This window comes from Trachurus trachurus (assembly GCF_905171665.1).
Source record: "Trachurus trachurus genome assembly, chromosome: 1".
NCBI classification, from domain to species: domain Eukaryota; kingdom Metazoa; phylum Chordata; class Actinopteri; order Carangiformes; family Carangidae; genus Trachurus; species Trachurus trachurus.
The window spans coordinates 17510214-17571161 of record NC_139891.1 but is presented as its reverse complement, the minus strand read 5'-3'; the positions used below and the strand labels follow the sequence as shown (position 1 = coordinate 17571161).

The window sequence follows — 60948 nt, the reverse complement described above, 5'->3', positions numbered from 1 at the left end:
AAATGGAAACGTACGGTTTTCTCCAGGATGTTTCAGATGCGTTGTGAATTTCAACACCTTGCCAGTGTTGACTCGCCTTGAATAGCATTGACCCCCGGATGCTGCTGCTGCTGCTGCTGCTGCTCACAGGAAGTCTAAAGTCGGGAACTCAGGAAATGTTTGTATTGTTTAGTTTTGATTTGCTTCTAGTTTTGAGCTTCTGCGATGATTCCAGCTGTTACTCTGCCCTCACCTCCCCCCCCCCCTTTCTCTCTCTCTCTCTCTCTCCACCTCACCCTTTCACTGTCACCCTCCCAGTCCTGTTTGACAGTCCACATGAGCGTCTCCAAAGCCCCGCCGCCCCCCACCACCTCTCACCTGGCCATCCCCCCTTCCTCCACCTCCACCCCTTCGTCATCAGCCTCCTCCCCCTCGGCGACGCCCCACTCCACTGCTCTGCCCCCTCCCTCGCCGGTCAAGATCTCTATGCAGGAGCACTTCGCCATCAACGTGTGCCCGGGCCCCATCCTCCCCATCCCACAGATCTCAGACTTCTTCCCCCGTTTCCACGACTACCCCTGCACGCCACCACCTCCGAGGGAGAAGAAGATCCTGAAAGAGGAGACTTTCAACGGGGAGACGGGTGGGGGATACAAGGATGGGGAGAGGAGGGGGGACAACGACGGAGACAGGGAGGAGGTGTTTGACTCTGATGATGATGACAGTGAGTTCTGTGTGGCGGCCGTGCACAGAGTTTTGTGGCGCAAAAGTTGTTCAGTGTTGTGTATTTGCTCCGTATGCATTATCCATGTGAAAACTGAGACAATGTAGCAGAAAAACTCAAACTGAGTATCAGTGTTTTTTGTTTTTTTTACTCAGATTCACAACATATGCTTGCAGAGTGTTTGCAGAGTCAAGCAGTTTTCCAAAAGTGTTTGCCACCCCCATTTTATGTGACACAGCGCCTCTGATGATTTATTAGGCGGTGCAAGCGCAGTACAATAGTGTGACACAGCGCCTGCAAGTTTCTGCTCTCTATCAAACCATAATCAAACAAGACAGATCAATTCATATTAGGGAGCGTCATGTTTTTAAGAGGCCATCTGCTACAAATATGACTCAGAGCTTTTGAGTGCGTGTGTCACTGAGTGTGTCTGCCCCTTTACTGGCAGTAATTGCTGTGGTTTGTGTTTTCAGCCTACCTGGGAACGCTGGAATTCACTCTGCTCTTTGATCAGGAGAACAACTGCCTTCATTGTACTATAAACAAGGCAAAGGTACACCATTTCAATATCTTCTTGATGTAAACAGACCTCTGTGTGTGTGTGTGTGTTTGGCTGCATAATCCCCCTTGACATCCCAATGAAAACAATTCTCCCGTAATTCCTTTTATGTGTGCACAAGACGTCAGACTGCCTTTCCTCAACCTTTTTAAAGTAACATGTTCATCACACATCCTCCTCTGCTTGTCAATTCACAGTAAACTCATCTTGTTGCATCTACGAAATGTTAGATAATGTTGCTCCCTTGCCGTGGCAGGCCGTTTTACTATGGTCATCATACAAGGACACAAACCTTACATTGCTTATTGCATACTGTTACGTGATGTTAATTATGTAAATCTTGCTGAGTGGTTCCCTTGAGGACAACACAAAGGAGTTGAGGAGGTTAAAAAATGGTGGCATGAAAAGAAACACCCGCAAGCGCTGTGGAGATGTAGCTACAGTAGGGGAGGGCTGTCATGTTCACTGTCTTTTTCCAACCCTGTCAGTTGTTTTAGGGCACAATGACGTCACCTTTGACACTATAGTATGCACGTATGTGTGTGTGTGTGTGTGTGTGTGTGTGTGTGTGTGTGTGTGTGTGTGTGTGTGTGTGTGTGTGTGTGTGTGTGTGTGTGTGTGTGTGTGTGTGTGTGTGTGTGCATTCTTGTGTCCACAGGGACTGAAAGCCATGGACTCCAATGGGCTGGCTGATCCATACGTCAAGCTTCATCTTCTCCCCGGGGCTAGCAAGGTCACTGCTCCAACCTCACCTCAGTGGCAATTAACGTAACATGCTACCACACTGGGCCGTCCCAGACACTGACACTCCCTCACAAAGTCCCACATCACGTAGTAACTGCTGATGAAAGAGGACAATTGATTGAAAATCCCCCCCCAAAAATAAAAAAAATAGACGGAAATCGTACATTATTAAATTTGATTGCAGAAACAATGATTTACTTTTTGTAAACAATCAACTCCCGTGTCGATTCTTGTTGATCAGACACCATGAAAAGGTCGAAATGCGCTTGCAGAAAATGTAGCATGTCAGCGGACTGATTTACTGTGTCGTCTCAATACGTTGAGCAGGGAGCATTTCGGTTGGTTACTACTTAATGTGGCTCGTCCAATGCTGCGCTTTATCGAGCACAAACACGTTCTGGTCCGCTGCACCGCTCTTGTCTTGTTTTCAGTTCAAGCGGCAAGTAAGATAAGGCTCGCCACAACAGCAGCCCCCCCCCATAACCGGCAGAATGCAACCTGTTGTCTGCCATTTTGGCTCAAGGTTGACACAAAATGAGGTTATGATAAGCGTGGGGGTAGGATGCTGAGCCGAGATAGGTTGTGTGAGGCTACTGTCTGAGGTCTAAGGTGCTAACAATAACAACGTCTGGGGGATTTTTGTCCTCCAACCTTCCTCTGTCTGTCTTCTTTCCCACTGTTATCTCTCTCTCCTTCCCCACTTCCCACCCGTATCTCTGTCTCTATCTCGCTATCTGGCTGTGACCCTCTTTGACCTTGAAATACCAACAGTGTGTGGAAAGAAGAAGGGAGACAACTGAGAGTGAGGACAGGGGGAGGAGGAGGTGGTGGTGGTGGTGGGATGGGGATGGAGAAATGGAGGGAGGGAGAGACAGATGAGGGGAGGACAGCAGCAGGTGGTTGTCATGGAAACAGGGAGGATTGTTACACGGCTCACGTCAACAGGCAAGTGTTGATGGGGGGGGGGGGGGTGGGGGGGGGGGTGGGAGTGGAGTTGTGGTGGTGTTTGGGGGGGACACGCAGAGAAAGCGTCAATAAGTAGGTAAGTAGCCGTGAAGCTCCGTTTGTATAAAACCCGCCAGAAGGGGGAGTGGGGGTGGTGGTGGGGTGGGTACGTCACTTGAAAAGTGGGAGCGTGCACCCGAAGATGTGAGGATGAGAGATGCGCGCTCGCCCACCGACTCATGTCCACATTCAGACACGTTACAATGAATAATCCCAAACACAAAAGGTTTCAGTTTCTGTGGAGAACCCAGTTGTCAAAATACTGAGAGCAGACGTGCACGTCCCCCTCGGTCCCCCACGCATTGTACTCCTTTCTCGCCGGCGTCCTCCAGCACACGCTCTTGCGGTATACAGTCAAGCAGGCTGTCTTGCGGTGTCAAACACATGCTGCAACACATGCGGCGCATGACCTTGCGTATATGCAGACACATGCTAAGGCTTTAGTCACAGTCATGCAGAGATGCTCCCTTCATCCCCTCCCACCCTCTCTATCACTGCTTCTCTCTGTCTCACACACAAACAGGCACAAACACAGTAGTTCCTGGTGTTTTCCTCTGCACATTCCTAATCAGAGGTGCAGGAGAAATCCACCCGCAGCCGGACAGTGTTCGCTCTCTGCTCCGGGAAGTGGGGACTGATAGAGAGAGAGGGAGCACGTAATAAGTAAAAAGATCTGTGCAGACAAACGAGGAGAAAGGAGGGAGAGTGTGATGGACAGATGGAGCGCTAGAGATAAAACATTTAGAAACAGATGAAAAGCACTGGTGTGGGGGAAAATGGAGGCACAGAGGGCAGGGAGAGGGAGCTACTGTTTTAAATGTTTGTAGATGGAGTGTGTGGTTTGAGATGTGCTCAGAAAACAAACCCAGTTCAGTCAATAAGGAACGATGGTTATATGTGAAATATTTGTTCTCTTGAGTTGTGCTGCCACACATGCAGCTGTGCAACATCACAGAGAGTCGTGACTCTGCCTGTGCAAGGCTCCTCCTGCACATTAATGAATCAAACAAATGACATGAATCAAAAACACTTGTTCCCTTCGTGAAGGGGGCTCTGGAGGGCTGACTCTCATAGATAAGCCCAAAGTTCCCAGCAGAAAATAGAGAATTAATAAGAGGACAGTGATGGGAGGAAAAGGAGGTATATAGAGGGGAGGCAGAACAATGGGATGTGGGGGACAAAAACAGGCCAAGAGAGAGAATATAAAAGAGAGGGTGCAGCATCTGGCCCGGAGGCATTGTAGCAAGAGGCTGACTGTGGCAGAAAGGGGGAAAAATGAAGAGAGGGAGATCAAGTTTATTTTTTTATCTGTCAAGCTTCAGACATGGGCAGAAATTTGTTGGAGAATAGGCAACTCACTTTTCCTACCAGCTGGATTTTCAGATTATATACACAGTGTAATTCTGCATGACCTCCACTGGTGCAAGCAACACCTCTGAAAGTAAAAGTATGCCCCCAGGCAATGTTTTATTATTATATAATGAATAATTGAGTAATCATCTATTACTATACAATTTTAATGTTGTAATATTTAATATTTACGCCCATTTTGCATATTGCATATTTGTGGGTAGTAAAAAAAAAAAAAGTAATATGCCAGTTTTTCCCTCATTGTCAATACTTGCCATATCAAAACGATGTGTGAGTCTGCATCACAGTGCTTTCAGACTCCCTCAGCCTGTCTGCAGGTCTCAGCCCTGAGCCCATTAGTTCCTTGTGAGGCTGAAAATCTCTTCCAGTGGTTCACAGATGCTGCGTTAGTTTTTGTTCAAACTAGTTTGGGATAACATTAATTACCCTGTTCATCTAGAGTCATTTAAAAAGAAAAAATGTGTGAAATTTTCTAATAATTTCTGTGAAGTCTTAAGCAACGACGGGATTCCCTCAAGGCTCAACAGACGTATTGCATTCACAAGTCCAAAAACAATGTTTTTGAACTCATCATGAGCTTGACCTTTGACCTTCAAGATCTACTCAGTTCATCCTTAGGTCCAAGTGGACTTTTGTGTCAAAACAGTTCTGTCACAGTGTTATTATGATTTTGCCCCCAGAAGAATGGGACAAACTTACAACCTGAAAACAAAAAGCCTCTGGCTGTTTCCCGGCACAGAGGCTTTAAAAAAAGCGTGGGGTAAATTTAGGAGTTAATAGCATTGTTTGGGCAGCTGAGTGTCCCTTCAGTGTCATTTTTCAACCTTTTCTTTACTATTTTCAGATGTGGGTTAATACAGTTTTAGTGCTTCAGTGAATATTCATAGCTTCAGGACAGTGTACTGTACATGTGGTTGACTCAAAATGAACTACAGTGCCCATGTTAATCATCAAGTATCATACCAGCCAGTGCAATGGGGAAGCTCTCTGCTGAAGAGATTTATGGATAACAATGGAGCTCTAATGCACACAGGAAAAAGTTATATCACCCAGATTAATTTTTCTCTATGCAGAAATGTAAAAATAAACTTGCATAAATATGAAACTGTCAAGTAGCCCGTCCTACAGAAGAGCCAATTAGTTCTGCTTTTGGTTCCACAAGGTCTTTGTAACCTATATTTTGTGACAACAATGGGTTTGTGACGCTGTCATTTGAGCCAGGTGTTTGGCCTTTGCAGGGGGGGGGGGGGGGGGGGGGGGTTGGGGTGCATACTCGATGTCTTGAGGGGATTATTCAACAGTAAAATAAATACAAAAGATAATCTAAAATAAAAGCCATAACAAGATGAACCCATCCTGAAGGCAGCTGAGGGAAATGAGGCACCAATGGCTGCAAACTTTATTTATGGATGGTGAAGCTGTTAGGGGCTTTTGGGCATTTCCTCTCCTGGAAAGCTTTAATTTTTCATGCTGATTGTGTTGTGCAGTTTAATTGGCTGCTGTGCAGTGTTGTGTTTGAGGCAGAGTGCTTGTTTTTGGAGGTCTGGCCAGCGCTAATGCACTGCCTTATCATGTTAGGGAGGAGACAGACGGACAGGTGAGGTGAGGGAAGCCGTGTGTCCTCTCGCTCTCCTCTACAAAGTCGGCAGCAGATGTGTGCGATTTCCTGAGGGACGGAGATAAATGATGTCCTCTGCTCTTGTTCTCTCTCCCCTTCTTTCATGATTTTTTAGTGTCCCCCTCTGTTTTGCTTCCTCTTTCCGTGATCTTTTCTTCTTTCATTTTGATCTGATGGATTTGCTCCCTTAGCCTTTAAACATTCCTCACTCTTTTCATCCTTCCCTCTCCATTCATTTCTTTTCATCGGTCTCCCTCTCTTCCTCCTCAGGCAAACAAGCTACGCACAAAAACCCTGAAGAATACGCTGAACCCAGTGTGGAACGAAACGCTAGTGTATCATGGCATCACAGCGGCTGACATGACCACCAAAACGCTCAGGTAGGTGCTCAGCTCTTAGCTACTCTCTGGCCAGCAATTAGCACTGTTCCCCAGACAGCCAAGTGACCAGTTTATTATGCGGAGGATGAAGATTCATGCTTCCAATCCTCGGGTGGAATGCCAGCAGCCGTCTGTGCTTCCCAGTTGGCTTTTCCAGGTAATTCATTATTGCGACCGGGCGATGCCAGCCAACTGTTCCATTTGCTGTTGCTGCAGTAACTGCTCAGGTGTTGGCTGTGCGGCGAGTCTCCTCCCCCCTCCTCCCCACAGTGCTCCCCATATGGAGCGATTGAGGTCAAGCATCGCCATCTTGGCCCAAAAAGTCTGACGCACTTGTGTCATGTGCGTGCGTAAGTTGATACAGCGACGGAGTTTCGCTTGTGTTTTGTTTGTGAATGTGTGCACAGCGTGCAATCAGTGTCAGTTTGCTCAGCGGATTCATAATAGGGTTGGATGGCATTGTTTATCCTGAGGAAACAAGAGCACGCATGCATGCGCACACACACACGCACACGCACACACACAAGTGCAGGCAGTCAGGTGTGTGTTTATCCTCTTGTGTGTATGTCAAGGACAATCACTGGCAGAGAAGAACATGCATGACCCCTCCTCTAGGAGAAGATACACACAAACACACACACACACATATGCAAACAACACACGTCCTTGAGCTTTTAGAAACATGCACATTCAGAAATAGCATTTACGCTCCCTCCCCACACACACGTATACACACACACGCACAGCAGCTTGAGGAGAGACCCCTCAATCTAGAGGAAACCACGTGACCTCTGTTCAAGGACATAGCTCACAGACACAAACCAGCAGGAGGGCTCTGGGCAGCCAAAATGAGGAAGAGGAGGAGGAGGAGGAGGAGTGTGACCACTGTCAAACATGAGATGGAGTGAGAGAGAGAGACTGCCAAGATCAACAGAGAGCAGGAGGAAAAGCGTGAATGATGTCAAGTGACAGATAAGGTGGTGTGGAAGGGGAAAGTAGGTGGGGCAAGAATGAGGAAGATGACAAACTAGAGGGATGGAGAGAATCCAAGGGTCAGTTGATAGAGAGGAGTGGAAAGACTGGCATGGAGTAGTGTGAGATGGATAACATGATGAATGAGGAAGTTCACTTAGCTGAGCAGGAAGGCGGGTGATGTGGAGGAATTCATTCAAAAGGGAGCCAATAAATGAAAGAATGAGGACAGAGAAATATGTGAAGACAACCAGCCAACAAGAGGGAATGAATGAAAAGATATGACAGGGAAGCAGTGTTTGGGGGTGGGGGGTGGGGGGCAGATAGAGAAAGGAGGAAAATCTGCTCAAACTCTCATAGGATGTGTTCAGGCGCCAGCGAGATACCTCAGCCAGCAGACAGACTTTGTTCTCATTACTCCACAGAAAGCAGCGAGCAGTCAGAGAACGGAGAGACACATAGGAGGATCTCTGGAGAGATGTTTACACATTGGGTTGTACCCTGCTGCCTCCCGCTCCGACACTCTCAGCAGGACACAGAGGGAGGGGGATGCTGTACTCTGTGATCCTCATGCTCTGTGCATGGTGGAGCAGGAGGAGACTCTGCCTCTTTGTAGACCGGCCTGAAGGGCTGGACGGAGAACGGGTTACAGCTAAACTGGGCCATACTGCAGTCAGACCAAACCAATTCCACAAGCAGTGTTTTCATTCGGATACATTAAAGAAGTTTCTTACTCTCTGGCACTGAACATCAGAGTCAGTGATAAAAAACTGGAATACAGCCAAGAACTTTTGAGTCATTAAAAATTTCTTTGGTGTCGAGTCCGTTCTACAGGAGGACAAATGTATAAAGAGTTATGTAGCGCACACACAGTGGAAGGAGAATACTGGATTTGTGCATTATATATTTATTTATATTTTATTTATTCACTCATTTGCAGTTACACTGTTATGCACAGCCATTATGCTGAGGCAAATTACACCTAAATAGAAAAGGAGAGCGAAATAGATGCTGGTTGTGAATTAGCTTCAAGGAAAATAGGTTGTAACAGCATTCATTTTTCTTAATGCTGTATTAAACAATTTCATTCCTCAGTATGCTGACTTCATCTCTAAGACCCACTAGAGGTCCAGTTTGTTATTACAGTAAGAGCGAACCAACTGAGTAAACTAATAACTGATGTCCTCAATCCAGACGTCACGGTTGGCCTCATACAGGCTAATCCTTTAATTGGTGCAGTGAGGCTGCCTGAGGTGCTCAGGTCTTGAGCTAAAAGTCAGCTGAATTGGAATCCAATGTGGAAAGAAAAATCTCCATTATGGCAAGTTATATGGTGTGTTATTAAATCTTGAATTGTAATAAAATCTTAATTGTATTAAAGAATGTGAAAGAAAGTTTTTTTTTACTTATCGCTGTGGAGTCAGCTTGTTTCCAGACTGAGCCATCACAAGCTTCTAGAAAAATACCTGAAACAAAAAGGAATTTGCTGCGGGAACAAGTAGATTTATCAGCGTCCTTTGAAGTCTGAATACGAGACCAACTGAGTTCCTCTGAAGATTGTTTTATTGCAGTGAAGCTGACACGATTTTAAGATTAGGTCTAAATTTCCCTATCAGTTTCTGCAGTCTGCCTCTGCCTATGGGCAATGTTTCAAATGATTTGGAAAGCAGTGACAGCGATAATGTGGAGCCCCAGTCCTCCCCCTCATTTTAATGACAACCCCTTTTATGTGCACTTTAATGCGCAAAAAATTGAGGTGAATTGTGCATGAACGCATACCTTGGGGAGAGTCTCATATTTAAGGCTCCTTGTGGCTTTTATCACTAAAGTGATTATCAGGCTGTGTGTGAACAGAGGAGAGATGGGGCATGTGGAGGTGTTGTGATGAGAGCTGGGTATATCGAGGGTGTTTGTGTGTGTGTGTGTATGTGTGTGCTAAGAACTACCAGCATGATGTCGTGCCAGGTCTGGCCTGTCTCCTCAATTTCTTCCCTCTATCTCTCCATCCCTCTGCCGGTCTTTGTAATAGACTTGCACTGTCCTCGGCTATGGAGATATAGGAACAAATCTAGTTCTTGATTACGAAGGTGAGGCTGATGGACGCCTCAACTGATATGTTGAGGAAGAATAAAAATGCTGAAGTGTAAGATGTTGTCTTGTGAGTGGTGTTTAAAACTGGAGGTGTTTTGTTCTTCGTTTGGTTAGTCTGAATCCTAATGGTGTTGATTATCCCCCATGTTTCTTCTTGTGCAATCGTTAAAAATTTTAATTAACCCATATTTTTGGTTTATGACCCAGTACCTGCAAACTAATGACATCAGCCCAAAGATTAGCATGTTGTTATTATATATATATTATAAATACAAGGACATTGCACAGCTAGAGCTTACCACTGCACGATTACATTCAGCTAAAACACAAAATATCAGCTGTTGGTCAAACTTGGTAAAAGAAAATTGAAAGTTTAAATTGTATTTTTTACTTTTTTTATTTCTGGCTGTGCAGTGAACTGATTATTTCTTGTGTACTTTGGTTCCTGTCTATCTGACTAAAACATATAAAATGTACATGTACAGATGTGCATGCAACTGACATAGGCTACTGGCTAAATTTCTGGGTTAGGGTAGAATGAGTGAGTGAGTGAGTGAGTGAGTGAATGAATGATGAGTGAGTGCTTTGGGATATTATTGGTTCTGTTTTGTCTGTTTTGTTGTTATTGTTGTTGTTTTGTTTTTTAATATTATTGTTTGTTTGGTTTTGATTGATTGAACAACTGTGTTAATTCAATATGCCAATCGGGAGGAGGGTGGGGGGAAGGGGATTAATGGGGTGAAAACGAAGATAACAAAGGCAGTATTTCATTATGCTACCCCACCGATTGTGTTTCTTTTCATGTCTTATCAGGAAATATTAGCATGCTAACGTGGTAAAACAAATATTATATACCTTCTAAACATAAGCATGTTGGCATTGTGATTGAGTATATTTAACACAACTGTGTAGTACAGACTCAGGTTTTCCATGGGAAATTAGCTCATTAATGTTCAACAAAGAACTGATATTCAAGCCAGTTCTGCATCTTTAAAGACATAAAACATCTGTCCTGCTGCAATTTCTCTCCCAAAAATCAAGCCCATGAAATATTAAAGTCTTTAATACTTTATCTGGCATTTGACATACTGTATCATTCACATTGACTTGAACAGTTCAATTAATATTTGGGAACATGAAGTAATGCCCAAATATAGAGTTAAGCCTTTAATCACACAAATCCCTTTAACATGGAATTAAATGCAATATGGCATGACAAATCAATGGCAGGCTAATGGGGATTCAATAAAGTTTGGAATGCAGCTAATGCAACTGAGGTCTTTATTTTCATGCTAATGATCTTTCCCCAAAACTGCAAAGGTCATCGTTGATGTCATCGATGTCATCTTCTGTTGACACTCCTCTGCTTGTGCGAGACCATTAAAGAGATACTTTCACAAGTACAGACACCACGCGGACACGCTAAAACACCCCGCTAATCTAATCAAAACTCAGGAGATAGATTTTGTCAGCGACTCCACACTAGATTTGGCACCACACGTTGAACAGATTCCATGAGCATCTGTTTGGGTTTTTAGAGGAATTCTTAAAGCCGGAAAATTGTGGGAGAGGGTGTGAGGTAACGGATGGTGTATTTGCAGTGGAGTGGAAGCCAAAAGTTTAGGCGAGAAAACTGGTGTCACATTTCACCACATCCTCCGTCTCATCACAGGTTCCCCAACATGTATGACAGAGCAAAGGCCCCATAAATCATCTGACAGCTGTGGTCGTGAGTCAGAGTTATTCTGAAGCTTCTGCTGGAGATACTCATCAGTTATGACTAAAAGGCTGGAACCAGCATGTCAAACGTCCAAATGTCAGAAGGACAGGGAGAGAACAGGAAGAGGTGGAAGGTGTGTGAGTGTGTGTGTGTGTGTGTGTGTGTGTGTGTGTGTGTGTGTGTGTGTGTGTGTGTGTGTGCCTGTGAAGAGAGAGCGAGAGGTTGAGAATAGAGAGTGGTGAGCGAGAAAGAAATCAAGGGCAGCAACAATCCATCTGGGAATATTGGAGCACAGACAGAATATTGTAGCAGGTGATGCGCTGTGAAGACGCTGCCTTAGCTGATCGAATATTCACCCTCCATCACACATCGGCATAAGTTTGAATAAGTGCACTCTGTGGAAGAAATCATTTTACACCACCGTAGCCCTATAGAAGAAGATATTAATACACTTGTCTTCTTAAAATGCACTGTGCAAATATAGATACAGAATAGAAATCAGACAGTTGTGGTTGAAGGCTGGGGTAATCAAATGAAGTTGCACTAAATGACACTTTATTAAAGAACATCATCTCTTTCGGATGTTAAATTATTTTTCTGTCAGCCCAGTGATTCTCTGTCGTTTTTATCAATCATTGAAAGTCTTTTAACTTATTCTTTTATCTGTTGGTTTAACAACCTGTCACTTAAGGACAAAAACAGTCAAACACAACAGTGTTGTGAAAACCTGCTCAAAGATCATTGGACTTAAACAGAGAGAATTGGGTTTTCTATGGGAACAGCAGGTAGTGAGGAAATCACATAGTATTTTGAACTCCCCTGGACACATTTTGGCAAATTTTTACTGTTGCTTTCGGGTCGTCGTTTTGCCCAGCCTGCCAATAGGGGCAACCCTCTGTCCAGGTCTTTTTCGTTCACTCTGCTGTCCGACTGCTGAACAAAACTATGTGAATTTTTTAACTGAAATTGTGTGATGCATGTGGCGTGCACTGGGTACTGTGTACTTTTTATATATTTCTTTTCTTTTACCCAGAGACTTAGAGATGTACTTTTAATGGTGATATTTATTAGAATTCCTATTTTTAATGATGTATTTATTCATTTTCTTACATGCAACTAGCAGACTTTGCACACAGCTGCCAACTCTCTTTTTCTTTCCACCAAATGGTCAATTGCCCTTTAAGGGATTAATAAAGTAGTCTTGAGTCTTGAGTCTTGAGAACATAACTACTTTTGTCTTGACATACAATATGGAGAAACCGTAGAACTCACAGGTTGAGACTACTGAAGTGTGATTAAAATAAGATATAGGATTACAAAATATCAAAAGTTTAATCAACAGCTGAATATCTTTTTTACTGAAATTCAACATGAAAAATAGAATAAAGCCAATCAAAGGAAATAATATGATACATTATGTTGTATCAGTTGTTGAATGGGAATTGCATTCTGCCACAACCACACACTTCGACTGGCTGTCATTACATTTAACACAGACATTCCTGCTCCTCAGAGGATGAAGCCTAATGACTTTGACTGACTTAACCTCCTGCGGAGTGAATGATAGATAGATAGAATGCCTTTATTGTCCCATAGGGAAATTCATCTTCACACTATGTCACTGATCAACATACAACACTGAGCCACATGAATACATAACCAGAAACAGAAACAATGATAGGCTGAAGACACTAGTGCTCAAAATGTGAACTTTGACAACATCTCACTTTTAATCTAACACGATATACTGGTTTCATCTAGTTATCAGTTTGATTTATTAACTTCATCTTGTTAGCATTTTCAGACTACACACACATACACATACGCACACAGACATTTACATTTATGCAGGCAACCTTCAACCATCAGACGGGCGACTGCCTGTTTTGATCGACACAAACATCAGTAAAAATTCATCAGTTCCACTGCGCCTCTGCAGAAACAGCAGCAGTGAGAGAGCACAGCTCATAAACAGCCTGGCAGATTAGTCTGTATTATTCTGTCATAATTTATAGAGTATCACAAAACATCTCCACACTCAGTCCTAGCACACTCAAGCACTTCAAATATAAACAACACCATCTATGCAAATGACTTGACAGTGGTCCCATTAATTTCTTCTACCTGTGTACAACATGGAATCAGTTTGTGCTTTGAGCTCCAGATGAAACACGATTACCTGCTTCAAACACACTTTGTCTCCTCTCACATGTTTCAGTGACGATAAATTAGTGTCTGATGGAGTAACAGCCAAGAGGGAAGTGATTGAAATCCTCAGCGATCGTTCAATTTATCATTATTCATGAGGCTGCTGATTGATTTTCAGACGCGCTTTGGATGTATTTGGCACAGTCTTTACTTGTTTCACAGGGGCAAGGTTCATCTGTAACTTTTCTGTCTCTTCTGTTTCCCTGTGCTTGTGTGTATGTATGTGTGTGTGTGTCTGGTTTGTGTTTCAAGGCTGTGTGTGTGTGACATGGACAGGCTTGGACGAAATGAATTCATCGGAGAGGTGAGAGTGGCTCTGAAGAAACTGAAAGAGGGCGAGAACAAGCGCTACAATATGGGTCTGGAAAGAATTGCACAGGTACATTACGTGTGTGAGGGTGTGTGTGTGTGTGTGTTTGAGTATGTGTGTGTGGCCGTGCATCGACTGTTCACATAGTAAATGGGTTTCTGTGGACATATATATATCAAGATGTGTCCTATCTCTCCATTGTGCATGTTTCCCTGAGGGGTATCAGACATCAATTTCAAATGCTACATTATATTGAGTAATAGATGTTCACCTGGATGCTCTGTAGGCTATAACCAGCTTCTCTCTCTCTCTCTCTCTCTCTCTCTCTCTCTCTCTTACCCTCCTCTCTCCTTCTCCCGTTTCAGAATAAAGAAACTAACAATCAAACGGTGGAGCAGGGAGCGGTTGTGTCAGAGGAGGAGGTAATAATATCATCAGCTTTATCATCACCAATCTAATTATTACCATTTTCCAGCCAAAACATGTCTTATAATTATAATTTCCCATTACTTTTATATGTCTAATACATTTTCTTATCTTCTCAGCAAGTCTAATCTATCTTTTATTTCCATTATCACAAAGGAGAAAAAAATTGTTTTTAATCAAGGTTTTTTTTTAATGAGTATACAGTATGTGTGCTGAATGAACTTTAATAGACCGGTGTGAAGGGAAACTACTCACATGGACACAGTGTACCAACAGTTCATGAATCACACAGTTGTGTCACTCCAGTGTTTTTTCTTTTCCTCTGGTTGACGTTATCTCATTCCTCTTCATGATTTTAGCGACAGAGGCTAATAGCTTCAGGTCTCTGATTATATTCAGTTTACGGCTCAACCTGGAGATTAAAAGGAGAAGGGAGCAGTGTCATTTTCCCTGACTCAGATAAGGCCTTTAATTACAAGCTTCAATCTGAATATTCCTGTTGCCTGCGAGAATACACATTCTGAGTAGTAATTACAACTAGTTTTAATTCCATTTTAATCTGTTTTTTTTATTTTATGTTTATTGTGGAAAAAAGTGAAATGTGTTTTGAGAAACGTGCTGCTGCCGGATGTCTCCGTTGTGTGTGTGCGTTTACTGAAGAGAGAAACATCAGAATGGGAACACGTGTGTCTGTGTCTGACACTGTTGTTTGTTGTGTCCCCAGCGCGGCCGCATCCTGGTGTCGCTGTGCTATAACACAGAGAAGGGCCACCTGATGGTCGGTATCATACGCTGCGCCCATCTGGCCGCCATGGACTCCAACGGCTATTCGGACCCCTTCGTTAAAATGTAAGTCACGCCAGATATTCATGAACGAACCTTGTATTCGACAAATGCTCATACGCAGCTATCCTGGCGGTTTGTGCTAATGCTGGATATGGTATGATGCTCAAACTCAGGGTGTGGATGTGACTCTGTTGTTTTCCTCAATGCAATGTCTTGTCTCATGAGAGGAGTCAGTGTTTTTCTTATATAATCATGAATAAACTCTTTCTAACAATAACTAAGGAAACTTCACATGAACCACATCTTAATCATTAGCAGCAGTTCAAAGGGATGTCTAATTATTATTATGTTTTCCAACTGCACTAACCCTTGAGAGCATGCTTTTTTAGTACTGACTTTTTGAACATATATACTTTTGTCACCTGTGTCCATAGTGTATTGGAGGTTAGAGGACTTAAAGAAGGTTCACAAAGCCCAGAGTTACACTGTGTAATCTTTGCTCTGCTTCACACATCCTTTGCCCTTTACGCAGCTGACAAGCTTGAGGGGGAGTAGCCAGATGCCCTCTTCTGACACGACACCCACAAACCTGCAGTAAGAAACTGCACATACACGAGTCAAATTCCAGGGCCTTGTTTGTGTTAGGGGCAGGGATGGAGAGTCAGCAGCATCAGCATGTCTGACCTTAAACAGCACAACGGGCAACAAGCAGATCAACAATATGATCACAACTCCGAACAGCCCCTCTGAACTGAAGTGGGATGATTCTGGGACAATCTCTAAGACACGAGGAAGGTGTCTGATTGCAGTCTGAGAGGTTGCACCACTCAGTGAGGCTGATTTTCTCAGCTTCTCATCTCTTCAAAGTTTAAAACGCAGAACCAGGGAGAGGCAAGTGTCCAACTCTGTACACCTGAGCCAGCCTGCCTGTAAGGCATGAGTGATTACAGATAAAACCCACACAGCTCAATCTCCAATCTGCCTGCTGCACTTAAATACCAATAGTGCAAGGACTGAGAGCTCCCACACAGGACAACCGATCCTGTAACCAACGCCACCTCCAACAGTGGGAGGCTTTGAGGTGGAAGGAGCTCCAGGCAGCTGAAAAGAAAGTTTTAAGGGCTCTAAAGTTTGTTTGTTTTTTCTGCAAAATAGTTTCATTGGTTTAAAGCAATTTAAAATGTAATAATAACTGGTTTGTAAAGCCTGAGGATGACCATAAAAGAATCAGAAAAGGGTAACATTACACATTAATATTCTTTATTCTTTATTCAGATCCCCATTAGCTGCCTCTTCCTGGGGTCCACATACTACAAAGTATTACAAAAACATGACATGACATGACAATATGTGACCCGATCCATCAAAATGAGTCACAGTGACCCAAATTTCAAAGTTGAGATTTTGGTATCAATGGAAAGATTAGAAAATAAGCTTTAAAATGATACCCTAGTCAAAGTCATACATTTGATGGTTTTCGAGATGTGGCCATTTGAATTACGATCTTTCACTCTCTTATTCTGTCCTAAAATCTGAGAAAATTGCAGTTAAAGTTTTGCCAGTGACTCTGGCATCTGTTCCTGTACCACGTGATTACACGCACCCTATATGGTCCCTTCTTGTCATAGAGGCACCATTCAATGACCGTCGGAAAGCAGAGAACCCCGCGATTCAGATGCAGTTTACAGCTCGTCAACTTTAATCATCATTTACGTGCCTTTTCTCAATTACCTGGACTGTGAAACTTTGGGAGATTGTTTTTGAATGTCATTGCTTTGAAATTAGGGTAAAAAAAAATTTTGGATTTTCTATGGGTTTTCCACGTTATCAGCTGATTATCTAAAAATAGAACGTTGCGACATCCGACTCATTTTGATAGAACGGGTCACATATATACTAATATAAAATTAATATTTATCCTCGTAACTATTCATTTTTTCTTCTGTTGTAAAACTGCCTCCTGAGTGGAACTGGAAAACATCCAGTGAGCTTTATTCATACTAAGGGCTGCATGTAACATCGTCATCATGTGCACTGGAACTCCTTTTGAGATCCTCTGCACCCTAACGTCGTAGGTGTCCAGATTTGTAGAGAGGGTTCCATGTTCTGTATTTTTCAAGACTGGATGACCACACACTTTTTTTCAGTCCTAAGAAGTCTGAAGGACTGAATCAAATAGAAAGCCAGAATTACAGGATTGAAAACATTTTGATCTGAGGTTGTTTTTTTTCAGTGGGTTGTAGAAGGTGGGCAAAACCTATCAATATACACCCACAGTATTGGGGTTTTGAAGGTCTTATGAATCGCTGCAAAGAGAGATGAGAAGAGGCCCACGTCTTGCGAAGAAGAGAAAAATTCTTTTTTATCTTCTAGACACGTTTTTCTTTTCTTCTTTCTCCTGAAGGTATTGATTTGTTTTAGACATGACACCTTGTGTTTTATCAGCCTATTATGAAGTTGTGTTTTTGAGCATTTTAGAAAATGCAACATATGCTGGCAGTGTATCTAGCTCTTTCTCCTCTCTCTTTCTTTTCTCCTTACCGGCTTTGTTGTATTTTGCTGTGTTTGTTCTGTATCCTTGCACCGGCTGTTTCTCTTTTATCCAAACTCCTTCAGTTTACACAATATGTTTAAGCCACTGCTGTGATCCAATTCTTATTTCTGACATAGTCAGTTGGGGGTTTTTTTATTTGCCTCTCCGCCAGAGTTTCCTTTTGTTGCCTTCAGTGTTTTTGTCTCAGCGTTTACCTCGGTTTAATGGTCTGCAGAGAATGAGTCGCTCCCTTCATTCATCCTTCGGTGGTTTACACTAAAGGATCTAACACCATCAATAATTTATGCTCTGAAGTTTTAGTGAACTTTACTTTAACAAAGGAATGGGATTAACTGTATCGCTGGCACAGGTGAATTACATCTCTAGAGTGTACTGAACAGTTGACATAGCAGTGAATTTACTCGAGAGGCTTTTTGAATTACTCCACTGTCAGTTTGATGTTGTCCTGCAGCTGTGACACCAGCAAACCTCCTGAGGAATCTGTAGCTAAAGCTGAACTTGATGCTTATCGCTCAGTGTTCATACTGTCTTTATGTGTGTGTGTGTGTGTGTGTGTGTGTGTGTGTGTGTGTGTGTGTGTGTGTGTGTGTGTGTGTGTGTGTGTGTGTGTGTGTGTGTGTGTGTGTGTGTGTGTGTGTGTGTGTGTGTGTGTTGTGCGAGTGTGTCTGTGCATTTGTTCAGTCGGTTCCAATCGGTCTTTTTGTCTCTGTGACTCTCAATCAGCTGTTCAAAGCCATTCAAGTGACACAAGGTCAGAATGATCTCAGAACTAATTTGTCTTCCATTTAATGGGACAAATTAGCATTTTAAAGGCTGAATGAGTTTACATACTACAGGGCGTGGGGTACGGGGGTTAGAGGGGGTGGGGCATCTCATCACACATTACGTAAAATGTATACACTGTGTATGCCGGGTATATATATTTATATTCTGTCAGGAAAAAAGATGTGAAGGCAGAAAAAAGTGGAAAAACATGTCAGACATTTCCTGCTGACAGAGCACACGCCATGCTTTACAGTATTAGTTCTCTCTCCCTCTGCTTCTGAACACTTGTGTAAAGTGAAAGTCACAACTCTCTCTGCAGCAGGCGTATTTTTAGCTCTTCTTTTCCAGTTGTCACTTATCTTCTCTATCACATTTTTTTTTACATCTTTGTATCATGACTTCTTTGGTTTAGTGACGTTTTCTGTCTTTTTTATTTATCATCAGTTCCCTCTAGATCATCTCTCCAACTGTCACATCTCAGTGTATCTGTGTTGGGTTTTTATTTTGTCTCATTTACAGGGATGCTCTTGTTCTTGTCTTTGTTTCTGCTGTCACGATGCTGTTTAACTGTCATGTGACTGTACACTGTGACTCCTAGTACGTAAAGCAGCGTCTGGGGCAAATGTCATGTTTGTCATGTGCTGCTTGATATATGCACTTCTCACAAAAAGTAAGGGATATTCGACTTTTGGGTGAAATGTAAAAAGTCCATGCCAAAGTGATATTATATCATTAAAGTAGGGCATTTAAGTAGAAGTATAGAATGGTAACCTCTTTATGATGAACAATGTATTGAAACAAAAGCTAACAACAGTGGTGTACTGCACACCATAGCAAAATATCTCAATGTTTCAATGTCTTGTCATGTGGCCAAAGGACGTCAACTTCTCTGCCTTCCCGTCTTTCTGTGTCTCTGTTCAACCTGCTGATGATGACCATGTTGATGGATTGTTAGGTGTCGTCTTGGTCTCATGATGTCAGAATGTGAACAGCGTGATGAAAACAACTGTTTCAATGCAAACTGTCATTGAACCAGAACATTTAGTGGTCGATTTATGGATCAGACAAGTGCTGTGATTTTTGTGGTTCATCACCTTGTTAGAGAACAGCATGTTGTGGTACTGGAACATTGAACATTTGGACATGTGCATTCAAAAGTTTAGAGAAGGTCGAAGTAAATTCACCTGTTATAAGTTCATCCAAAAGCCGAATATCCCTAACATTTTGTGAGTAGTGCATAATGTAGACTTGTGCATTGCTGTTGTTGTTGCTGTTTCGGGTTGTGTTTAAAACCCTGTTCTGTCCAAGCACTTGTTGGGTCATTTCATTTCATTTTCACATATACACATGGAATAGTAAGACATTTCAGGAAATATGCTTCTTTTCTATGCAGAGAGTTAGATAAGAAGACCGATACCACTCTCATGTTTGTACAGTAAACATGAAGCCATAGCCTACAGCGAATTAGCTTAGTACAGCATAAAGCCTGAAAGCATGAGGAAACAGCTAGCCTGACTCAGACTAAAGGTTCCAAAATCTGCCTATGCACATTGAATTTCTCATCCACCTCTCAGCAAGAAAGCGAGTAAGCATATTTCCCGAAATGTAGAGCTATCCGATGATAAAGGCGAAGCGCATATCTTCCTTAATTCCTTTCTTGTTACTATAAAATTCAATGTAGAAGCACGACTGCAGCGGAGGGATTGTGAAGTAGAAGAATCTTAATATTAGAATATACCTGATTTGTCCAGCTCAGCCTACTAAACCCTCATATTAGCTTTGGCTGAACTCTGTAATGCATTTGATACAGAATGACGACTGCGAGTCTTTTCCAGTGTCAAGTGAGGAGGAGAGAGTTTCATGCCTAGTATGTACATGACGACTGATTACAGTGACTTATAACCTTTACTGTATATCCTCATGAGTAGAGTCAGGTATGCTAAAAAGAAAAGAAGATAGAAAAATAGACAGACACCATAAATACAAACAAAATCAAACATGTCAAAATGATTGAAAATGTCTAGAAAAGACTTGAAAATTAGCAGTAATTTAATATCTATAGGTCAACTATGGGAACAGTGTCTACTAATGTGAGGAGAGCAGAGTTCATTAATGCAAGAAACATATGTTTAACACGTGCAACGAGCCCTGTACCAATAAGACTTTAATGCACACCTGTTCATTTTGAGGCTGTGTGTTTGATTTCATTATGTGTCATTCTTAACATGAATGAAGAAGCTGGGTTAAAGTAGTAGAATAATACAGTTTTCTTTATTTTGCAGTGAACAACCTACTTTTTTAAGGGAAGCTGCCAAAAAAACCAGAGGGGATAATCCTCTCATATCTCCATGGACCAGCCTCCCATGTTATGAATTATTATTCACATTGAAGCTTCTGTGGTAATTCGAGCATAGTTTGGTTGCTTCTGCACAAAATATATTTTTGTTTTGCTATCATTGTTGATGAATGTTGCTGTCAAATGGTGTTTTGTTATTGTGGAAATTGGAATTACCCCGTCTGAGCTGCCTCGGAGCCGTATGTAAAATGCGATTTGGCATAGCTCAAGCTGAAATGTCCCCTGGGCTTTCACCTCAGCCTCTCACACGCTGCTGGTCAAATAGAGGCTTTGTTTGGCCGCCTCTCTCGATTGATTCCTCCTTTTCTTCCAGTTTACCTTTTCTTTTCTTGTGAGGACAGGCACACCATTGTATGAGCAGCAGGTATTTTGGAGGATAAATGCTGATTGGCTTATAGAAAGAATGACCTTTAAAAATGCAGTAAACATCGAACTGAGCCTGTGACTGGTGACAAGTAACATTTCATGAGTTGAATCTATGTTAAATACCTGTGGACGCTCAGATTTTAAAGAAATGTTCTTTCTCAAAGAGGCTGTGCCTTAGCTTCGACCATTTTCTCAAATTATTTTACTTTTTACCCCATCCCAAAGTATTTTAGCATTTTTAACCTTATTGTTTTGGTTTTTACGACCTGTAATTTAACTGTTTGACTTCTTCCACCAAATGAATCTTCAGCTACAGCAAGTAGCTGCTTTGAGTGAAAAAGCCCTGATGAACTATATTTTACCTGCCCTGTGCCAAAAGCCGGCACACAGCTGAAAATCACATATTTTCTTCCAGAGCTGGAGGAGAGCGAGAATGAGAGAGAGTGAATGTTGGACTTACATTTGTCCAAGATATGACTCCAGCTGAATGATAATGCTGCCCTGTGTCTGCTGAATGTGTGAATAAGTAACACGTTCATCCATAACAAATGAGGTGGGAGGCCAATGTGGTGTTTACAGCTTGGTGCAGGAGCCACGAAAAAGTGAATTCATGCAGGTTTTCCTGTTGGTTACAGAATCAGATCAGCTGCAGAATAACACTCAGTGTATTTACTGGACAGTGGTTTCCAACCTTTGCAGCTAGTGGAGCCTTAAGAAAATGAGCACGGAGTTGTGCGCAGTCAAGTGTTTTTAGTTAATTTTTTTTTTCATTCTGATGAAACTGTTATTTCATGAAAATAAGGCAACAATGAAAGAAAAGTTGAATACTTTTCACATTAACTTAGTTTAATGTGATCTTGTGAATCTAAATCTTGTGATCTCTCAGCTTTATCTGTCTCTCCTCCTGCTCCCTGACCACTACAACAGATGACGGTGTAAACAGTATTCTGCTCAGTTCCTGAGGCTCCCTGGCTCAGTGCCGGGTAAAATAGTTCCAGGTTGTGTCAGTTTTACTTCTCAACAAAAAGAAGGACTGAAGGCACAGTTTATATCAAGAAAAATGACATTTTTAGCACCGATGGCAAACTTGAGTTTCTGTGCCACCACCTTGCTTTCTATCAATTCCTCCTCCTCTTCCTGTTCCTTCTCCACCTTCTTCCCTCCATCCTTCACTCGCTCTGATTCCGGCTCTGCAGTGACAGCCCCAAGCCCATCTCATGCATCAGCTGTCAGGCCAGGATTCGTCACTAGTGGTGGTGGCGGGGGAGGAGTCAAGAGAAGTGAGACATCTCACTGCCTGAACATCTTGACTTGGAATTTATGCTGATGATGACTCCCTTTGCCCTCTAGCGATCCTTCTGTTGCCTCTTCGCCGGAGCGTATACTCCTCTGACATCGGCATGATTATGATCTTGCTGTGGTCTACTGACTGTCTCTCTCTCTCTCTCTCTCTCTCTCTCTCTCTCTCTCTCTCTCTCTCTCTCTCTCTCTCTCTCTCTCTCTCTCTCTCTCTCTCTCTCTCTCTCTCTCTCTCTCTCCCTCCCTCTTTCTCTCACTCTCCTTCACTGGCTCCCTGTCCCAACTCATCTTCAAAAGACTTCTGGGTCAAACTTATCTTAAACAAAAGATTTTGCCAACTCTCTATCTCCCTTTTGTTTCTGCCATTCAGCAAGGGTTATTGTCACAGCAGGGCAGAAGATAATACATTCATGGATTAATTCATTTGATCTCAGAAATAATGAATGTTCTGACCCAGTTTGAGAGGTAAAATGTATTTGAGGATCTCTCTTTTAGAAACCTTGTTTTTACAGTTGCCCATGCAGAGAAATGGCTCCATTTCTTTACAGTAGTGTGCCAGTGTTTCAGAGCTCGACTGGAATCTGATTTGTTATACATGATTTAAATATAATGTCTCTTTCCTCTCTGCCCAGTCCTTAAGCTATAAGCAAATTGCTACTGGCTGTAGTTACATTTTTAGATTAGATTAGATTCAGATTTTATTGTCCTTTCAGGATGATTTTTTCCACCTTCCATACATCCTCGAGAAATACATTTTTACAAATATGACATCAAAGGGCCACAGACATGTATCCTCAACCTTACTTGTACATACATTCCTGCATTTACATACTCACAAAAACCTGCACCCTACATATGTACTGTACATATGTATTATAACTGGAAGACATGAGAGCATAGCAATCATCTGATCTAGCACTGAGAAATAATAAAGAAATTGGCCAATTCTCTGAATGTCAAACTGCTCTTTTAAGTTTAATTGTCCTGAGGTTGGACGCAACCTGAAGAGTGTTTTTTTTTTCTGTTTTTCTCAGCATCTTGCAGCCAGATATGGGGAAAAAGTCCAAGTACAAGACTACAGTGAAGAAAAAGACTCTCAACCCGGAATTCAATGAGGTAAAAGTGCCTTTCGCTCCACAAATAACCACAAGACACCTGGAAGCTTCTTTAATTTGTCTAGTGAGCATCCAATGACTTCCTGTCGTGTAATTAACCACACCTTTTCAAATTTGACATCTCCTTGAAAGTGTTCCTGGCATCAATCTGCATGTTTCCAGTAAAAGATGCACCAATCTAGTTCATTTCAACTCTTGTGTTTATGAATCATTGATATAAATATGCTCTTGTGTGCCACCTGCACAGGAGTTTTCATACGAAGTAACCCTGGACCAGCTGGCAAAGAAAACCCTGGAGATCTCTGTGTGGGACTACGACTTGGGAATGAGCAACGACTTCATAGGTAGGCTGTTAGAGACTGTGATGTGGTGGGGAGGGGTGCGCGAGGGAAGCAGCCGCACCGGCAAAGCAGATGACTATACCGGAGTGCTTGAATGAAAGCAATGCAATTGCAGAAAACATTAAAACCAGGCCAAGTGTGGGCGGAGAGAGGAGTAAAAAAAAATGCAGAGAGACGAGGGGTAATTATGAGGCTTGAGGAGAATGATTGAGCGAGCAAAGGAGAGTTTCAGAGAGCAGGAAAGGAAATGGAAAGGCTTTAGAAATCAAAAAGGAACACATTTGGTCTGGATCCCCATCCTTCATGGTCTTGGCACATCAGATCGCTGCTGCTTCGTCAGGCTGCTAAACAGCTTTGGCATGGCCTGCTGTGTATATCACGGCAATGGGAGCTTAGGGAGTGATGGGTAACTGGTGGGGATGCGCAGTGAGAATGGATTACCACCCTGTGAGCTTGGAGACCTTCAGATCAAAGTGTTGTTCCCCTGTCTATGTCTATGTGTGTGTGTGTGTGTGTGTGTGTGTGTGTGTGTGTGTGTGTGTGTGTGTGTGTGTGTGTGTGTGTGTGTGTGTGTGTGTGTGTGTGTGTGTGTGTGTGTGTGTGTGTGTGTGTGAGAGACAGTGGATGGGTGGGTTAGTGGAAGACGCCCGGTGTTTAGATAAGCCCAGTGAGTTATTAGCCCTGCTGGGAGAAAAGGCCATGTCTAACATACAGCACCAGATAACAGCCTTTCCCTTGACCATTATCATATAACAGGTCTGGCTACAGCGCCCTCACAGTTATGTTAATTGAGGCTGAGAGAAAAATGACACCGAGACAAAAAAAGAATGGAGAAAACGAGTTGATAAAGGGGCCGAGCAAGCGCCATGCCACTGCACTAGTGTGAGAGTGAGAGCAATAACAACTGGGTTAATAGGCTTAACAGAAGATATAGAGGATGTCAGACGGTAAAAGGTGAGATTTCAAAGATACATGGAGGGAAAAACTGAACAATGAGAGGAAAAAATGAGAGGGCAAAAGTACACAAGAAAACACAGGCGATAAATCAAGTGGATAACTTGAGAGAGCAATCGATACACGAGGAGAGAGGAGGAATTTCATCCTCACCCCTGAACCAGATTTAAGTGTCTGGTTTTGAGTTGTGTTTCACATCTACAAATCGGCAAAACTATAAAAGATAAAACAGAAATCGTAAAACGTGACACACTGTACTGTAGATCGTCAAAATCAAGTGTCCAGTAAGGATGAAGCAATCGGATATGTCATATCTTATTAGTGCCAGTACTGATCTTAATAAGCACATCAGGTATCGGCCATTCTGTGAATGATCCACATTAGTCGCAGATTCTTCGTCAATGTCATCATGAAAATCAGTGATTGAGCTGTAAGTTACATACTGTATATTCATTTAGTCCCTCAGCTTTTAGCCGCACAGCAATCCCTGGCCTCATGTTACCTTCAATCTGCACTGTTTCTGATCAGTTCCAAGCAGATTCATACCTCTCCGCATAGAATATATATTGGGTCTCTTTTCAGGAGACAGCCCAAGTGCAGGCGCTGGATTTGGCATCAAAAATGGAAGAGAAGAAGTTGGCTCCATCTTTGTTGTTGGGCGAGTCAAAGTCAAGTTTTGTGCCAAGAAACACAAATCTCATTCTGAGTCTCAATCCAAGTCTAAGGACGTTGAGGGAAAGTCATTAGGCTTAGTGAAAAAACTGCAAGTCATTTACAGGTCCGTCAGGTTTCACTAAGACAGACACTAATTTGAAAGCTGCATCTTTAGTTATGTTTTTAACGGGTTTCATATCAGCGGATTATCTTAAAGCAAAGGTGCTCAAGGACTATCAGTCCAATTATCACAAAATGTGAGGAATTCCGTTTGAAAGAAAATCCTGCACAACATTTGTCTGCCCCCCGACCCCCCTGACCCCCGCCCATTTCCAAAAGTAGGAGGGAAGTGTGGGAGAGAGGATGCTGCCCCATGATCTTACAGGAACAGATGCCTCCAGGTCGAATGCTCTGCTTGACACTTGTCTCACCACAACTTATGTGTCTGCTGGTCGGCTTGAAGGAGACAGATGTGCAGCAGAGGCCGACAGAGAACAGGGTGGAAAACCTGTGCGAGTGCTGATGCACATCTGGTTGCCAGCACGTCAGCCTCGCCCCTCGTCTGTGTCATCACCTCCGGCTCCGGCTCCGGCTCCGGCTCCGTCATCCTTCCTCTGCGTCACGTCGCGAGCAGGATGGCTGACCGTTCGTTTGTCACCAGCAACCCTCAGGGCTGCGCTCCATTGATCTCTGTTCGGAGGAGGTGACAAAGTGTTGTGCGTGATTATCCTATCGAAACTCTGTCAACAGGTTCAGACCGAGCTGTGTGTCTTGTGTTTGAGAGGAAGGAGAGGGGAGGATGTGAGAGGCTGGAGGGCGGCTCGTCACCTCCCAGCGGCAGCTTCTCGGGGCAGCGTTCACTCCTGAGCTCAGATGAGTTGCAGATCAACAATCTAGTCTGGTTTGCTTGCGGCTGTCATTTTCCAAGGCGCTGTTAGGAGCCAGCATTGCCAAAATACCGTGTTTAAAACTTCACGCTCCATTAACTGTGCAATCAGAGCCGAGGGAATGGCTTTGTAATAACCTCGGTGCAAACAACTGCCTGCATCTCTCTGTCTTCCAGCCTGCTGCTCCACCAACGCCTCCATCACCTCCACTCACTTTCACCTGAGTCATTTCCTGCCTCTGTGCATATTTATCCCCCCCATTATATTCAGTGGCCGTGCTCTTTCAATAAATCTTTTGCTGTCTAAATCTCTCTCCCTCGTAATTCCCCAGCTACCTGTCTATCTCTCTTTTTCTCTCTGCCTGGAGGAAATCGTCTTCACCGTCTGTGGATTTCCTCCTTTGCTCTCACGTCTGTCTGCCTGTCAATTAATGATTATTTTATTGGTGTGAATGTTGATGTACATTTCTGCTAAAGTCCAGTATCCCATCATTGGATTTTATATTCGATTTTAAAGAGAATGCAACATGTCTGCCTGTTCCCTTATCTGTTATATTTATATTCTGATACCACTGAATATATTTATTCAGTGTCTGTACTTGCAGTGTTCACTGGGGACTCTTTGTTACATTTCAGACATCGATGAGTTGTTCTAAAAAAGCTCTGAGAACCATTGTACTTTACATTACCTCCTGAGCAACAGGCAGCAGACAGACACACTGAGTGACTGGCTGAAAAAGTTAAAAAAAGAAAAAAAGAAAAGGCAATACACAACTTCACTTTTTCTTCTTTTCCATTCCATTAATCATCTCACAACCCTTCAGATTTATCTTGTGACCCTTATAAAAGGAGCAAACAACCGAACTGTGAATAAAGTAGGTAAAATTAGTTCCACACAGCAGTGAAATGCTGCATGTAACTGATGCATCAGTCTGAACTATTTATGAATCCCGTAGATAATAAAACATCAGTCACAGGGAAGTTTTTTTCTGAAGCACTTGTTCGTGTTTTCACGTCACTTCATTGATACTTCTACTGAAGTAAAGGATCTGAGCACATCCTCCACCACTGGTCCTTCGTTCTGTCATGTGCCTTCACCTCCTCCTGACCCTTCGTCTCTGTTTCCTCCCTCTGGTTTCAGGTGGAGTGGAGCTGGGCATCAATGCCACCGGTCAGAGACTCAGACACTGGTTCGAATGTCTCAAAAACAAAGGGAAGAAAGTGGAGTACTGGCACACGCTCACACAGCAAGGGGCCCCGAGCAGTGACAAGCCGGACTAGATCACACAAGACATTCATGCATACACACACATGTATACACACACACACACACACACACTAACACACACATTTGTCTCACTGAGCGATGGTTGGAAATGGAGACCAAGTGATGCAGTAATAAGAGCGAAGGATAAAACATGCAATAATAATAATGTTGAAGATGAAATCCGTCATATAATGCCAACAATTGCAGCACCAAGTATTAGTATATGATATTCATACTAATATTAGTGATGGTAATTAGGTGTAATCTGAATACTTTTTTTTAAAGGTGAACCAAATTGTGACAATGTCCTCATTAAAGTGTTGACGTAACAAAACAATACTCACAAAATTGTGCTTTAGACCTTACTGTATTGTGGAAGTTGCTCATATTCTGTCTTTGAAATCTACACCTGATAAAGAGATTTGAGATTAATGTACTCAAAATTCATCCATTGAAAGGGGCCGACACTACGTGTGCACCCTAGTGACTCATAATGTGGTATTTAGTTGCAGGAGTGGCGATTGTTCAGAGAAGTCTCTATGTTAGTGGTTGTTGATCTGATGCAAAACGACACACCGTATTATAAAGCACAAAATGATCCATTCGGTGGATTTGTACCTTTACTGTTTCAGTGTTCTTGTTCTAATGTCTTTTCATTGACTCTCGGTGACAGTGGCTCTCTATACACCTTCACACCAGACATTAACGTGTCGCCATATGTGTGTGCGTGAGGGCTGTATGAGAATATGAGTGCCTACATCCACTGTCTGTGCAGTGTGTGTCTATCTGTGTTCACATCACGCCCCCGTTCAAGACGTCTCCGTCCAACTTCAGAAGCACAGAGGTGTGAAGAAATGGTAACAAAGGACAAGACACACACAGGAGAGGAATCTCCCTCCTCCTCCTCCTCCTACTCCTCCTCCTCCTCCTCCACCACAGACCTCAGTGGTGCCAGTACTCCTGGAGGCTGGAGGACACTGACGAGCTGTCAGTTGTGTGTGCCAGACCTTTACCATCTCTCCCTCCCATTGCCAGACAGTCACAGAGCAACTTGAAGAATGGAATACGTCCAGCTACGTAACCTTTGACTGCACTTTTCTGATGAAAGGTTGAAGTTGTCCATGCCAGTGCAGAGCAGATATTGCTTTTGGAGGCACTGTTTGTTCCTTTGCTTCCCTTCAGCTTTATGAACCAGATTTCAACAGGATCTAAGCGAGTTTACCTCAGTGGCTCCAGCTCTACTCCAGCAGAGTCACAGATGATGTAACATTTTCTTCTTGCAGGGCAATCTCATACCAGCAATGTATTAATTTGAAAATTCCGGCATTCGATTGGTCCTGTTATCCTATCTCTCCCCCTAATCCACCTTTACTCACCCTCAGAGGCCCATGTGAAAAAAAGGTGTAATCTACATCACCAATCAGAGGGAGTTATTTCTGTGATCATTCATTCAGTTAGTTCTGACCTAGTGGATAGCAGATCTAGAGGCATATAGTAAATAATGTGAGCACGAGACAGGACTAGTGGGACTAACTGTGCCCATGTGTGTGAGACATGATTGCCTGCTGAGATAAACTGTGTTAGTAGAAATCCAGGCATAGAGAACGGAGCCCCTCTATGATTTAACCTCAGGAGATAAAATGAGATTACACCTTGTATGGAAACACATTTGGCAGTAAGGGACAGGGGATAATCACCGACCGAGATCCAAGACATTGAGAAGCTGCGCCAGACTGCACACTTATTAACCTACATGTGTGTAATGTGCCTTCATGCACAGATCTGCATTTTGATGGTGTGTACGGGCTAGCTTGTTGCTGAGTTGTCTAAATGCCTGCCAGGATATCAAATATACTCCCTCAGTTCATCTGTCACTCCTGCTCTGGCCATACACCGGTTCACGAAAGCATACCCACAGTCAGTCAGTGGCCTCCGGGAGTTTTCTAACTGTTGAATCGATCCGGCTGCTCATATTCTTGGTGTCCTTCGACAACCTTGTGAATGTCTCATCATTGACTGCAAAAAATGGATCCTTCAGTGGTGAATTAGGTTTAGAAAAAAAAGGGCTTGGGCATTATATAAAAGCTTGGGACTAAACTATGTATTGTTACAGTAATCTAAAACCATTTTTAGTTAAACCTTAAATGACTTTAACATGAAGGGTTGGGTGAGGATAATAGTGGGTTTATTCTGTACTTTCTCTATGCACATCCAAACTCCCAGCAAGTCGGCAGTGAGATAATCAAACCAAAACAACAACATGAACCTGTTATCCAAGCATCAAAGATGCACTACTGGGAACACTTAGTTTGGGGATCGTCTGGATGGAAGTGACCTATGACTTCACGTTTCTGACTGGATCTGTTGGCTTTGTTTACAGTCACTCAATTTTCTGACTCATGTCTATTATTGACCCCCGCTTAGCTTGTGTAATCATTTTATCTGCAATACGGCTGCATGTTTAGCAATCATCAGCTTGTATAATAGAGTGCAACTTTAGCTGATCGTTCTGGATGCTGATGTGTTTACAGTCTCTGCCATCAGTGTGTATTTGTTTGTGAATACGATGATTCAGGGTATTTTTTTGCTCAGTTTCTGTGCTTTACTAAGCGACATGACTTTAAAAAAAAAAAAAAGAGAGAGAAAAAAACAACAACAAACAAAACCTGTACTGTCACAGATTTTGACACTTGTCTTCCTTAAATTGATATCAGTGGTGATCATGCAGGAGGGCTGAGATGGGAGCGGGATGGGGATTCACTGCTGCAGTCCCTGTGTATTCACTGTCAATGTCAATCACACAGTATGGCTGCCATCCTGTGGTGGGTTTGTGTAACTACTTCGCAAAAATAAATCAAAGCTGTTTCAGTGCTCAAACTGTCTTCCTTTCATTCACAAGTGACTCACACTGTGCTCACACCTTTAAAAACACATGACACACAGGCATTGTTGTGCACACGTGTTTATTCATCATTGTGTTTGGAATAAATTCACAATATGTCTCTGTAAGGCTGAGCTAGATTGATACTCTATCTGCATTGTTATGAAAAATTGGCTGAAAAAAGCATAGTCACATAATGAAATGACTTGTAGCCTATTTCCCTTATATCAGACACCTTCTCTTTACTATATCTTTCTTTCTCTCCTGCTCATGTGCTTTGTTGCATTTCCCTCCCTCTCACCAACTCTTCCTCTTTGTCTCGCTCATGGGTCGGTCACTCGGCCAATGAAGAGGGGCACTTTGGCCTCGTCATTCCACAGCAGCAGGATGAAAGGCCTCAAGGCAGAGAAGGAAGGGAAGGAGCGAGAGAACGACATGGCGGTGACGGCACCAGCCTCTACTCCTTTTTCAGTCAGCTTGAGTAAGGCCCTGTGTCTGACTTCGCCAAGGACCATCATGTTGCCCGAGTTGAGGCCACACAGGTTGGGCTCCTCGAAGAGGGATGACAGTCCTGTGTGGGTCAGAAGGAAATACACAGGAAGCAAAGAAAAGTGAGTGGATTTCGCACAGGGAAATCGAAGAGCAGATGGGGAGACATTTTATTAGCAGAGTGTGAGTATGGCAGTCAGAAAAACACATTAAAGTTGATCAGCAAACCTAATTTCTTCATCAGTATGCTCATGTCTGGTTGGTCGTCCAGCTTGATTTGGGGCAGAGTAACCTCGATATATTGAGGGGCTACTGTTTGGATTTCCTCTATCATCTGACGCACAGCTGTGTCTGTCATCTTCTCCTCCACCTGCTGCAGGTCAGTCACTGTGTTGGAGCGCGGCAGCAGGATGTAAAGGCTGCTGTCGCCTGTAAGAGGAAACCTCGCCACCTGTTGGTTAAGAGTCAAAAAAGAAGAAGGTGTTTTTAATGTTTGATACTGTACAAATCTCCAATACTTAATAAAGTAAATATAGGATTAAAATATATGAGAAAATTTTGTGTCTCAATTTGGAAGGTATTCATGCTTTAGATTTTGAAGCTATCGTCTCCATAATGCTTTGAGAGCTGGACAGATGGGGAATAGTTATAAATGGGCCACAGCTACAGCAGATGCTTCAGCATTAAAGGTATGCTGGATTATCTGTTAGCCATTTCTGTTTGAAGTATACCTATAAATGCAAGATCAGACAACTGTTCCTGTATTACTTTGACACTAAATACACATAAAAATATTATGATTCTCACGTAAACTCTGCTGTTTAGAGGAGCAGCTCTTTCTGTGATGTTTTAAGCTTATATATTAATTAAGATGGACATCAGAGATGATTATATCATCGGAAAATGTTAATCACACCAAGCCAGACATGTCTGTTTCATGTTGTATAGTCAGATTGCACTGAGTTATGCCTCTTAAAAGGAGCAGCCTGCAAGCGTTGATGCAATTTGCTGTAATCAGGGTCTAAAGGGTTTTAAAGGATCTTAATTATCTTTCATTCAGTGCTGTGTCTTCGCCTGGTGTGTCTCACTGCAGCTGTATGCAGTAGGTGACTGGGTGGGTGACTCAGTTAGGTGTTGCCGTTTTTATTTGTTACCTGTGCCTTTAGCGCAACCACATACGTCATGGCCGCCATGTATTTCCGGTGGTAGAGGAGTGGCACTGGCACCATATCACCATCAAGTTTTGTGAAAAGGCCCTTCTTTTGTTTCGGATCAAAGTTGATCTTCCATTTACCTGACACACACACACATACGGTTTTTTTTTTTTTTGGTTTCTATTACTTCAACATGTGCACACTCACATTTATGCACGGACACTTCACTGACCGTTGAAGGAGACGGCGTTGAGCAGGATCATTTGTGTACCCGGTGAGACAGAATCAACTAACTTTGTGATTTTATTCTGGGTTTTATTGGCCACCCAGCTGTTGATCATCTGTGTATTGCCCTCACTGTTGTTCAGCAGCCTGGTGGGCTCTGCCTCATAGAACTGAACAGACTGGTTAGTAAAGGACTCAGTCAGATTTAAATCTAGGGAGAAAAACAAAACAAAGATACCATTATGAGCCACAAAGATAAAGATCCATTTAGTATTTGTAAGCACTCAAAATCTCTACAGTACATCCTTCCTCTCTGATTGCATTTTTCTTGGCTATTTTGTGACGGTAATACAGTACTTGGGTCATAGTAGATCTGAGAAGCCATCTGCAGGGAGCCAGCCAGCTTCTCTCTCAGCTTCTTCATCTGGAAGTGAACACAGTGGAAGTCGTGAGGCACACACACTGCTCTCTCAATGGCTTTGCGAGTTTTGTCCCTGGCACCTGAAGGTAATAACAAAGTGGAGACATAATACAGACAGACATATACTTTAGAGTGGTATAGAAAGTTGCAAGGTGAAAAATAAGTTGAGAAAAACCACTGTGACAAAGAGAGAGAAAAAAAAGTTACATAAACAATTTCTTTCTCTTCTCCACAGAAAACTAAACATAGAAAGAAAAGAAAAGAACATAATGTTTTTTTAGGCTGAAGAGTCTTCAATGTCAACAAATGCCATGAAAATTAACTATATGTTAGGGTTCTATCCATGCTTATGTTTCTGGCGGAGATCTAAAACAAAAAGTATCTAAAAAATTAAAAATAAATTAAAAGGTTTAATTGTAGGTGATTGTAAAATCATGTTTTGTGTGCAAATTATCTTTAGCTGTGTTTAATTGCACTAGTGAGTAACAGGACAGAGTACATGGGATGAACTCAGTAAGTAAAGCAGAATCATCAAATCTTCCTTCCTATTTTTCATACCTAGCAACAAATGTGAGAGCGCCCCACTGATGCTGATGGGAGAGATGAGCAGGTTGCTTGAAGGATATGACTCTCGGAGGTATGCATAGAGCTTCATGGAAAAGTCTGTCATGGACTCTTGCAACATGGGTGCATCTGTTCGGCTGTTCTCATCCAGGCATGGCTCCCACGCTCTGGGAAACCCATCGCAGGAGAAAGGAGGTTTGGTTGGAATAACTGAAAGAAAGTTAATGAGTTGGTTAAAATAGGTGTCAGTATTTACTTTGAATTGTGATTTTACTGTATGTTCAGACTTTTTTTAAATAAAGTGAGTACTCATCAGGAGCTCCGCTAGTTTGACATTTACTACAAGGACTGAGGGTTTCAAATGACAAGGATTAAAGTAGCATGTAGAAAAAGTTTCCAGACCTACTTTCAACAATGATTTGTATTGTGCTGAGCCTCTTCCCATCTGGAGTTTCACAATAGTAAGTCCCAGAGTCCTCAGTGACAGCCTCTTTGATCAGGATGGTCTGATCCTGGTCCATTGGATAGAGCAGGCTTATTCTCTCGGCTGTTTCGTCTTCGGGATGCAGTTGCATCCTCCCGATACCGGTGTCCGACTTTTTGAACCAGAGAGCGTTTCCTGTGACTTCGCTGCTGGGTGGGAGACTGCATGGTAGGTACACATCAGAACCTTGGTTTACTTTAATGGCAATTTCAAGTAATTCTGTAGAGAGAGAGAGAGAGAGAGAGAGAAAAGACACAAATGAGTCCGCTGCTTTTGAATTCAAGCCTCTTTGATTATTTCTTCATTATGTCCATTTTCAACTTCCCCAAATCAAAATAAACAATGTACACAAGATAAATAGAGGTGTGTATCTCACCAATAACTACGATGTTGTACGTTCTTATTGTCTCACTGTTGCCCTCCTTCACCACACAAGTGTACTCGCCGCTGTTGGCATGACTTACAGGGAATATGGACAGATACAAACCATCCCTTTTAACACTGACTGAATCAGATGGCTCCTCACTAATATCCTTGCCTGAATGAAAAACAAAAAAGGAATCAAATTGTAAAAAAATAAAAAAAATAAAAAGTTTAGATTTTGCAATCCAGGCAGAATGGTTGGGACAGAAATGTAATAAAACCATTGAAGATCCAGGTGATGGTGTATCCAGCGGAGTCAGGTTGGGCTAAAGGACATGGCAGCTCCAGACTGGAACCAGATATCACTCGCAGATGTGAGCATGATGACAACTGAACAGAAATGAAATGTCAAACATCTGATAAAAAAAAAATGTGTTGGATCCAACAGTCAAGGAGGCTTCTTGTCATATTGGTAAACATACTGCCTGAGGTATGAAGAGAAAATTTGACAATTCTCAGGAAAGTTTACCTCAAAAATGAGCTGCAGCGATAGGAAGAGTAAAGCCTGCCGTCTCATCTGCAGTAGAGCACAGAGCAGAGGGAGTTAAATGAGATGAGCAAGTTTGCAAATGAGGATTTCAAAATTAATATGGCACCAAGCCGGAAGAAAGATCAATATGTGGCGCAACCTGTGAAACAGAGATATTCTACTATTCTACTAACTATTCAAACTCTGATCACTTAACTTACATTGATTATAAGTACAGGTTTGCAGGGATTTATTTCATACAAGCCTCAGGAGGTAGATAAGAGTTGTTTGTAACAATATTGCATGATGTAATGTAGATAACATTTCTTAAGTTCAGCGATCAAACAGAAAAATGGTGGATAAACATCAAATAACTCACATCTCTTCAGTTTCCAAATTGGTCCAAATTCAGTAACAGCACCTGCTCTTTTTAACAAAAATGTCTCTGCTACATCCAAACACTGTTCACTCGATCCACCTCGATCCGACCGCCTGCTCCCGTAAACTGCACCGACAAAGACCAGTCTCTCATTGTTGATTTAGAGATGTTTGTGTTTGCATAATGCAGGTCTTCTGACTTTTTGGAAACCATGTGATTTCACAAGTTGGCAAAAGATACAAAGTGGGATGAAATTGGTGGTTCACTTTGCTGTCATTCTATGTATTTGTGCATTGCAAAGATATATTATTCTATCAGTGCTTAAATCTGGGTTATATATCAATACCTACTCAATCTTATTACACAAGTGTAATGTTATTGTGGGGGGAGGCTTTGCAGTTTCACTCATTTTCTGGCTTGTTATCAATTTGCATAAAAAATATTTCTGTCCTGAAGTGTTTTACTTAATTTGATGTTGTACAAGATGATAAACACAGGCATGGACATTGTGGATTGAAGTGAAGTGAGTTGTTGCTAATTGGAAGAAAATAGCGTTGCTGCATTTGTGACAAAACACATAATTAAGTGTCAAAGGAAATGAGCCATTGTGACAAAATGAAACATTTGATGAAAACATTTCATTAATTAGGGCATTTTAAGTGGAGTGAATTATCCTTATTATAATCACAAATCAGAGGTACTTTATCCAGTATACCGGGAAGTATAATTTTAGCCCACTTTTGTCAGTGCTTTCATTTTTGAGTAAAAGCTTATTTCCCATATCCTCAATATGAGACACAAAAGTGAATGATGAATTTAGATGTCTACATAATACCAATAATGTATAAGTGATTCCTTCATTCAAATTCCAACTTAAATACTAGAACGGAAGTAATAGTGACAAAACAAAATAATGCAAATGTTTATTGATGACAGCACACTTTTTACAAGATGAACAATTTCTCAAGTTTATTCTATGTAAAATCTGATAAATGACCTATGTGTAAGATACATTTAAACAGAATAATATGGTTAGCTGACATGTAGTCAGAATTTATCATGATCTGTCAGATCAGTAAATAACTATTGTTGTGTTGGGTTAAATGTACTTATCATCAATAGTAAACTATGACTATAACTATGGTTTAGTATTAAATGAATGTAGTCGTGGGTAGAGTAACAATATTGGGAGAGCTTTCCACTGGCTAAAGATCCACTTTTAGGTCCACTCCCAACGTGGGACAACAACAAACTGACAACTCATAGGCCTATACTCCAAATCATATATTCACAGCCAGGTAAAGTTTCTAATGTGGGTCTGACTTACGGACCAGGATGTTTCAGTATCTGCACTGCACATACATAGGCTACCTATCCCTGTCCTCACTTTATACCTGAGGAAATATGAAATAATTTACATAATAATTGTTGACGAAAATAAATCTAATATACAAGTCATTCATTTGAATGAGCCAACTCGACTACTCCAAAAAAATTCATCCACATCATCCTTAGGGCCCTGCACTGGCTTCCTGTCCAGACAAGAATTGATTTTAATTATTTTAACTGTCTATAGCCTAAAGCATTAAATGGTCCGCTCCAAATTATATCACAGCGCTTGTCAATCTATATACTCCATTATGATGTCTCAGGTTAATGATCCAGTGGTCTCCTTGTCATTCCCCAAATTAAAAACCAAATCAGGTGAATCAGCCTCCAAAAACTACGTCCAAAAACAGACTCAAAACATTTCCTTTTGCACTCTAGGCCAACTCTCCAACATATGGATTTAGCTGATTATATATTCGCTCTGTTTATATGTATTTTTTTAAATATATTTTTGTACTCTGCTTTGCTTAGGCCTATTTGTGTTGTGAACAGGTTGTGAAGCACATTGTTGTCTCTGTTAGGAAATGTGTTTGGCTATATAAAGTGTCTTCTTGTAGTCCAAGTCATACTGAGGGCCCCGTCAGCTCAGGGCCAAGTCTTCTCATGTTATGTAAGTTTAAAAGGTCGATCAGCAAATCGATCTTCGATTGAGCGGACTGGCTCCGGAGACGCAGCTTGGGCGTAATCAGTCGTGAGTAATCGAGCACCGGGTGTTAAAAAGAAAAGAGAGGAAGAGGTCCCAAACTTTTACAGAGACGTGTTTTTTTGTTCTTCTCTTCTTCTTATTCAACAACAAAACAAAAGTGTCGTTGGAAACTTTTCTGTTGAAGTTACACGGACTCTACAAACATGTGACCCGTCTCTAAGCAACGTGGAGCACGAGTTTGGCCTCGCCGGAGAAAAGATTTAGTCAAGACAGTAAGTTTTCCTCCTGGTCAGATGATCGACTAGCGGAAAGCGCACAAACAATGGCAGGGAGCAGCTACACAGCCAGTTAGCCGCTGCTTTATTGTAGCCCCCTTCGACCAGCTTTAGCCAAGTAATTCATGTATTTACTAACTTCTTAGTTTACTGTTTTTATAAAGTCCTGTTAAGAACAACGAAGTGTGTTGCACGGTTAATAATGAGGTTCAAAGTGTAAACGTGCTTTAATCCACTCGAACAGAAAGTAGAAACAAACAGAAAAAAGCGAAACACTCGATTATTTTTTTGCTCAGTAATTGCATGTATTTTATGTAGTAAGGCAGGAAGCTGTAACTTATCCGGCTCAGTGCAGCAGGACAGTCCGTGCAGTCAATGACTGATAAATGATACCATGAGATGTTCTTCTTCCATTGCTCTGAGTGCAGGCATTGTGGACAACATTGATCTCCCCCCTCCTCCTCCTCCTCCTCCTCCTCCTCCTCCTCCTCTCCCCTCTCCCTCCTTTGCCCACAGTGAGCAGCATCAAGCCACAGGACCTCGGGGTGTAAGAGGGGATCGCCATGGCAACGCAGTTTAGTATCGACGATGCCTTTGTGCTGGAGGGAGATGAGGAGGGAGCTGTGTCGGATGGAGAGACGGAGGGATGGGGGGCGCGAGACAAGGAGAGAGAAGCGGGAGAGATGACGTTTGGTCCTCTGTCTTTCTCTAAACCTCAGACTCATCCCTCTCCTGCTGCCACTGGCTCCCCCGAGCACAGCAACCTGAAGTACCAGGTACACACTAACTCACTTTTAGTGTGCCAGCACTGCACAAACATGAAGCTAGAAGTTGTTGTGTCTGAAAGTACAACTTGTTTTGATCGTGTGCTGTCTCTTTAGAATCTGGAAAATGAAGATGTCTTGGGTTACAATGGCAACTCCTCGTTCAATAACATCTTCAAAATTAGGTGGGTCCTTCGACTCGTGTCGTACGCCTGCGGATGATTCATCCTCAACCCGGCGAGAGGTTTGAGTGTGTGATGAAGTGTCTTCTGCTTTTCTCTCCACAGTGACCCAGCGACTCTCTCTTACTGCAGCTCTCAGTGGTCCTTCAGCACCTTGAGTTCGGTCACACAGCTCTCTGCACACTGCTGCGGGTGAGTTTGCACAACTGAACCTCCACAGACACACTCAGATTCTGAGTTTTTTTTCTCTCTTTTTTTTCTTTTATTCTTTTTCTTGCTTTTAATTGTATTTTTACTATCTTGGGTTTTATTTTAATTTCTTTTAAATGGTATGTTTTTTTTCCCTTTCCAATTCTTACTGTTAAATGTTTTGTTTTTATGTAAAGCACATTGAGTTGGCCCTTGGTATGAAATGTCTTATATAAATAAAGCTGCCTTGCTTTGCTTTGCCTTACACTTAAAGAAAATGTGTTGCTCAGGTGGGTGTCCCATCCGCTGGTGAAGAAAAACAGAAGAGTTGTTCTTGCATCATTTCTTCTCCTCATCACGGGAGTTGGTGAGTCTCACAAGCATTTCTCTCTCATTAAATACAAATAGATTGAAACTCCATTTGATAAGAAAAAAAAAATCAATTTCTTCTAGTTCTGTTGTTGTCATGCTTTCCCAGATTATTGTTCTTGCCTGTTGACAGTAATAGCATCTAGATGTACTGTAATAGCTTTCAGTCTTAAAACTCCTTTGAATGAGCTGCTCAAACTGCAGATGGTTTAGTAATTGGATTACACATTTACAGTTACAGTTGAATAGCTACAATTGAAAACAACTTTTTAAAAAGTACAGAAACTCTTTTATATGAAGCTCTAAACTTGCTCCATTATCGCAACATAAACATACTGCTTCAGATGTTTATCCAATTTCATACCAGTAGTTTGTTCAGTGTTGTGACAGTCAGTGACATGCCCGGCATTTCACTCACTGAACTTTGTCCCCTTGTTTATCCTCTAACAAAGATCAACAGAGAACATTTTAAAAAAGAAATTTGAAGACTTTGTTGATACACAGAGAGGATCAAAAGTCTGCAACCACTCTGCCATTTGTCATCTGATGCATATTGATGTGCTTTTTGTTTTGGTTCTTCCCAGCTCTTATTTTCACAGGTGTTGTCATACAGCTGAATCCAAATGCAGGTAAGACAGACAAAACATTTTGGTAAACTTTCGATTTTTCTGTGTGCAGTAATTGCACAATAGCTCTGCTTGTCCAAACAGAGGCCTTGTACCATAGTATGTCAAAAAAGTAGTTTGTGAAAACACAGAGTAGACTGATGTTTAGTTAGTACTAATTTACAAATGACTATGTTTTTCTGTGTATTTAAATACCAAAAAGTTAGAATAGTGCATTTTTATTGAATGTGGATTTTACGCAGAGTTTGGCAGCTCTTCATGCAATCTTGTCTTTATATTGTCCCTGTGGGTTGGTGGTGAAGAAGCACCCAATTTCAAAGGCCAAAGTTCTTTTGATGACACGCTGCACTGTTTCCCAACCCAGCACGCAAGGTCAAACTGTCCCACTTGTCTTCCAGCTTTACTTTTACAACTGGGGAACTGGAGTGAAGGAATAGAGCTGGAGGGAAAAAAAACAAAAAAACAAAACATAGCCGGGCAGGCGTGTGGGCCTCTGACTTTTGATCATTCACAAGATTGCAAAGGTTGAAAATGAAATGACCCATATTGAGTACCATTGCACACACAATGTTGCATAAGGCACACCTATATTATTCAAGCAGTAGTATGATTCACTTTAATATTTTGATGAAAGAAAGAAGTGAAAACTGAGAACTAAATTTCTCCACAGAGCTGTCCATAAGGACTTTATTTGAGTTGCAGTTGGTAGATTTTGTTTTCACTGGACAGGGCCAGGCTAGTTGTTTACCCCTGTTCCAGTCTTTATGCTCAGACAAGCATAAAGGTTAGTAGCTGTAGCTTCATATTTATTGTACAGTCTTGAGAGAGACAGTAGGAAAGCAAATAGTCATATTTCCACAATTGTTGAAATATCTCCTTAATGTGTTGTTGTTGCACTGATAAGTATTTGCAAGTGTCTTTAACTAATCAATCTGTCCTAACAGGGGTTTCAAGTGCTATTTTCTTTGTTCCTGGATTTCTTCTATTCATCCCTGGGGGTAAATGGATCATTTACTTACTAGAACTTCTTTTGCTCACACCAATAAACACATGCTTTGTCTGCTCATTAACAGTTACATTTCCTGTGTCCTCCAGTGTACCATGTGATATACATCAGCTGTGCTGTCCGGGGAAGAAGAGGCTTCAAACTGTTCTACCTACCATATTTTGAAAAATGACTTTTTATGACGCACCACATTTCTTTGTTAGTTATCTTAAAATGAATTGTATTTTGTCACTTGTAACAAAAATATATTGCCACATGTTTGATATTGTTATTTCTTGTCATTGTTATGACCACTACTAATTTAACCACTCAGTGCTTTGAGTATGTTTCCACTACATGAACTGACGTTGTTTTACACGTACATGAAAAAGAAGGAGATTGGTCTCGCCTGTGTTCTCAATGTGTGAATAATGACTGTGAAATTACAATAAAACTTTTGTATATTTTAATTGTTTTTGAGTCTAGTTAATTTTCCAAACAAACTTTTCTCAGTATATATAGCTACAAATCATGGGTTGAAACCATAGAGGTTGAAACCTGCAGCTCAGCCGCAGCAGGAATAATCTATCAAGGTTTGTTAAGGGAGTGATGAGAGATCAAAGAGGCTAAATTACCTCCATTAAATGCTCTAAATCCTGTTTTAAACAGGCAGTGCATTCATTTTTACAACACTAACATTCATTTAATTTTGATAAGAAATGTTTACCTTGTGGCACCTTGTCATGAATTGAAATTAGGAGTTACCACCTCAAATTGTAAGAAAATTACACTGTATGAAATTAAACTTGGGGCTTTGTATAGCATGCATGCTCCTAGATTATTATTAAAAGTAAAGCTATGAAAACCAAATTTCTCTTTTTGAGCCCCCTACTGTACCTGCACTTCCGCAGTCCACGTGAGGCGGGCGCTGTGACGCCTGAAGTGACGTCTGCGTCTGACGAAGCGACTCGGTTCGGCAAACATCGTCATCTGTCGTGAACCGAGACTCGGTGAAGGATGGAGGAAGAGGCACGCAAGCTCCTCGAAGAGGGAATAAGAAAGAAATTGGTCAGTCCCGGGAAAGGAGAGCTGTCGACCTTTCCCAATGGAACAAAGGTAAAAAACAAAACAAAAAAAACAATGACTCGGGGGGGTTCAGTCCTTCTCATCGGGTTTGTTTAGCATACGACGAAGCACGTTAGCTAATGCTATCAGCAGTTGTATCTTGGCTCGCTCAAGCTGTCACCGTTTAATGCTGCTGTAAAGACGCTGTCCTTGTGTACAGACATCGCTGGGAAGTGTCTAAGCTTCGCTGGGTCTGTGTTGATTTGAAGTTAGATGAATTTTAGACTGTTATTTTAGCCAGGTTAGATTTTTTTCCCCTGTTTTTTTTTTCTTCTTTTTTTTCATCTGATGGAAAAGACAGGGGGCGGGACAGGATGGCGCGTGTTTATGGTTTCTGATTCGTCAGCGCACGGTGTCAATCAAATTTCCTTCGCTGTGATTGGTCAGGAGTATGATGGAGCGTAGACGCTCTCCAGGCCTGTCTGAGAGGAGGCGATTGCTCTCTTGTTTCTAGTAAACAAGCTATCAGCCGCATCGATTATGTGTCCTTGAAGGGGCCTTGTCACAACGCTGATTTTCACAGTTTAATTTTCTGTTGAGCAGTGTTTGATTTTTGTCCTCTGATGTCTGATCCAACAGGTGGTCTTTCACTACCGCACCAGCCTGTGTGATGGCACGGTGCTGGACGACTCCAGGACCATGGGAGGCCGCAGCAAACCTATGGAGCTCATCCTGGGCAAGAAGTTTAAACTAGCTGTGTGGGAGAGAGTGGTCATCAGCATGAAACAAGGAGAAGTAGCAGAATTTACCTGCGACACCAAGGTTGGTCAGACTGGATATATCCTATTTGACCTAGGTGCTGACTTTTTTCTTCTTTTTTTAACCCATCTGTGTCCTCACCCATCAGCACACAGCACTGTACCCTCTCGTGTCTCAGTCACTGAGAAACATCAGTGCTGGCAAGGACCCCCTGGAAGGCCAGAGGCACTGCTGCGGCATCGCCCAGATCCACTCCCACCACTCGCTGGGGCACAAGGACCTGGATCAGCTTCAGGCCAGTCCACAGCCTCTCATGTTCACCATCGACCTGCTGGAGGTGAGGCAGAGGAGAGCCCCGATTAATACGGCTGGTGGTGTTTTATTGATTTGTATTGTTTTAATTCTTTCTGCAGTGAGACCAACACAATACCTGAGTTTTGATGCAGATGCTAAATCAGCACTTAGTTTGAGATATTAGATATTTGAAGAGCCCATTAACAAGATTACATAATGACCAATAATGTGATGCCAGCATTTGGTACTTGACAGATTTGGATACACTAAAGTACAGACACATTTGGTCAGTGCCAACAAAGTATCACAATGTTTGATATCAGCCCTAGATGCATCTTATGAAAGATATTTCTGATATTTACAAGGTTACAAGGTACTGAAAACGCCTAGGGACTCCAATATGAATTCACTATGATGGTGTCTTAATAGGTATTGTCCCGGCTGAAAAAGTCTGTGACACGGTTTCAGCAAAGTTTATAAACTACTTTATATTGAAGATGTACCTCAGCAATATGATATATATGTGCCGTTTGTGCTCCACTCTCTGGTCAGGTTTTATGTCCAGGGTCGTTCCAGCTGGATGTGTGGGCGATGACGGACGAAGAAAAACTGGCCTTTGTGCCTCAGATCCACGAGGAAGGCAACATGCTCTTCAAAGACGGCAAAATCAAGGAGGCAACGGACAAGTACTACAATGGCATCGCCTGCCTCAAAAATCTACAGATGAAGGTTAATGAGCAGTTTGTCCTTTGTTACAGAGATGAAGTTACAGTCACAGTTTTCTACACATCAAGTATTTTACTTTTTTAGACTAAATATAGTACTTAATTGTACTTAGCAATTCATGGCTTGACTCTGCCTGCCTCAGCATCAACTGTGGATTTGCCATTCAGCATATATATGTGTCTTTTGTTTCTTGTTTCAGGAGCATCCTGGAGATGAAACATGGGTAAAGTTGGACCATATGATCACACCACTGCTCCTCAACTACTGCCAATGCAAGTTACTCCAGGGCCAGTACTACGAAGTCATCGAACACTGCTCCTCCTTGCTCTTCAAATATGAAGGTAAAGCTATGTGGTGGTGGAGGTGATGCAGAAGAACTGGGAGAAGAAAGATTTCTATTGACCATAGATTACAATTATTTGTAATTAGTGTTTGTGATGTCAAACTAACAAAACATACATGTGAAAGCGTATGCAATGCTGCTTCTTTTAACTGGGCTCTCCACCATCATCAAAACACTAAATGATGGAATATCTTTCGTGGGAACAGCGTTTATTCCCCCAGTTAAGTTCACTGAAGCCGTTGGCTGTTGATGGCCAATACCTTCCCATGGTGTATGGCTACACTAAACGTTACTTTTTCATGTGTATTTTGAACATGTTGCAGTTGTTATATACAGTATTTTTGCATTTATACCAATACAGCTATTGTAATAGTTCATACCAAGACCGTGTATTCAACTTGTATCCAATAGCAGTATTCAATAGGACTAGTGAAGTTTCATAAAAATGTTCAAAAAAAGTTATGTGTATTTTCAAAGGAATTAATTTATTAGAATAAAGAGGATAGATGAATAAATCACCAGTTACCTCTAGAAACCAGCTGCATTTACAGCATATTATGGATTGCTGCATTTACTCAATCTTAACAGCTGATTGTACCATAACTTGTCTGTTCTCTCATACAGCAATGTGGTCACTGCCGATGAGTCAAAGTGTATTGTATTGATTATGAATGAATGAGTGAATATCATTCTTTGTCCTCTTCTTCTTATTGTAGATATTTTGTAAAGATCTGACTTTGATTGTCCTGACAATCAATATCCCACTCAACTCATTTTGTTAGTGACTACGTCCTTGATCTTCTAATTTACAATTTTCATTTACTCTTGTCTCCTCACTAACAGATAATGTAAAGGCCTTCTATAAGCGGGCCAAGGCCCACGCTGCGGTGTGGAATGAGACCGAGGCGCGTGCTGACTTTGCTAAGGTTTTGGAGCTGGACCCGTCTCTGGGACCGTCTGTAGCCAAAGAGCTGCGGGCCATGGAGGAGAAGATCCGCTCCAAGGAAAAGGAAGAAAAGGGTCGTTACAAAGGCCTTTTCAACTACAACGCACCACCAGCCACCGCCACTACAGTGAGTCCAGTCTGAGTTCTGTTAATTGCATCTAACCCCTTTATGGACACACATATTTACAGTAATTCAAATGAAATGCATGTCTGCTTTGATATGTAGAATTTAAGTTGAAGTATCATTCTTATGTCCTCTTCCTCCATCCATCCTCACAGGGTTGAATCTCTCATTGGGACGGAGACAAGAGGATGCCCGTGAATTTCAAGATGGAGGAGAAAGAACAGTATGCTGCTGGTGTTTTAGTTTTATCCATGATACACCCAAGCCAAACACCCTGCCCTCCATGGTACACCAAGAACCACTCTCACACACTGTCAGGTCGTGACTCACAAATGCCCCCACAAATTCACCAAGGTGCAATTTGCGTTCTGGCCTTATTCCTCCAGGCTCCCTCTTAAGTTTAATGGTGAAATTCAAGTTTTTGGCGAGGACATGCTGACATTATCAGGCCGAGTTCAATGACAGTTCAAATCCCACAGCGACGTTAGGCCTGCACTGGCCAGCAGCGCTGTTAATTCACAGCATCGTGCTCTTCAGTGTGAACAAGCTCCAATTTCTCACTGAACCTGTTAAAGTTTCAGAAATGTTGACACTTGGTGAATAACCTGCTCACAGCAAAGGGCTGCATACAGAATGATACCCTTACAATGACTGTAATAGCATTTATTTAAAAGACAGTTTACTTTCTCTAAGATTTAATCATGAATTTATCACTGTTTATGTAAAGTCATTGTATAGCAATTTCTTTTCACAATATTAGAAACAAGTAGCTGACACATTTAATGTTGTTGTATTGCTTTCCCTGAAACATGTGCAGACCTGATGGATAATCTTTACCTACTCATGACGTGACTATAGCCCAGCAAGGAACGCTTTGATTGAATTCCAGACAAAAGCTCTCCCTTCAGAAAATCAATCTGGTTTGCACAAGGAACATCGTGTACTCAACATGCTCACCTCTGCCTTTGCACTGTCAGACCATGTTCTTTCTTGGTCGCAGTAGAAGCACTGGAATAAGCAGGAGACTACTGTCTCCCGGGAAACCAAGCTGTCTGTGACAATCATTATATAACACATGAACTTGTGTTCTTTCTTTCCCTTATGTACTTATTTCATATGTAAGAAATACCATTATGTTATTTTAATGTCAAGATGTACTCAGCAAAACCCTCAGTATCTCTTTTACTTGCTTAGAAAGAGTGAAGCAGTGGGTTAAAGCCTGAACTGACATGCTATTGAGGTTGTGATTATGCATCGGAAAATAATAAATTTGTGTATCCCCAACTTTTCTTCTCTATCTCTCTCTTTTTTGTACATATTTGCCACCTATGGTGTGATGAGTTGAACCACAATAGGGCTAATCATTATTCTCTTGCACTGTAGACAATTAACCTTGTGTGAAAAGGGCCAACATATTTGCACAAGGTTCACTTAGTGAAAACATTTCAGAGCTCTCTCTTCTGTTGATGAATATTAACAGTGTTGTGCAACTGTATCAAATTAATTTCCCTGCGGGGATCATTTAAGTCTTTTAGATTCTTGGATTTCATTCTAACCAATAAGTTTAATGCACTGTAAAATTTGGTGGACCTTGAAGGTTTTTGTCAAAATCCTGTTTTTAGCACAAACAATGAACATGACAAACATGAATACTTTTTTCTTGTTATTTAATTAAGATATACATACTGAACTGCAAAAATCTGGTTTACAAAATTTCCGTACTAACAAATTGACTTGAGATGTACAGATTATTTAGGATTGAGAAACATCTAATGTGTGTTTAACACTACAAAATAATGATGAAAACAAAGCCAGGGTGAATGGAAACGGGGTATGTTCAAGATGCTCAGAAAATATTAAGTGGTTCTAGAGTGATGTTCAGAATAGAAAGTTGAGGACGAGTGCAGTTTCAACGTTGATTTCACCATTTTTAAAAAAAATTCTGTCAACTGGCATCACTGAACGGATACTTTAAACATTCCCATTCAAGGTCTTTACCTACAACTCTACTTTAAAATGTGCTGAAATTCACCACACTTGTTTCAAAATAGATACAAAACTGCATGTTGCATACACCCCTCACATCACAGAAAGTCATCAACAAAATAGGTGTGGTGGAATGCAGGGAACAGTGGAGACAAGGATGTAATGCACCTATAAAAAGCCATCAGGGAACAGGCAAAAGGTGGTGGGAAGGTGGGGGGTAACAGGGACAAAGTGAGGGGGGTGAAGGGATCTGTCAGAAAGGTTATGTGCGGGCGCTTCTTTCCGTCTCTGCGAGACACTCCCTGACCAGTGCACGGGCATGGATTATACCTGAACAAGACAAAACAGAAGGTGCAAGGTGTTAAATCAGCAATCCGACATTAATGAGATGTTCTGCAACAAACAGTTCCAAGCATTTATGAACTCCCTACAAGGTATCCTTAAGCATCCATTTATTCTTAATATCAGAATTTGGTCCTTTCTACTGACTGTAACTACCTCACGTCTTAATTAAATTAAGACGTAAAAGAGTCAAAACATAAACAAAAATTACAAGAAAGAAGAAAGGAAAAGAAAGATTGAGCCTATGAGGTTTATTTGTGTAAATTGTTACGCTCCAGGCCGTGCGTTATCATGTTTATTTGTTTGATTATTTATTTACTTTTCATTTCTCGTGGATTGGTCGATGACGATACCTTGTCTTTAAAACAATCTTGGGCTTCATTAATTGCTACCAAGAGGAGCTACACTAACTTAATTACAACCCAGTAGGTAGAAAATAATTGAATTTGGGAATGTTTCCCTCTGAAACAGACTGTGCTGACAAAAATAGAGTTATCAACATAAACGCTTTTGCAAATAAGAACATGCTCTATTGGTTCACCAAATTGCCATTCGCTGACAAAGACATTCCTGCCTTCCTTCATACTGACATTACCGATGTTTCGGGTCAGTTAAACCCCAGACAAGTCAGCTTCCCTCAAAGGTAGACAGGTAATTGCCCTGACAAACAGATGGCTAGGAATGAGTTTAAATTCACATTCCTTTCTTGAATCTAAAAGCAGAAATTTACATAATAAAAGTACAGTAGAAATACATTCTTCCGCCCTTCAGGAGTTTAATGAACCATTCACAACAAACACCACAGGAATCATCAGTTGTGCGAACAACAGACTCACGCTTTTGACAAGTAAAACATACCTCTCTTTAGCCTTTCCATAGCACTCTTGCTCCCAGCGTATGTAGGCCTGATCTCACGGCTCATCTCCTCAATGACAGACAGAAGCTCACTGTAGGTGGACCCTTGGGACACTTTGACAGGCTGTTTGTGTAATATAGAAACATAAAACATACCATGGTGAGACAGTGGGGAAAAAAACTCAATTTAGACTTGGCACAGCGCAAGTGAAAAGAAGGATCGATGAAAACTGTTTCAGACTTTTGTAGAGCTTTATATACCTATTATTCTCAGCAACTCAACAACTCAACCTCAACATTGAGGTCACATGCCTGCAGCCTTGTGGTATTATCAAACTTAGTTGTCCTTCATAAAAACAGCAGAAATGTGGAGCAATACTTGGATGTGCATGTCTAGCAGCATTAAATATCCAGGTAAATCATCTGAAGCAGATTATCTAAATTGTTGCAACTAGTCAAACACAGCTCCTCTAAATGACAGAATAAACCCAATGATCCTGAGTGACTGAGCCTTTGTTTTGTTGGTGGGTGCATACATATGAAACGCCTAACATTTAAAAGACACGTACTGCTGCAACTGAAAGAAAGGTCCTTCATAAAATCCACCTGAAGTTCAGCAATAAAAGTCTGTTCCCAATTAATGATTCTTTTTTTATAAACAAAACACTTGCTTCAAACATTTGAACACTGCACACTAGTATACTTCTTACTTCGACATCTTTAATGAATTTGCTTTGCACACATCATTTAGCTGGTACCCCAGTTTATAAAGTGTCTGGTTAAGCTATTACGTCAAGTGAAAGATCTTCTTTTTTTAAAACAATGGAAGAATACAATGAAGGGTGGTGTGGCTTGGTTACTGCTTCATACAGATGGATGACAAATTAAAAGGATAAATCAAAGAAGAGCGTGCACACTCAAAAGAAGAAAAAAAGTCTGGAGGTGCTCGGCTAACAAACAATTTAAAAAGAACAAGAAGCCACCAACACCCAGTGTCCTTCTAATATCTTTAATGCCTCACTGGTACAGGCAACCCACACAAACCGGTTTCGACGGTTAGTCTTCGTCAGTGTGTCAAAATTAAAAGGATAAACCTGAAATGTGTTTAGAAACATGATACCAATGCCCCATCCATAGCGCACGAGGGGTCATTGAATGGCTTGAGTATGAAAAGTGAATTGACATGCAGGGGAGACCCCGAATAGTCTACGATTCATCTGATTCAACTGCCAATCTTGCCGTCGTATTGTCGCAAAATGTGGTTATGAAAAAAATATTGTACCATTCTGACTATACAGAGGTGCTCAGTGCTGCTGAACATCTGATTTGACATAGGATTTTTTGTTTTCTAATAATTCATGATATATAGCCTTTTTTGATAGAAACATAAGCGGTGCTTAATCGGCCGGGGCCAGAGGAAGGAACTGCTCGTCTCTCCTCACTTCATGTTGTTTCCCTTAAAAGGATGGATGGATATACTGTTACCTCATGCCAACTTAAGAATTCAATTTGTGTGTTTATAGCTTTCTTCGCAGGTGAGATCATGAATCAATGAGGGAAAAACATTTTTATTCGACTGGCAAAAGGGTTAGTCGGGGACCCCCCTATTGACATGAAAATATGCCATGGTCTTCACAGCCTATTGAACCCCTATAGGAGATGTTTGACAGTGCTCTCCACCACCATCATCACAACTAATATACAGCGCAGTGGGGAAAATAATTATTGAACGCGTCAATAGACTTGCATGGTGAGCAGAGGCCACGGCATCTGAGTGCATTACTCACTGTTTTCTTTTTTTAACAACTGTACCTGCTAGTTGCAGGTCTCTCTGAAGCTCTGTCAGTGATCTTTGGCTCTTGGACAACTCTTCTTAGCACCTGGTCATGGCCAGTTTATGGTAAAATGACTGTTGTTCTTTTTTGGATATTGGCACTAACGTCCGTTACAGAATTCAGTTTAAAATCCTCTTAATCACTTACAAATCTCTTCATGGTCTAGCTCCACTGTACATTTCAGAACTTTTAGCACCGAGATCCCTCAGATCTGGAAATCAGATGCTGTTAGTTGTCCCACAATCTCAGCTCAGGACAAAGGGAGATCGTGCCGTTTCTGTTTTAGCTCCATTGCTGTGGAACAAGCTCCCCCTCAGCTGAGTCTGTGTATCATTTTAAAAAGCTTTTAAAAACCCACATACTGACTGGCATTTGTGCAATAATTTTAATGTTTTTTTGTTTTGTTTTTTGATCTTTGTTTCTATTGTCTTATCTATTTCAATTATTTTATCTTATGCTTGTTCACTGTTTTCTGTATGATGTTTTCTTCATTTTTTGATTGCTTTATTTTCTCAATGATTTTGTATTTTGTGAAGCACCTTGTAACCTTGGTTTTGAAAGGTGCTATAGAAATAAAGTTTTTTATCATTATTATTATTAATAATAGATAAAACGGTGCATTCAGACACATCTGTAACCGATGCCATCAGTATGTTCTGCAAAATAAGTTTCTGAAAGTCTTGACAGCTCTTTGCTTTTCCCCATCATGCTTCTTGTGTGACACCAAACCTTTTTATTGGCGTCAATTTGGACTAAACCAGCTGATATTTATTTGCACTGACAGGGGACAGGATTACTTTCTAAATACTGACAGACTCCAGCTGCTTTCTTGGCTTTCCAAACCTTTTTGCACGTCCTTTTCTTCATGTGTTCAATACTTATTCCCTGTGTCATTTCACTTTATTACACATTACTTAATATGTGGACATAAATGTTTGGATTTCTTTGTATATGTGCATTATTATACAGTTGTGTTCAAAATAATAGCAGTCCGACATCACTTGCAAGATAAATCACTGATTTTGTTAGAATTTCAACTTTTTTTTTTCAACTTTTTCTAGAAGATTTAGTAAAGGTATAGAAAACCAACAGACCCAACAGGCATGACGTGCATGCTGCTGATTCTGTGAAACTGAATCATTTACTGAAAGGGGCGTGTTCAAAAAAATAGCAGTGCCAAGTTCAATTATTGAGGTCATTGATTATGTGAAAAAAATAGGTGTTAAACAGGTGGCCCTTATTCAAGGATCAAGGCAACTGATGCTGCATATGCTGGCTGTGCATTTGTCCTTGAAAAACAGAGTAAAATGGGTTGTTCAAGACACTGTTAAGAAGAAGAGCATTCTTTGATTAAGAAATTAATAAAAGAGGGGAAAACCTATAAAGAAGTGCAGAAAATGATAGGCTGTTCAGCTAAAATGATATCAAACGCTTTAAAATGGCAGCCAAAACCAGAAAGGCGAGGAAGAAAAAGAAAAACGACTATTCGAAGGGATCGGAGAATAACCAAAATGACAAAGGCTCAGCCAATGATCAGCTCCAGGAGGATCAAAGGAGATCTAAGATTGCCTGTGAGTACTGTAACAATCAGACAACGTCTATGTGAAGCCAAGCTATCACCAAGAAGCCCCCGCAAAGTCCCATTGTTAAAAAAAAGACATGTAATGAAGCGGTTACAATTTGCCAAATAACACATTGACTGGCCTAAAAAGAAATGGCGTAATATTTTGTGGACTGATGAGAGTAAGATTGTTCTTTTTGGGTCTAAGGGCCACAGACAGTTTGTCAGACGTCCTGCAAACACTGAATTCAAGCCACAGTACACAGTGAAGACCCCCACCCCCCCACAAGCATGGTGGTGCAAGCATCATGATATGGGGATGTTTCTCGTACTATGGTGTTGGTCCTATTTATCGCATACCAGGGATCATGGATCAGTTTGAGTACACCAGAATACTGGAAGTAGTCATGTTGCCGTATACTGAAGAGGAAATGACCCCAAACAAGACAATGACCCCAAACACACCAGCAAGCGTGTAAAGAAAGATGTCAACACTGGTATTTTTTTGAACATTATATTTCTTGACTTTCTGTAAAATATTATCAAATTAAATTACTTTTTCCAATTTTCTTGGTTTGAAATAGAATGTGCAGTGTCCCCAATGCAGTTGTGTTCCTTAAAATACTATTTATTTGAAGAATTTTGAGGTTTACTCACCTTTTTAAACACACTGCTATTATTATGAACATAACTGTATATAGTATGTGCATTATTTGGGTTGTGAAAATCTCATGTTAATAGCTCTATTAGAAATATATTTCCTGAGAAAAATGTTGACGCATTCAAAATTATTTTCCCCGCTGTATTTTGATGTATAAAATAGTGTTCATCCCTCCAGTTCAGAGTCCAGACATTTGTAGAATCAATGCCAAGACAGACTGAAGCTGTACTTTACAACACACTTTTTTACCCTTTGTTTCCTATCTATATACACAAGGTATTATTAAAGTAAAAGACACAAGAGCACAAGAGAAGAATGGATAACTGTGCTGCAGGCATACCTGTACAAAGCCCATGGAGGGTGGGCCAAAGTCACTAAAAGCTGGCCTAAAGTTGGACGACGAGGGAAGGGATGGAGAGGGCACCGACGAACCTGGACAAAAGAAAATAATAATTTTATTAAACTTGGCTCCTGGAACATTTTATTTTATCATAGAGCAGTATGATGAATAAAATACATTACGTTTCCCTGATACTCAGAAGTAACAGTCAATTCTTTTTACATCTAAAGGGATATTTCAACATTTTGGCAAATTCGTCTATTCCCATAATCCCTATAGTCTTAGAAGTAGGTTCATTACCTTTAATTGTCGGTGCAAGCTGTTTTTAGATCGGCGGGGAAAAGACACAAGCTGCACGGTATTTCCACGTTTCCCTCATTATACTAAATACACAATCCAACAACTCCAAAACACTTGCGGACAAGTTGTGACCTGCACATTCACCACGCTATGAAATAATAACATATTAATTTTATAACATTACGACACATGAAGCAAATACTCAGATCTACAGTACAGGTCAAAAGTTTGGACACACTCAATGCATTTCCTTTATTTTCATGACTATTTACATTGTAGATTCTCACTGAAATTCCACTAATGAACCCTGACAAGGCACACCTGTGAAGTGAAAACCATCTTCAGGTCAGGTTCACCTCTTGAAGCATCAAGAGAATGCCAAGAGTGTGCAAAGCAGTAATCAGAGCAAAGGGTGGCTACTTTGAAGAAACTAGAATTGGCGGGGGCAGAGATAGAGGAGGAGGAGGAAGAAGGAGAGGAAGAAGAAAAGAAGAAAGAGAAGACAAAGAAGAAAAGACGTGTTTTCAGTTATTTCACACTTTTTTGTTAATTCCACATGTGTTCATTCATAGTTTTGGTGCCTTCAGTGAGAATAAAGGAAACACATTGAATGAGAAGGTGTGTCCAAACTTTTGGCCTGTACTACTTGCTTTTGAAATCACTCTGCCCAGCAGCTGTGTCTGCAATGTAGGGCCGGTTATGCAATTGCTTCGAAAACAACTGCATCTCATAACGTTCCATTATTATTTCATAGCGTGGTGAATGTGCAGGTCACAACTTGTCCACAAGAGTGTTTTGGAGTTGTTTGAATGTGTATTTAGCTTGAAGAGGGAAACGTGGAAATACGGTCCGTGCACCTCCATCTCTGCGCCACCAATCTCAAAACAACATGCACCGACAATTAAAGGTAATGAACCTACCCCTATGACTATAGGGAATATGACAATAGGTGAATTTGCCAAAATGCTTAAATATCCTTTTAAGATACTTCAGACTTCTAGACCACATGCTAAACATTGTCATTTACCACAAGTAACATACAATATGAACACAAACTATTTACATGGTTGGTTTTGTTATTCCAGCATGATTATGCATTGTACCTACTGTCCTGTGTTGTGTGGTTACTTTCACTGAATTTGACTGAGCTATCACTGGTTTGTTATTATTTTCCATCTCTATGGTGTAAGATGTTTTGAATCCTTGACATGGAGAATCTGTAACTTGCCAATAAATACCTGAACAACATTGAGGCTGTGAGGTCTCACAGTACCTGGAGGGGTGTGGTTGGAGCCAGACGGCGCAGGAGCTATGGGTTTGTAACTCATGGCGATGTCAGCAGGCAGCTCCCCGTACGACGCGCCACTTCCTTCAGTCCCGTCAACCCGGTGCTTATACAGCTTTACTGGTGGTGATGAGCTCCTAAGAGCTTATAACAAGAATCTACACAATTGTGAAGATAGTATGTATGTATATTCAGGCTGTAGTTAATAAAGCAGTAAATATTTAGAACTACGTGCAAAAATTAAGCACATTTTGCCACAAGGAAGTGTTCGTATATTAACATATAATTTCCCTGAGAAAGCACTAACGTTATAAACTTTTTGCAAACAACAAAGTCAACTCTGCCCAAATGAGTGTTTTTTTCCCATTCATAATCAGTTTCATCAGTTGTTTCACACTAAATAACATAATACATATCTAATATACATAGCACTTCTCAAAACAGTGCTTTACATATACTAAGTCACATACACAAATAGTAGCAACTATAAACATAAAATAATAAACGACAATAAAACTGTTTGAAAAAAACTAGAGAGAGATATTTAATTGCCCCCATGCACAGGCCAGAGAAATGCCTTGACGTTTAAGAGAAGTCAGATGGGGATGTCCAGAGTATGGTGACTCAGATAACCACCACTGTTTACAAAACATAATCTCATAATGAACAACACGTCTAGCATGGTATCTCTATTTCCACCATCTCACGGAAACCATGTCACTGAGAACTGAGGCTGCTCAGACAGTAAATATTGGCCCTGGCTCGTCTAAGTATGTTGTTCCTAATGAAGTGCTCCTTGCCTTTCAAACAGAGCAATGTTCACTTGTCATTCAAATGTGACAGGCAGCTTATAGTATCTGATAATTAGCTGCGAATTGTACGTGATAAGTTTCGGGAATGCAAAAAAAAAGGGGGGGCTTAGGCAGCGTGAATGGCTGAATGGCGATGATGACAGATACGCGGGGAGCCGTAGGTGCTCACTGACACAAAAGCTGACGTTAGCTTCAGAGGAAGGTGCCGAGCTGCTCACTACTACTACTTGGTAACGTTAGCTGGATTAGCTAACTGTCGCCGGTTAGCATAACACTAAAAACTACAACGCAGGAAAAACAGTCGTAAAGCGCCCGTGGCTTTCTACAAACACAGAGCGAACAATGGAGGGGTTATATACACCTGTGGCCATTGAGGAGACCACAAGTGATTCAAGAAGAGTGGTATTTTTGTACCTGTTTTAAGGAGAGTGGATATCCTCTGTGGTCGAGAGTCCTGCCTCTTCCTCTGAGCCGGAGCCTGCGCACTGAAGCGGAGTAGTGGACGTTCTGTTTTTTGGCTTTTGGAGCGATGTGATTGGCCGATGGAACACCTGTGTCGTCTGGTTCCAAACGGTGTCGTCACAGGGGAATCACCACGGCAACAAAACAACATACACTAATAATAATAATAATAATAATAATAATAATAATAATAATAATAATAATAATAAAAAAATAAAAAAATAAAAAATCCATCCAGCATCACCACATCAAGCTGGCCTGCTCTCCCATGCCTTTCCAGCCCACCAGAAGCTGCCTTCATCAGCTCTTGTTAACTATTTCCCATAACAACTTCTTGTTGTTTATTGTTTCTTTTGGATGCCCATTAGTCTTCATTGAGTCTTCACATTAGGCTAAATCATTGTCTGCAGGCCTATATAACATCTATCGCACGTCTGCCCATCCTGGATAAAGGATCCCTCCTATGTTGAGGTTTCGACAATAAGCAAACAAGCAAATAGGCTAAATCAATAAGTCAATTAATTAAAAAAAAAAAGAATCAAATGTTATTTCATGGTCTATGAGGGATTATTTATCCAAAGGAGTGGGATATGATATGATTACATCTGAAGCAGAAAACAATCTATCTGATTAAACATAATTTTAATATAATTATCCTATTATTAGAATGAATCATTTTCCATAGCGAGGACGTATTATCTATTTTGATGCTAATGTAGGCTATATTTATGTGAACCACCTTTTCAGTGCTGCATTCGAATGAGCAATAGGGTATTTTTTATGTTTAAAAATTGCAAATTGTGCAATCAACATTGCTTATTTAGTTGCTGTTGTTTTTTCAGGCAAGACTACTTCACATTCACTTGCAAATGTGTGTTGTATAGGCAAGTTTCATATGCATAAATAAATCAATGATTGAATATGAAATACGCTCACTTCACTGCAAAAATGATGAGTGTGTGTGTGTGTGTGTGTGTGTGTGTGTGTGTGTGTGTGTGTGTGTGTGTGTGTGTGTGTGTGTGTGTGTGTGTGTGTGTGTGTGTGTGTGTGTGTGTGTGTGTGTGTGTGTGTGTGACAAGCAGAAATGCAAAGCACAATGCAGAGCAAAACTGGAAGAAAAGTTTTTTCTTTGTTCTGTTTTTTTTTTATCAAGGATAGGCTACTTATGAACACATTTGCCTCAATTTTCATAAACTGCAGAGGTAATTGGCTCATGCCCTTGGGCACAGGCAGCATAAAAGATGTGTCCCTGTTAAAAAAAAAACCTGACTTGTCAAGAAAGCAGCCCCATGACTCAGCTCAACAATCACAGAGCTCATTTAAAGGCTTCACAATGAAGGCAGAGTCATTGCTTGACTGAATATAAGAAAAAAAGAAATGATGAGGAGGTTAGTTGCTTTGCCATCCACCTGTTGCCATCCACCTGCCATCCACCTGCGGATCGTGGTTTTCATTTGGACTGATTTCTTAATAATTTATTGATCCAGTCTGTACACCACACATGGGGGAATGAGAGGTAATGCAGGGCTGTACTAATATAAGTCCCAGGGATGTTTTAAATTTTTGCCTCTTGAACACAGAGGGGCACATTTCAAGCACCATTTGTGAAGCAGGACCATCTGGACTAAAATGATTATCTAAATACAGACTCAAGTTAGACTAAAGTTGGAGCATCTTATTTAATAGAGAGCACTTGAGAGTTTTTCCAAATGAAAACCACCAATGTATTTGTAAACAACTCATTCTAAGCTACGAGACAGCTTTCATTTGTATGTGGTTGTGTTTAGACTTCGGTAAATAGCCTACATTTATGATCGCAACATGTGATTTTTGCTAATAAAAAGTAAAATAAGTTACAAACTTTCCCTTTAAAAACCCTCAAAAATATCACATCCGGTATGTTCGCCTTTTCTCCCAAAAAGGGTCCTGTTCCCTGGTCGCAATAACATAGGACCCTTTTTCTGAAAAAGGGTCCTATGTTCCCGCTGTTGCTGTTCGATGGATTCTCTCTACTTACCTGGTCTTTTTACTTTTTACTTTTTACCAACTCCTTTCTTCATTGCCTAAACCCAACCAATGGGACAATTCCACTTCTTGCTCAAAGTCTCAACTCAACTCTCATTCAGAAATAGGCAAAAATCTGCAAAATTGCAGCTCCACTTACAGGTATGGGTACAAAAATTGCACGTTCCCCCGGTCCTTTTGGGGAAAAGCAGAGAACATAGGATCCTTTTTCTAAAAAAGGGTTCTATGTTCCCCGGTCCCATACAAAGTGGGGAACATAGGACCCAGGGAACATAGGGATGATCCCATCTGTCAATCATGTTCAGCTGGAGGCGGGACTTAATTAACTCTGCTTCTGTGTGGCTCATCGGAAACAGTAGGCAATAGTTCAGTACCTCCTTACTTCTAACCTTTTATCGTCCCGGGGTTACATCAGCTTGATCTCTGTTTGGAGAAATTGGCCACAAGATGAAGGACAGTGATGGTGAAGGAAAATGAGTCTTGTCTGCTTCAGTGAAGCAATCTGTCACCAGCAAGAGACTGCAGTTCTGCATGTAGCCTGTCGCAGCAGGTCACAAACTTACATTGATGTTCTTCTGTGTAGCAGGACCACATCTGGACAAAAAAAATTTTCTCTAAGAATCCAGACTCAGATCAATCCAGACTTTATTTATGCTGAGGTAGAGGGTTAGAGGGTTAACAAGATTTTCTTTTTCTTCTCACTCTGGGCTGTTGCCTACCAGTTTAATTAGCATGTGACTCACAGGTTTACAGCCGCCTTGACAAAGGTGAGATTACTGCAGTTGATGCACTCACGTCTGTGTTTTTTCCCACATTTATGGTACTTTGGGTCATAGGCTACAGTAGCTGAATGCTACACGGAAATAACATTTTTATAAAGATAGTTTTCTAACATGTAGCTATGTGACCTACCTTTCCCCTGTTGCTCTGTCTCTTAAGTTGATCGTTGATCATGTTCAGATCAAAACTCACCTGAGCATTTTCTTATTTTCACAACATTCATAGCTACATGATACTACATAACACAGAATAGCCTAAAAATGTCTTGTCGCAGAAATTTTGGTTCTGCCGATGTAGAGTCAAAGAACAAGACTGGAGACATAGCATGCACCCAGGTTTATTTTCTATAGAGAAGGGAACAGAACACAGAACTGCACAGCAAATAGCAGTTCAGAGTAGGCTAGTGCCCCCAGAACAGGGATCGCAGTCCCCTCTTATACCCCACTTCATGACTCACTTCATTACTACAAGCACTTCTAACTTTCCTAGGCAATAAAACAATTCAACAGATGTACTACACAACAAATGTCTATCCCAGTTGTAGATCCCAGTTGTAGATCAGTAAACAAGGTCACACATAGGTCATCCTTGTCTTTCCTCTGCCCCCAGGTTTATTGTAGTCAGTACACAAATGTCTCCACTGATCACAGCAAATTTTCACCACAGTATAGGTTGTTTTTGTTTTTTAAGAAAGATAAAGTGACAGTTTACAGTGCATTGGGTCTGAATGGCTGTGGGAAAGAAGCCATTTATGAGTCTGGTGGTTCATGCTCGTATTGACCTGTACCGCCTCCCTGATGGTAGAAGGTCAAACAGGTAATGTGCAGAGTGTGTGTGTGCCTTAATGATGTTCATTGCTCCGGTGTGATGGTGATTGTCTGCCAGTTCTTGTAGGGAGGGGAAGGAGCAGCCAATGTTGTCCTTAGCCGTGCTGGTGATTTCCTGCAGGGTTTTTTCATCCGCTGCTGGGCATCCTTTTCACCACACTGTAGGCAGTAATGCTGTCAATAGCAGAGCTATAGATAATGAGATAATGAACCCAAAGTCATGAGAAAATGTGTTTGTCATCCTGAGATTTAAAAAAAAAATAACTTATGGTCTCAACATGATGGAAAACAAGGAGAAAAGAAAGCCTTTGTATACATTTGCTGTACTGGTTTGACTCAATGATTGTACAAGCTTACGGGTTCCAATAGAAGGGGGGCTTGAATCAGTAAAGCAAACATGCTATACATGAAAAGACCCCTCACATTGAAAGGAAACTGGCTGGAAGCACTAATCTCAGAGTGGATCTGTGACAGGCAGTTGATTAAAGCAACAATAATGTTCTGTTCCTTTCGGTCTCTGTGTGTTTGTGACAAGAAAGCCATTTGTTTGTGTGCAGCAGTCAGCTTAATTTTGTGTCTTTGAGTCTTGCTTTAAAGATTCAACAGAGCAAACTCCCTCATGGCTTCAGGCTATACTACCAATTAGAAGAAGAATGAAGATTAGTGAGTGAATCAAAGGGAAAGTCAGAGTCAGATGGGAGATGTGCATCTGTTTTAAAGGAGACAATAAAAGTAGGTGGTTTTAAATCTATGAGCTATGGGAGCCAATGTAATTTTTATTTTATTGCCGATTTCTCATGAATATATTATATTTCGTTATCTTAAAGGGATAGTTCACCCTAGAATGATATTTCGCTCATTATCTACTCACCCTCATGTTGACTAAGGGCTGGAAGAATTTTCAGAGTCCACCGTCCCTTCTCTGAGTTACAGGGGGTCTCGGCGTAGCAGTGCATTTCAATGCAACGGTTGCAAAGGGACACCAGAGCTCTTCGTAAAAAAACACACACAAAAAAACATCCAAATACCTCCATGATGCTCGTATGTAATGTCCGTCTTGTGCTGAAGCCCCAAATTGCGTAATTGTCCCGAAAAAAATTAAATAAGTCTATATTTTAAGCTTGTTTGTAGCGGAAGCTTCTCGAAGCTCCTCTTCCTGGTCCGTCCAATTCTCGCGTGATTTGCGCCGGCGTCAGTGCGGTTACTGCGAATCACGCGAGATTTGGATATATATATATATATATATATATATATATATATATATATATATATATATATATATATATATATATATATATATATATATATTTCACTCGTAAGACGTGTATTGTGTATTAAGCAAGATAATGTAGTCAGTTGTTATGGAAACCCCTTCAGGATGTATGAAACCTCTCCGCTTCCATACATATTACGTTTCCGTTTGGACACTTTCCTGATTCAATCTCCCTGCCTATTGGCACTTAAGCCTGTAAGATCATGGAGGAGTCACAGCAGGACAGTAATGTTTTATGAACGCTAGGAGGCTGTGTTCTTGACAGCTGCTTTACTTTATTCTATTATCATGGGACCATGAGTTTCATTATTTGAATCCCGCGTCTGTGCGCTCCTCCATTTGACAAAAACCTGCCACCTGACACAAAGTTCTCACCTATGTAGGAGTGTACACCCAACACAATGCGGACCCCTACTGGTACCCCAATTTGGTACATGACATACAAACTCCTACATACCGGTATAGCCCAAATACACAGAAACCTGAGATGACCCGCTATTCTGTAATCTCATGTAGTCAGCAAAGTTTCTCATTGGAAGTTCAAAAACACTAGACTTTGTCTGCAAAACTGAACGGGCAAGTGGAGACATGTGGCCATGGAAAGCCTCCAAGACTGTGCCTAGTGGCTAGGAGCCTCATGGGCAGTAGCATGTCCACAGTAGGCTTCACTTTGTCAAATGTGTGGATCATCACACATTAGGCCTCAACTGCATCCTCCTCACACCTTGTTGAAATAGCCCCATTACTTCCCTCTCACACTTGGTTAAAGTGGCTCCAGTAAGAGAACAGGACCGTGAACTACCCACCTGATGCTTTGGATCCCTCTGCTGTAGCTGCCTTCTCCTTTCCAGCCAAAGCAGCTGCCTCTGCCTCCAGTTTCCTTTTAATCTTAAACTCAGACAGCATACTCCTCCCTCCTCTGTGTGGACAGTGTGTGATTACGACCACTATAGCCAAGCTGCTCGTGATTGTGATTCAGCATG

At 41.4% G+C, this 60948-nt stretch overlaps 5 protein-coding genes across 8 annotated transcripts; 3 read left to right on the top strand and 2 right to left on the bottom strand.

Annotated features, from left to right (window-relative positions):
* Positions 1–315: 315 nt before the first annotated feature.
* doc2g (double C2-like domains, gamma) lies at positions 316–27464 on the top strand (the record flags this gene model as incomplete). Its single annotated transcript, XM_083990791.1, has 10 exons — positions 316–703; positions 1177–1256; positions 1921–1995; positions 6271–6380; positions 13624–13750; positions 14047–14103; positions 14832–14956; positions 23268–23349; positions 23596–23692; positions 27325–27464. The coding sequence occupies 10 exons, from the start codon at positions 316–318 to the stop codon at positions 27462–27464; spliced, it is 1281 nt and encodes a 426-aa protein (XP_083846917.1).
* Positions 27465–30394: 2930 nt separating this feature from the next.
* serping1 (serpin peptidase inhibitor, clade G (C1 inhibitor), member 1) lies at positions 30395–35097 on the bottom strand. Its single transcript, XM_083983109.1, has 11 exons — positions 34940–35097; positions 34561–34608; positions 34313–34421; positions 34045–34206; positions 33591–33887; positions 33179–33394; positions 32557–32700; positions 32207–32410; positions 31975–32114; positions 31049–31271; positions 30395–30902 (listed from the first exon to the last, which is right to left on the bottom strand). The coding sequence occupies exons 2-11, from the start codon at positions 34606–34608 to the stop codon at positions 30655–30657; spliced, it is 1791 nt and encodes a 596-aa protein (XP_083839235.1). The 5' UTR covers positions 34940–35097; the 3' UTR covers positions 30395–30654.
* A 1909-nt stretch (positions 35098–37006) lies between these two features.
* Positions 37007–40834, top strand: tmem134 (transmembrane protein 134). Of its 2 annotated transcripts, XM_083984163.1 has the most exons (9): positions 37007–37246; positions 37766–38025; positions 38131–38198; positions 38301–38387; positions 38675–38751; positions 39338–39382; positions 39778–39903; positions 40324–40377; positions 40475–40834. In XM_083984163.1, exons 2-9 carry the CDS (start codon positions 37813–37815, stop codon positions 40555–40557), a joined length of 753 nt encoding a protein of 250 aa, XP_083840289.1. In that variant the 5' UTR covers positions 37007–37246; positions 37766–37812; the 3' UTR covers positions 40558–40834. The 2 variants fall into 2 exon arrangements, with proteins under 2 accessions (XP_083840289.1, XP_083840290.1); XM_083984164.1 differs by lacking the exon at positions 39778–39903 and having other exon boundaries at positions 37010–37246.
* A 463-nt stretch (positions 40835–41297) lies between these two features.
* On the top strand, positions 41298–45898 carry aip (aryl hydrocarbon receptor interacting protein; the record flags this gene model as incomplete). 2 transcript variants are annotated; one of them, XM_083981044.1, is made up of 7 exons in its annotated part: positions 41302–41480; positions 42069–42251; positions 42337–42525; positions 43035–43211; positions 43408–43549; positions 44395–44624; positions 44777–45898. In XM_083981044.1, the coding sequence occupies exons 1-7, from the start codon at positions 41382–41384 to the stop codon at positions 44780–44782; spliced, it is 1026 nt and encodes a 341-aa protein (XP_083837170.1). In that variant the 5' UTR covers positions 41302–41381. The 2 variants fall into 2 exon arrangements, with proteins under 2 accessions (XP_083837169.1, XP_083837170.1); XM_083981043.1 differs by lacking the exon at positions 44777–45898 and having other exon boundaries at positions 41298–41480; positions 44395–44639.
* A 373-nt stretch (positions 45899–46271) lies between these two features.
* Positions 46272–55084, bottom strand: cdk2ap2 (cyclin dependent kinase 2 associated protein 2). 2 transcript variants are annotated; one of them, XM_083981178.1, is made up of 5 exons: positions 55013–55084; positions 53775–53944; positions 52202–52293; positions 47808–47928; positions 46272–46937 (listed from the first exon to the last, which is right to left on the bottom strand). In XM_083981178.1, the coding sequence occupies exons 2-5, from the start codon at positions 53827–53829 to the stop codon at positions 46870–46872; spliced, it is 336 nt and encodes a 111-aa protein (XP_083837304.1). In that variant the 5' UTR covers positions 53830–53944; positions 55013–55084; the 3' UTR covers positions 46272–46869. The 2 variants fall into 2 exon arrangements, with proteins under 2 accessions (XP_083837304.1, XP_083837305.1); XM_083981179.1 differs by having other exon boundaries at positions 53775–53930; positions 55013–55065.
* Between the last annotated feature and the right edge of the window lie 5864 nt (positions 55085–60948).

Excerpts from the sequence above, each read along its gene's own strand:
- serping1 (XM_083983109.1), bottom strand. The coding sequence starts at position 34,608 with ATGAGACGGCAGGCTTTACTCTTCCTATCGCTGCAGCTCATTTTTGAG. Across the intron at positions 32,701-33,178 it reads GCTCTCACATTTGTTGCTAG|GTGCCAGGGACAAAACTCGC; the intron begins GTATGAAAAATA and ends TATTACCTTCAG. Across the intron at positions 32,115-32,206 it reads CAACGCCGTCTCCTTCAACG|GTAAATGGAAGATCAACTTT; the intron begins GTCAGTGAAGTG and ends TGTGTGTGTCAG.
- tmem134 (XM_083984163.1), top strand. The coding sequence starts at position 37,813 with ATGGCAACGCAGTTTAGTATCGACGATGCCTTTGTGCTGGAGGGAGAT. Across the intron at positions 38,752-39,337 it reads TCTCCTCATCACGGGAGTTG|CTCTTATTTTCACAGGTGTT; the intron begins GTGAGTCTCACA and ends GGTTCTTCCCAG. Across the intron at positions 39,904-40,323 it reads TCATTCACAAGATTGCAAAG|GGGTTTCAAGTGCTATTTTC; the intron begins GTTGAAAATGAA and ends CTGTCCTAACAG.
- cdk2ap2 (XM_083981178.1), bottom strand. The coding sequence starts at position 53,829 with ATGAGTTACAAACCCATAGCTCCTGCGCCGTCTGGCTCCAACCACACC. Across the intron at positions 52,294-53,774 it reads CTCCAACCACACCCCTCCAG|GTTCGTCGGTGCCCTCTCCA; the intron begins GTACTGTGAGAC and ends TCTTTTGTCCAG. Across the intron at positions 46,938-47,807 it reads TATGGAAAGGCTAAAGAGAG|GTATAATCCATGCCCGTGCA; the intron begins GTATGTTTTACT and ends TGTCTTGTTCAG.